Source organism: Rhipicephalus microplus, chromosome 1 (genome assembly GCF_043290135.1).
Source record: "Rhipicephalus microplus isolate Deutch F79 chromosome 1, USDA_Rmic, whole genome shotgun sequence".
NCBI lineage: Eukaryota > Metazoa > Arthropoda > Arachnida > Ixodida > Ixodidae > Rhipicephalus > Rhipicephalus microplus.
The window spans coordinates 259,990,349-260,062,437 of NC_134700.1; the positions used below are offsets into that span (position 1 = coordinate 259,990,349).

General features: G+C 44.9%; 1 protein-coding gene across 1 annotated transcript; it reads left to right on the forward strand.

Moving 5' to 3' along the window:
• The first annotated feature begins 2,017 nt into the window (after nucleotides 1-2,017).
• Nucleotides 2,018-53,790, forward strand: LOC142769591 (lachesin-like). Its single transcript, XM_075872651.1, has 9 exons — nucleotides 2,018-2,375; nucleotides 32,897-33,042; nucleotides 42,211-42,418; nucleotides 44,483-44,641; nucleotides 46,138-46,266; nucleotides 47,879-48,169; nucleotides 49,476-49,586; nucleotides 49,790-49,876; nucleotides 53,160-53,790. The coding sequence occupies exons 1-9, from the start codon at nucleotides 2,285-2,287 to the stop codon at nucleotides 53,258-53,260; spliced, it is 1,323 nt and encodes a 440-aa protein (XP_075728766.1). The 5' UTR covers nucleotides 2,018-2,284; the 3' UTR covers nucleotides 53,261-53,790.
• The last annotated feature ends 18,299 nt before the right edge of the window (nucleotides 53,791-72,089 follow it).

Consider the following 72,089-nt stretch of genomic DNA (forward strand, 5'->3'; position numbering starts at 1 on the left):
GGCTTCATCAAAAATGCTGCCGCAGCCGGGGTTCAATCCCTTGACCTGCGCTCCGCCGTGGTGGTCTAGTGGCTAAGGTACTCGGCTACAGACCCGCAGGTCGCGGGTTCGAATCCCGGCTGCGGCGGCTGCATTTTCGATGGAGGCGGAAATGTTGTAGGCCCGTGTGCTCAGATTTGGGTGCACGTTAAAGAACCCCAGGTGGTCGAAATTTCCGGAGCCCTCTACTACGGCGTCTCTCATAATCATATGGTGGTTTTGGAACGTTGAACCCCAGATATTAATCAACTAACGATTCAAGAAGCGCACAACGGCGGGAAAGAAACAAGGCACGAAAACTTATCTGCGCGTGCCCGTGCCACGTGTAAACCTACCAATCTGGCACGCGAGGGGCCCTACGTGCAAGATAACTGTTAAGACGTTTCGTGTCATCAACGTGCAAGTTAACCGATGATTGATTCACGCGTGCGCTTCCGCAATTATTGATATGTCATGCCTTCGTCATCAGGCGCGTTCCTTCATTCCGGTGACGGTACAAAACTGTGCATAGGAGTGTGCCTATGTACCGGAGACCGTCTATTACACATGCACACTAGGCAGGGCCCCATAGAAAAAACAACGCAGAACAAGGACGGGCGGGAAGAACGACGGCGGAGAGAAGGACCATCGCTAAGAAAATTAGCTAGCCTCGGAGCCGGCTGGACAGTACTTACTTAAAGAGAAGATTGAAGGGTCTAGAAAAGTAAAACCAGCTTTTAATTTCAATGTTAAAAACTATAGACTAAAAGTGGCCGTAGAGTTTCTTTTATAATATTTCACCTACCCAGAGAGATATATATTTGTCAAACATGTATACCTTTAAGCAATTTGAAATGTTGAACAATCTCAGTTTTTGCTCGCCAGATCACTCTTCATGTGCCTTGCGCTAAACAAATTAAATTGTTCTAAATGGACTCAGCAATAAACCTAATCTCGGAACTCAAACGAGAGCCGTTTATTAACACGTTTTTTGATAGCACATTTATTTTATGTCACGTAAACCCGTCAGTCACCTATTTTGATTTATATGTGGGGTGTAACGTCCCAAAACTACCATATGAATATAAGAGACGCCGTAGTGGATGACTCCGGAAATTCCGACCACCTGGGGATCTTTAACGTGCACCCAAATCAGAGCACACGGGCCTACAGCATTTTCGCCTCCATAGAAAATGCAGCCGCTACAGGCAGTCACTTACTTTCATAAGCTCATTGTGTCGACTGCTAAAAACATATATGAATATAATTAAAACAAGACGCTGAACACGGCAAAAGCAAATAAAAACACTTGGTTCTTTTGCTTTCATTGTCTCAGTGTCTTGTATTCTTTGTCTTCATGTCTGTTTCTGACCAGACGGGTCAGCGTCCAACTTTTGACTTCTTTACTGATGATACAAGACACGAGGGGGGGGGGGAGAATGCAGCGTGACGTCTTCCTTGCTTTCTGCTCCATTTCTGGTAATTAATTTTTGTTGCGTTAAATTTAGCGCAAAGCATTGTGAATACACCACACTAACTGCTATTAGAGCTCTCGTTTTCTTCTTTACTAAGATCTCAATTATTTATTTATTTGATTATTTATGTAATATACTAAGAGGTCAATTATTTATTCATTTATTTATTTATCTTCTGTTTCTCTCAGACCTGCCTTGTAAAGCGTGGTTAATACTGCCCAGAGCACTTTACGACGCAAACCTGCTTTGACAAAGGCGGTAACCAAACCCGAGGGCAGCCACCGCAACTCTATCGAAAGAACCGTCGTCCGAGACAGCACAATGCGGCGGCGGAGGCTCCCGCTTTGGGGATCGCCCGCGCGGTGGCGGGAACGGCGCGGCCGGCGCTCGACCCGACGAGCCCTTTTCCGAGCGAAACGGGAAGCGCGCGCCAACTCTAGTTTCGGGGGCTGCGCATCCCCAACCGACGCACCGCCGAGCACGCTGCCGCAGGAAGCTGTGGATGCTGCCAATGCGAGTTTTTTTTTTTTTTCGCGCGCACTGCTCGTAAGCTCTGCTCAAATGGCTCCCATGCGCTGACCGGTAAGAGCCACGTGGACAGCGTTTCGTAACCTGGACCACCGTGTGGTCCCTCTCGTCAGCGTTTGTAAAGTCACGTGCGCACCACAAGGTTTTCTTTTCTTGAACCATTTCCCGAGGAGAGACTTTCCAAGTAGGACACTGCTACGGAGAACTCGCAAAGCCATTACTTTCTTTGGCACACTGAATTTCGTATCACTCATGTCGTAGAGATGGCCGCGTGGTTCATCTGCTTCTGTGGCTCACGGTGGGGAGAACTCCGGGCATTTTTTCAGCTTCTCCTCATCTCATTTTGTATAGCAGGTAAGTAAAACGTTCACGTTCCAACCTTTATTTCACTTGACTTCTCAATGCACCCTCTTGTCTTTTCTGTGGAAGCGTTGTATACTGGTGCAAAACCTTCCCTTTGCTTTACAATAGCTCCTCCAACGTTACTTGACCAGCGTCATAGCGGCTTGTCGATCCTATTACTGCTTCGACAAAATGTAATAAAGACGCATCGCAATGCGCTTTGTCATTTTTTGTTTTATATCTATCTGAGTTCATTTTGGGAAAGAAAAGACAGATTTCTCAATGCGGAAAGCTTTATATTGAAATACATCAAGAGCCTCGGCTCAGTGTGTTGCAGAAACAACTGGCTCGCGGAAACATTGCGATGTATTCAGAGGTGTCTTGTAAGGCACTCGCAAAAAGGACAATGAATGTCGAAGAAACACGCGGCTGCATGCACTGACCTTCAGCAGAACTTCATTCGGACCCAAAGGGAAGAAAGAAACGAATGTAATCAATGACACGTGCGGGCAATCACGATTAATTCACTTCCGGAAGCAGAAACATATGCGCCGCGCATCGTCTAAGATCTTCTTGTGTTACCACACGTGCTGATCAATAATTGATATTCTGTGACTGCTGACTGACACAACCACTTCGTTCGTTTGTGAATGACTTCGATTACCTCGCTCACGTTCTCTCTGTGTTCGTGCTTCTATATTATCATCGCATCGCTAAAAGCTTCAGCGCAGCTTGCGATATTTAGCGTGAAACTTGGTCGTGCAGCAGAGTTGGTGGGTACGTTTTAGCTTCTCTTGTTAATCATTTTTACAGCATACATGGGCTGCGGTTGAGCACGTTTTAGTTGATGACGATGGTAATATTGTATCTGCGACACCCGGAAAACCTCGCCCATAACAGTTTTAAAGTGGTGCACATGCACACTCTCGGCAATCAGCTGCTAAATCCGATGCCTTGGTTTCAAGCAGCGATCGTTTATTCTGGCTGAGTCTCCCATTCAAGCTCCTCCCCTTGAGTCTGCATACCTTCGTACTCACGAACGTGAAGTTTGGCACGCGGATCCAGTTTCAACGTAAACACGAGAACAAAATAGCATAACTCTGCATCAGATAGGAAAAAAAGATCGAGACAATCGTAATCACAACAAAATGTAAGCCCAATTTTCGCCCTTCACTCGTACGTGTCAGACAGTGCGCAAATAACTTTAGTAAGTGCTGGAAAGAAGTGTAAGTTCAAGGGCTTCTTTTCTTTATTAATCGCAAGAATAATGAGAACCTATTACTGAGAAGTATTATGAATTACCAAATAATGAAAACAAGTAAGTGCTGGCATTTTGCTCGGTGACCGGCCTGAAGCAGCAGACAGCATAGCTTGCCAGAAAGTGTGAATAGAGTCGTCACAAACGCGACGGCATAGATGTGTTATTTCTCGTCTTCCGCTTCCCCATTGTCATTTTCATACGAGTGACCATGACTCACCAGTGATATATTATACTTGAGGCTTTCTGAATACGGCCGTGGAAATTACTGGGAAGACGATGTTTCGGGGTGTTGCTTTCCGGAAGAATATGCATCTCAGTGGTGAGTTACGTACCATCCTTTCATTTTTTTTAATTTGCACGGCGCTTAGACGCGTTCGATTCAAGTGAGATGTAGTTGTAGATATGCTTCAAGAAAACACAACTTTAAACATAACCATGACCATAAAAATGAGCATTATGCCTTTTCAGATAGGTGCGCAATTCGCGCATGCAATATTGCCACTCTTGGTCGCTATCCTATCTATAATTCAACCCTTCTTTTCACGGATACGAGGTATTACCATGCACTGCGTCGGCCGAAGAAAAGTCCATGAACCAGGAGGTGAAAACGAGCCCAAATCTAGTTGGCGATCCACCACGTAAGATAAGCAGAAAAAGAACAAAGACGTGCGATAGCAATTCCGGGCTCCATCCATCTCCAATGATTTGAGGATAAAATATGCAACCCGGGCCGACGTGTGGCTGCGGCCCAAAATCGAGTACTGAGTCGGTGCGCACTGGGGTCTTTCGGTTTGCGAGCGAGTCTATGTGTGAGGGCAAAGGGGAGGAAATGTACGTGCAAAAAGAATAGGAACACGAGCCAGTTGGACAGCTCGTTTTTGTTTGACCAGCAACTGCTCGAAAAACACGGTGGCTACGGCTTGGCAAGTGCGCCTACATGCGAGTGGCCGACGTGACAACACGGTCGGGTACTACACCTAAGCATAGGGCGTCACGTGACTCGTCAAGGCCTGCGGGCTGTTCGAGCCCTTCGCGTAAAAATGTAAAAAAAATAGAGCATCTTTTGCTACTGAGAAAGATAAAAAAATGGTGGGAAAGAGGGATACAGAGTGGACAACCTGATCGATCGTTTTACCCAAGGGCGTGTTTTCTTTCTGTATCTGTCTAGCTTTCCTGGTCATTTTTATTTTTTACACATGAGCACTTTGAGAAAAAAGGAAATAATAAGGGATATTTAATCGTACGGTCCTGAACGGTGCTCGAAAGGTCGCACACTATGAGCCGCTTATTCCAACATCTTGGAATAATGGCTTATGAGCAGTCGGCACTAAAGCTCCCGCTCACATCATTGATATGACACTGCCTTAATGTATCACTAAATGACTTCCGTAATGACGCGGACAGTTCCTACTCGTGCCGTTTCTTGTGCACCGAAAGATATGGGGCACGTCGCGCCCCTAGTCCAGCGCAATATTAACGAGATACACACGGAAACCATTGAGCCGCCTTGCACAAGCCACTGTTCTAATCGCAGCACAGGTATTAGCATGCGTAATAGTGTTCGTCTTTTAGGGGCGAAGCTCCTTAAGCCATGGGTGGTTCGGCCGTCACCTGTATGTATGCATGTATGTAGTAACCACATCACAGCATATCCACGGAGTCAATAATTATGAGTGGGGCGAAGGTTTGAAGGGTTTTATTGGCAAACCGTGAATCATCCGCTGGCCGCGTCCGTCCGTGGTCTGTCTGTCTGTTTGATGCACGGACAGACGGATGCACAGATGGACAGACACACGGACGGATGTGCGGACGGATGCACGGGCGGACGGAAGCAATAACGAATGGACGGACAGAAACGCTGATGGACTTACGGATGTTTTGCCCCACTCATAATCATTCACTCCGTGGATATGCTGTGATAATTTTCTTCTGCTTTACAGTATTTCGAGGTATCATAATTGCATTTTCGACAAGCTATGCATCGTGGAAGAAACTGCTATGCCACACAATATCATTAGAAGCAAAGTCACAGCAAGCAGTTTGAAATGTTTGCACACAATTACATTCTTATATGTTGTCATGTAATTACCCCATATCATTTGACTCACTGAAAAAAAATGCGCAAGGTTGGAGCAGAGCAGTACTGGTTGATACTCAGCTGATGCTGGCTTGATGAGGCACACATGCATTCACAACCCGATGCAAGAAGTATTTACGGGATCACATTGCAAATTCCAATTATTCAATGGGTATCTATCGGGTTCTATCAGTGGCTGTCTCCATTTCTTTAAATCTTTTTTTTTTATTTGACTCTCTCTTTATTTATTTCTTTTTGTCTCAAGTCAGTGATACCTTTCTTTGTTTCTCTCTCTTCCTTTAAATCGCCTTCAGCCATGATTTGTTTCTCTGTATTTTTCGTGTTTGTTTCTTTTCCTCTCTGAGATTTGGGTGCACGTTAAAGAACCCCAGGTGGACGAAATTTCCGGAGCCGTCCACTACGGCGTCTCTCATAATCATATGGTGGTTTTGGGACGTTAAACCCCACAAATCAATCAGTCTTTTCCTCTCTGTCTGTTTTTCTTTTCTTTTCTCTCTCTCTCTCTCTGTTTCTACTTTTCTTTATGTCTACTTCTCTTTCTTTCTGTTCGTACATGTTCTCTCGCCCATCCGAGTTATTGCACCCCACACCGGACATATCAGCGCAGCAGGAGGGCGTGCGCCTGGCACACTTATTCAGGGAGCGAAGCGGAAGATGGCGAAGTGGGCACGCGCTGGCATAGTGATAATAGCTTTGTAAAGACGACAATCTATCTTGGGGTACTTAGACGCGGTAGGGGCCAACGTAACGGGACATCAGTTTTTCGCAGAGACCAACACGACGTGATGGTAACCACAGCAAAATGAGTGACCCCGGAGAGTACTGTACGTCGCGGTGCCGGCGATCGTAAGCACTCTTTTGGTTAAACTGCGAGGCACATAAACGATCTCGGGCGACTTGGCGGGCGATGTCAGCTCGGGCCAGGGCATCACGAGCATAAGCAGTCGATGAGGAGGCGTCAGATTGGAGCATGGTGTCCATGGGCAAAGGCGGGTCATAACCAAACAGTAGGTAAAAAGGTGAAAATCCAGCTGTATCTTGACGTGAACTGTTGTATGCGAAGGTAACGAAAGGTAAGTGGATGTCCCAATCTTTGTGATCCTTGGAGACGTACATCGCTAACATATTCTTCAGGGTACGGTTGAGGCGTTCCGTGAGGCCGTTGGTTTGCGGATGGTACGCTGTAGTGAACTTGTGGTGGGTAGAGCAGGATCGCAGGAGCTCGTCGACTACTTTAGATAGAAAACAGCTGCCGCGGTCGGTGATCAACTGACGAGGAGCACCATGACGCAGAATGATGTCATGAAGAAGGAAATCGGCTATATCAGTAGCGCAGCTGGTGGGGATGGCGCGTGTAACGGCATACCGCGTTGCGTACTCGGTAGCAATAGCAATCCACTTATTACCGGTGGCCGACACGGGAAGAGGTCCTAGAAGATTGAGGCCGACTCGGAAAAATGGCTCATCTGGTACTTCAATGGGCTGGAGGGTACCAGCAGGTCTCAGAGCAGGTGTCTTGCGGCGCTGGCAGAGGTCGCATGCCGCAACGTACTGTCGCACAGAACGGTAGAGGCCAGGCCAAAAGAATCGGCGGCGAATGCGGTCATGCGTGCGTGACACCCCTAGGTGCCCAGCGGAGGGGGCATCATGCAGCTGGGCCAAAACGTCTGAGCGAAGATGCACAGGAACAACGAGTAAAAGCTCAGCACCATCAGGGCAGGCGTTGTAGCGGTGCAAGATGTCGTTGTGAAGAACGAACAGTTGTAAGGAGTGGTCAGGGTGGGGAGAGTGCAGACCATTGATAATAGCACGCAAAGAGGGGTCGCGGCGTTGTTCAGCAGCTATGTCGGTGAAGTCGGTAATTGAAAGAACGAGGGCCTCTTGTTTATCTTCCCTCGTGTCAGGGGGATCGACTGGGTAACGGGACAAACAGTCAGCATCCTTATGAAGTTGTCCGGATTTATAGGATACGGAAAAAGTGTACTCTTGTAAGCGCAGCGCCCAGCGACCAAGGCGTCTCGTAGGGTCCTTGAGTGAGGAGAGCCAGCAAAGCGTATGGTGGTCCGTAATAACTGAGAATGGTCGGCCATACAGGTACGGTCGGAATTTCGCAATGGCCCAGACGAGAGCTAAGCACTCGCGTTCTGTGACGGAATAATTTTGTTCCGAGCGCGACAACAGTCGGCTTGCGTACGCGACGACGCGGTGCATGCCTTGTTGCCGCTGCGCCAGCACTGCGCCTATGCCGTGGCCACTGGCGTCAGTACCAAGCTCCGTGGCGGCAGATGGATCGAAGTGTGCTAGGACTGGTGGATTGGTGAGAATGTCAATGAGCGACGAGAAGGCGTTTGCTTGCTGTTGGCCCCAGGTGAATGCGACATCCGTTTTGAGGAGGCAGGTTAGAGGACGGGCTACTTCAGCAAACTTCTCGACAAAACGACGGAAATAGGAGCACAGTCCCAGAAAACTTCGGGCGTCCTTGGCTGAGCGGGGTGTGGGGAAGTCGCGAACTGCTCGGACTTTCGCAGGGTCTGGTTGAACGCCCGCAGCGTTAAAAAGATGGCCGAGTACGCAGATTTGGCGTTGCCCAAAGCGGCATTTGGACGAGTTAAGTTGCAAGTTGGCACGTCGAAAAACATCAAGCACTGTAGACAGACGGGTAAGATGGTCGTCGAAAGTAGTCGAAAAAACAATAACGTCGCCAAGATAGCAGAGGCAGATGGTCCACTTCATGCCCTGAAGGAGAGAGTCCATCATGCGCTCAAATGTCGCGGGGGCATTGCATAATCCAAAAGGCATCATATTGAACTGATAAAGTCCATCAGGAGTCACGAAGGCCGTCTTCTCTCTGTCTTTGTCGTCCACAGCGATCTGCCAGTAGCCTGAGCGAAGGTCTATTGAAGAGAAATATTTGGCACCGTGCAAGCAATCGAGTGCATCATCTATGCGCGGTAGAGGATAGACATCTTTCTTGGTGATATGGTTGAAATGGCGGTAATCAACACAGAATCTCCAGCTATTGTCCTTCTTTTTAAGAAGTACAACGGGTGAGAACCAGGGACTAGATTAGGGTTCGGTTATGCCCTTATCAAGCATTTTATTGACTTCTCGTTGTATAATAGCATGCTCCGGGGCTGACACACGGTAGGGTCGTCGACGAATGGGTCGAGCGTCACCGGTGTCGATGCGATGGGTTACCACGGATGTCTGGCCCAAATTACGGTCGCCGAAGTCAAAGATGTCCTGATAAGAAGCAAGCACACGGCAGAAAGCAGAGACTTGTTAAGAGGTAAGCTTGTCAGATAGCATTGGCTTGAAAAGGTCGAAACAAGAACGTGACGAGAGCGACGTTGACGAAAAATTGGGTGGCGAATCGGTGGTTAGGGCGGAAACTGTGTGGTCGACCAGTGGTATCAGATGCGCAAGTGACATGCCACGAGGAATAACTTGCGCTGAGAAGCCGAAATTGAGGACGGGAAATGAAGTTCGGTTGTCCTTAACGGTAACCACCGTGATGGGGAGTGCAACATAGCGTGTCATGGCCACGTCAGAAATTGGGGTAGCAATATAATCAGCATCGGGTACTGGAGGTTATGGCGAGAGTTGAACTTGGACTGCGGCTTGCGGCGGAAGTCTGAGGAAATCGACAGAGCGTAGACGAGGTGGGCTGGTAGAGACGGTCTCTGAGAAGGATGGTAGTTCAAGCCGAAGAAGACCTTTGGAACAGTCAATGAGCGCAGCGTGTGAAGTCAGAAAGTCGAGTCCAAGGATGAGGTCATGAGGGCAATTTTCCAGTACAGCGAACAGAACTGAAGTTTCATGCTCAGAAATCGTTAATCGCGCAGTGCACATTCCAAGCACAGCAGGAGTACTCCCATCCGCTGTACGAACGGTAGGTGCAATCGCAGGCGTCAGAACTTTTTGGAGGCGGCGGCGGAGGTCTGAGCTCATCACATATATTTGTGCACCGGTATCAATAAGAGCAGTTACAGGTAAACCATCAACGAGAATTGTAAAAAGGTTGCACCGCTGGTCGGGAGTAATCAGAGGATTTGCAGTCCGAGTCGTGTATGCAGCGTCACCTCCGGGGGCTGCACCGGCTAGTTTTCCGAGCGACGGTCATAGGGAGACCGAGAACGGCGGGGTTGGGGCGAGCGGGACTGACGACGCACGGGCGATGGCGAGCGGCTGGTCGGACGTTCTGGATTATGCTCTGCACCTGTCTCAGCACGGTAGGACGGGGCATAAGGTGCACGTTCAGAGCGAGGCCGCCAATCATAGAAGCTCGGTCGAGGTGATGAGGTCCAACGGCTGCGGCAATGGCGAGCGATGTGTCCTATCCGATGGCACGTGAAACATATGGGCCGATCATCATGAGTGCGCCATTCAGCTGGGTTTCGTCGTGGCGCGAACGTGCGGTTCGGAGTGGTAGCCGCAACGACTGGAGCCGAGCTGGAAGTAGCAGGGGCATTTTGATGAGGTGGCGAAATGCCCATATTCGTGATATCTTGGCGAACCACGGTCTGTATCATTGAAACAGCATCGAGGTTGTGTCCTGGCGCGCTGACGCTAGACATAGCGGGAGCCATAGCCTCGAGTTCCCGACGGACTATTCTGGTGACGTTTTCTGGCGCTGGTGGTTGATGTAGTAGGGGCAAATCGTCGCAAGAGGACGTAGCCGTCGTGTTGGGAAGGCGGTCAAATCGGTGAACTATGCGCCTACTTTTTGCCTGTTCAAAGCGACGACATGCTTCGATGACCAACTCCACTGTCGATCAGTCCTTGCACAGATGAAAATTGAAGGCGTCATCGGCAATTCTTTTCAGGATGTGTCCGACTTTGTCCTCGTCGAGCATGTCTTTGTCGACCTTGCGGAACAAAGCCAACACGTCCTGGATGTACGTGATGTACGGCTCTGTGGATGTCTGGGCACGAGTCGCAAGCTCTTTCTTTGCGGCCACTTGACGTCCGATGGGTTTCCCAAATAGATAGCGTAATTTCTGCTTACAGACGTCCCAGCTAGTCAACTCTTCTTGATGTGTCTCGTACCAGAGTTTTGCCGTGCCATGCAAGTAGAAGATGATGTTCGCCAATATAAGCGTCGGATCCCAATGGTTGCTGCTGCTGATGCGCTCATATTGAACCGGCCAGTCATCGACGTCTAGCCACTTGTGCCGTTGAATGGGCCTGGGTCACGAGGTTGCACCACAACGATCGGCTGCGGGGCTGACGGATCTTGTTGACTTTGAGTAGCCTGGTCAGTCATCGTGGAAGCTGCAATGCGCCGTCCGCTGCGAAGATTCAGCTAGTTGGGCTGTATAGCGAGTGGTACCCCGCACCTCCATCAATGATGTTACGGGGAATAAAGTATACACTGGCGAGCAAATGCGTACTGGCGAATATACTGGCGAGCTATTGCGTACAACGCTGCTGCAGTCCGAGCACGGTCACGTTCAGCACTTCGTCGTCGTCATCCTCAGGCATCTACTCAGCCCGTGACAATATCATTAGAAGCAAAGTCACAGCAAGCAGTTTGAAATGTTTGCACACTATTACATTCTTATATGTTGTCATGTAATTAGCACATATCATTTGACTCACTGAAAAAAAAATGCACAAGGTTGGAACAGAGCAGTACTGGTCGATACTCAGCTGATGCTGACTTGATGAGGCACACATGCATTCACAACCCGATGCAAGAAGTATTTACAGGATAAAATTGCGACTCCCGATTATTCAATAGGTATCTATCGGGTTCTGTCAGTGTCTGTCTCCATTTCTTTAAATCTTTTTTTTCTTTCACTCTCTCTTTCTTTATTTCTTTTTGTCTCAAGTCAGTGATACCTTTCTTTGTTTCTCTCTCTCTTCCTTTGTTTCGCCTTCAGTCATGAATTGTGTCTCTGTATTTTTCGTGTTTGTTTCTTTTCCCCTCTGTCTGTTTTTCTTTTCTTTTCACTCTCTCTCTCTCTCTCTGATTCTACTTTTCTTTGTGTCTACTTCTCTTTCTCTCTGTTCGTACATGTTCTCTCACCCATCCGAGTTATTGCACCCCACACCGGACATATCAGTGCAGCGGGAGGGCGTGCGCCTGGCACACTTATTCAGGGAGCGAAGCGGAAGATGGCAAAGTGGGCACGCGCTGGCATAGTGATAATAGCTTTGTAAAGACGACAATCTATCTTGGGGTACTTAGACGCAAAAATTTAGTTCTCTCAGTCTGTCCATTCGATTGTCTCTTTGTCCACCTAAACGGTACCTGAAAGGGCCGAAAATTCCGACACCATCTGCAGCACCCACCAATATTGCTCAAGTTTCAGCGTTCATTCATACTTGTGCGATCGCCAATTAAAAGCAATTATTGAGCATATCTGAGGCACAATAACAACACGTCAATATTGCGTATGTGTTTCTTTATAGAAAAGGCATACATAAGTAATTCTAAGGACCGTAGCGTTTATGACGCTGCGCTGACAATGCAACGCTATGCACAAAAAGGCAAGCGTCTCCAACGCTTTGCTAAAACGACACGGTGGTGGCGCCTACCCGTCACTTTGTGTTCTACACGTTATCGCATTCGAGACAGGCGCGCATACCATCTTTCGTTTTCGAAGATAACTGCCAGATAGCACTCGTGTCTCACGTGCCTCAATGCACTCGTTCGCCTCCGCTGCACGGATCGAGGCACTCTACAGCGCCTCCAGAATGAATTCACCGATGTTCTCGCGCAGAACATCAAATTAACGTTTTGTTCACTCTCTCCAGACGCCAGACTAGAGAGCCAGACTATCGTCTTTCGACGACGTTTGCAGTGAAACATGCAGATACGGGGCCAATTTTTAGGGGCGAAGCTTCCTAAAGCGTGGGTCTGTACATCCTCCGATGTTGTTGTACGTAGCCACCGGTGGCGCATACCCGCTCAGAGCCACTGGGGATGCAAGATGTGAGATGGCGGTACTTGGAGTGTTCACTAGATGGACGCACGGACGGACTCATGGACAGACGGACAGACAGACTAGCAGACGTACGGACGGATGGATGGACGCGCGGAGCGGGTATGTGCCCCAGAGGATGCGAGATGCGATATGGCGGCACTTGGAGTGTTCGCTAGGTGGACGCACGGATGGACAAACAGACAGATGGACGGACTCAAGGACGGACGGATGGACGCAAGAACGGATGGACAGACTAATGGACGGACTAACGGAAGGACGCCTGGATGGACGCACGGATTTTCGCGCGGACGAACGGAAGCAAGAACGAACGGACGGACGGAAGCAAGGACGGGCTTACGGACGTTTCGCCCCACTCATCATAATTCACTCCGTGGATATGCTGACTTTTTTTTTGTCTACACCGCTTAACGGGAAAACGGCGGGCATAAAAGCGCCGCTTTAAAACACTTAAAGTAAGCATTGAATGCCCACCAAGAGCCCCAGGCTCAGCGTACACAAGTTTGGAGTAGCTCATCTACCAGGACACCAATCAAATTTTGCAGGATTTGCAATATCTAAGCTCTGGGTAGGACGTACGCCTCCGATATTACCATGGAAAACGTCTAAGATTTCTTCAAAATCCAAAACTCTTTCCTTTTCTTTACTCAATGTGACGTGTGAACGATCTATAAGGAAGGAAGTTTCTACGCAGGCACAGTGAAACGCAGTATCGTTTGTCCAAAGCTTGACTCGGTATCGGTCTTCCTGTTTTTACGTGAAGTTATGACAAGAGAGCTTACTGAGCTCTTATCTTAAGTATGATGTATTAGCCTCTGCGCTAGACGTTCAGCCGGCAAGCCAAGGAAAATCCATATTGGCAAGTCAGCACACGAGTCAACAGTGAACACCGTTCCCGCAACTCGGAGTAAGATTGTTCGATGTTAGCTATGCCTTCCGCGCTACTCGACTGTTTCGGTCGGGCAAGGCTGCATGTCAAGAGTTATATTTGGACGAAACGTGGACAGCGTATAACGTACGCGTGGTGCGTACGTCTCCCAGCGTCTCGTCTGTGCAAGTCAATGAGCTCGTTCCACAGGGCACAAATAGCGCAATAGCTAACTCGGCGGAGCTCGTCCCCTCAGATATCGCACACTTCGCTTTGCCGATATCCACTCAGGTGTGCTCGGCTACTTATCGGCACGGACGACAGCGCGTTGTATCGACGCTGGCGCGCAAGCGTAACTCATCCGTTCCTGGAACCGGAAGGAAAGCCATTAGCGCACACTCGCACAATTGCTTCTGAATCCCTAATGAAGGCTCCCATCTAATCGTCCGGACGTGGACGACGAAGGGAGCGCAACCACGATAAGGCGTGACAGGCGAGCAGCGCAGCCGAACCTCGGCGACCTGTCAAACTTGCCGGCAGGCTAATTTGGCCGTTGACCCGCCGTTAAATACCATTCTTCCCGTGTGACCTCGTTTACGCACACTATATACCGTTATCCCACGGACAATCATTTTTAACAGTCTTTGTTGAGCGAACAAAACTGCATTTGAGACAACTTAGCTCCCGTTGCAGGTTGCTCTTTAAGTGTCGCAATTCCTTTGCGATTGTACTTCGTTAGTTCAGAACAACGATTTGTGCTTGAGCGTTAAGTAAACACAGGCACAATTATCAGACCGCATCACTCGTTAAAAAAAGAACTCGTTAGATAAGCTCTTCGATCGCTCTTTTTCAATCGCAGTGATAATTGTTCACCGAAGTTCCCCTACCCTCTCACTAATGTAAATTGAAGTATGCTCGAAGGCTCCAAGTTTATCAGAACACTTATATATATATATACATATATATATATATATATATATATATATATATATATATATATATATATATATATATATATATATATATATATATATATATATATATATATATATATATATATGTGTGTGTGTGTGTGTGTGTGTGTGTGTGTGTGTGTGTGTGTGTGTGTGTGTGTGTGTGTGTGTGTGTGTGTGTGTGTGACGCTATGATGAATGGCAGACGTGGCCTGGCTCATACGCCATGTTTATTCTGTTCTTCACTTCTTCCTTCTCTGCCTCTACCAACCATCGCTTCGTACGTCACACGATTCCCCCTCCCCCCGAAAGAAGGCATGGATTACGAACAAGAAAAAGTAAACAAGTAGAGGTTAAAAAGTCACAAATGTCGAAATTCACAATTGGTTCTCTGCTCCAGGGTAGTTCCGTAAACTTTCAAAGACTTCATGGGAGAGTGCAGCAGTCCGGTTAACGCAGGAGTTCTGGTGGGCGAGGCTGGTGGTTGCGTCCAGGATAACACAAAAATGCTTTGGACGTGGAGATAGGGGTAATAACAGCTGGCATTGTTATGAAGAATGAACGAGGTTCGAACATCTTGCAGAATGGACAGTTCGGATATCGTAGGCATGGAATTCTTCGTCGGGGCACAGGTCGTGCAGGCAGCTTGTGTGCGCGTTGATCGAGGTTGATTGGGCGCTGCCTGTGTTTCTGCCGAGTACAAGGGGTGCTTTTGTGGCTTTTGGAGATTTTTCTATGGCGATGTCGTAGATGGTTTGATGGAAGGCACATTCTTGATCTTTGGTGGAGAATGTATCCACGACGATGGGCCTTTTTGCAATATTCTTTGAGCCTTAAAAGCGGTTTCGATGAGGTTTCCTTTCGTCGTTGACAATGTTGAAGTATACGTTGACGTGGTAGTTTCTTGGTTTCGTCGACTTGCTTGTGGTGTGACATTAATCGTGCTGTGTCAGGATTCTTAGCAAGTCCTTCGCAAGTTTCTACGACGTGAACCAATGTAGATGTTTCCGGCACAAAACAATGTGCGGGGTTTCGTACACTTGAATCTTCTGTATTCATAAATCGTTCATTGTTGGTGGTTGCCTGAAGATTACTTGTGTCATCAGAAGTCGCACCTGTGCTTTTGTTTTCATTGTTGGCAATGAGGTTGTATACTGTATTCACGTCACTTCGATCTTGTAATTGATTAACACTAGACGCTTCTGCAGAAGACTTTCCTTCACAAGATGCTGATTGTGAATGCTTCTGTCTTTGTGGCACTGCTGAGCTGAATGCCAAGTCAGTTTGCAAAGTACGCATCCGGCATGAAGTGTTAAATGCATCTCGGTCATTAATAGCGGATTCAATTCTTTTATGCAGTTGTGAGTTGAGCATTGGTGATATATCCGCGGATGAGGAACCAGGTGGAAGGTTGGGAACACGACCATGTGGTTTTTCTGTGAGCATGTGGCTAACTTCACCTGACGGGAATTCTAAATGCATGCTCTGTACTCGAGTGCGTGAAGGCTGCTTATGACTGCGATGACTGAGTTTGAATGCACTGAGAGTGCGTGTGCTAATCGAATCTTCATTATAGTCTTGAAACCAGATGATCATTCCTTCTTTTATCTTTTGCCAAGACTCGTCGTTGTCGAATATGTGGGTGAGGTAAAACTTAAATGCCTCACCGGTGACATAGTCGCTGAAGTTCGTAACCATCTCCCGTTCCGACCAAGATGCAGCGGCGGCATGGAGCTCGAACAGGTTGAACCAGTCCTGTACGGGTCCGTCGTCCGCTGATCCGGTGTACTTAGGGATGTCAAGGTCGTCTGATGGTGCTGTCATGATGCTTGGTGGTCTTGGTTGTCCGCGTTCTTCTGTGGTCCGCGTTCGGTCACTGCGTCTCGCTGAGGTCTTCGATGATGATGGCCGGGCGATGAAGTGGTTGCGAGGTCTTCATCCTGTCGACCTGTGTGACGCTATGATGAATGGCAGACGTGGCCTGGCTCATACGCCATGTTTATTCTGTTCTGCACTTCTTCCTTCTCTGCCTCTACCAACCATCGCTTCGTACGTCATATATATATATATATATATATATATATATATATATATATATATATATATATATATATATATATATATATATATAGATGAAATAGATGATCAGAGTTTCTTCCGGCTACCGTAATAAAAGTTATAAACTTCGAGAATAGTGAATAGTGCAGTATAGGAAACAAAACAATAAATATTGTTGCAGTATAGGAAACAAAAATAAATATTTTATTGTTTTGTTTCCTATACTGCACTATTCTCGAAGTTTACAACTATACATATATATAAATAAATATATATATATATATATATATATTAGGAATTCATTAGGCACATCTACTATCTTTACACACGTTCATCATCATGAGTGGTCGTCATCTTCATCTGCTGGGGGGACTTTGCTTGCTTGAGTTCTGTGCCTTGCGTGTGGTCGCTTCATCGTGTCTTCTAGCCCTAATAAAGGTTGCCTTCACCGTTACATCACATGTGGTGGAGTGTGCTCTACGATCTTTCGCCCTCTCCAAGCCCGATCTGCCTCCTGGAGCTCCACTCAGGTCGTCGTTTGTGCCAGGTGTCCGGTAACATGCCTCAGGACGAGTCAACCGGCGCTTCTGCGTCTACTTCCACGGCCCCGGCTACCTTGGCCTACACATCGTGGATTATCACCGCGCACCAGCATGAGCCGCCCACGTTCGCTGGACTTCAAGGTGAAGATGTGGAGGATTGGTTTGACCAGTTCAATCGAGCGAGTTCCACTAACAACTGGGATAATCCTACCAAGCTTCGCCGTGTTTATTTCTAGTTGAAAGGCGTAGCGAAAACATGGTTTTTCAATCATGAAACGGACATCACGGACTGGACACGTTTCAAGCAACAGCTTCGCCAAATTTTCGGCACCCCGGTGGTTCGTTCAGTTCTCGCGAAGAAGACACTGGATGCTCGCAAGCTACAATCCGGTGAGTCTTACACATCGTACATAGAGGATGTCCTTGCTCTCTGTCACCGTTTCAGCATGTCCATGTCGGAATCAGAGAGAGTTCGTCATCAATTGAAAGGAATCGGCACGGTCGCGTTCAATGCCTTGGTCATACAAAACCCGACCACAGTCGCTGACGTTGTTGCCACGTGCCAACGCCTAGAGGAACTTGAGTCCCAACAGTTACCGCCGGACAGCGCTGAAAACACCACCGCGACTGATGCCTCATTGCGTGCCATGATCCGGGCGATTATACGGGAAGAGCTACAATCTTTCGGCCTCTTAATGACACCAAGTCCACCTCCCCCCTCCAACACTGTTTTTCGCGACGTTATCAAAGAGGAGTTGGCATCCATGACCAGGCCAGCGTATGTAGATTCTCCAGTACCTCGACCCCAGCCGACGTACGCACAAGTCCTCGATGGCTCACCACCCGTCGTACAACCGATGCCCGCACACTCGACGCCTGTCCCACTGGCTTCGTTAACTCCGAGGGCACCTAGACAGCCCTTTCACCCACCATGGCAGCCGCCTCGTCCGATCTGTTATTACTGCGGCTATCGGGGCCACATTGCATGCTTCTGTCGGAAGCGTCACCAGGACGAGCGTCGTGGATTCGACACCTACGGACGGGATGATGAGGCAAGCTGGTACGTTTTCCAACGTCGTCTTTATAATCCGCCGCTACGTCGCTCACCGTCTCCAACTGCGACATCTGAGCCTACCACTTCTTAACGCTCTACTAGACGCCGCTCACCATCACCCCTCCGCCGCTCCACGTCTCCATTGCTACCTGTCTCGTAATTCACCAACCAACGCCCGGAAAAATAACCTCTGCAGCTTTTGGAGGAAAAGCTGCATCGAACTAAAAGACAGAAACTCCTCCAGTGCGTCCATGTAAAGCGATATCTGTTTTAATAGAAGGTGTGTACGTGGATGCTTTATAGACGCTGGTGCTTGTTTGTCTGTGATTGATCGTTCCTTGTACTCACGTCTGCGAAAAGTCACCACCCCTTATGATGGACCTACACTGCTCGCTGCTCAAGGGGACGCCATTGGACCTGCCGCTCTGTGCACCGCTCGTGTTTTCATAGCTGGTCTTCATTTTGTGCAATTTGCCGTGCTGAGTTCGTGTGCCCACCAGCTTATATTAGGCTGGGATTTTCTGTCTACGGCAAACGCTTCCATCTGCTGTCGAGAAAATCTTGATGGTTCAGCGTACTGGTAGCGCGGGGGTGAACACAGACACAAAGCAAAGAGGAGGCACACAGCACGAGCGCTGTGTTGTTCATATGATGGAAACTGACTATGCCCTTTATGCGGATGACAGGTCCGTTCGCTTGCTCGCTGCGGAAGGTACTGAGCTACCACCTGGTCATCAGCGAATAGTTACCATCACTTCTAATGTGATCGACTCTGGTGACGTGTTTGTCCAACCATCTGCACGCTGTCTCGCAAGAGGTATAGCCCTTGCTTCAGGTCTAGCACGGTTCCACGATGGCTCCGGACTTCTCTACGCTACAAACCAGACGTCTGGGAAAATTCTCATTCCTGAAGGCACCACAATGGCTTGCGTTACCGAATCCCAACCTGTCTCTGTTGTCCCGCTTATGCCAGTGTGTTCTGAACTTCCTTCTATTGGACGTTCATCAAGCGTTTCTGTTCTTGCTGCGACTATTAGTCCAGAGCTGACCTCTTCACAGACAGATGAGTTGCTTGCCTTGCTACAAAAGCATAGGAGATTGTTTGATGCCCATTTCTCATCTCTGTGACAAACGTCCATTATTAGGCATCGTATCCAGACCGATGGCACTTCCATCGTACGCCGTCGACCATATTGCGTCTCTTCGTCTGAGCGCCAGGTCATTGAAGAAAATGTAGCCGATATGCTGCAACGGAACATTATATGTCCCTCCGCGAGTCCTTGGTCATCCCGTGTTGTTTTAGTAAGGAAAAAAGATGGCTCCGTGCGATTTTGCGTGGACTACAGAGCACTTAATAAGATTACCCACAAGGATGTTTACCCCATGCCGCGCATAGACGATGCTTTGGATTCACTGCAAGGTGCCGAGTACTTCTCAAGCCTAGACCTGCGTTTAGGTTACTGACAAATACCCATGCACGAGGATGACAAAGAAAAGACAGCGTTTTCAACACCAGATGGGCTGTACGAATTCAACGTCATGCCATTCGGCTTTTTCAATGCCCCAGCAACGTTCGAGCGAATGATCGACACAGTTTTACGATGCTTGAAATGGAAGACTTGCTTGTGCTATTTAGATGATATCGTTATTTTCTCGTCAACTTTCTCTCAGCACTTGCAACGACTGGACGAAGTTCTCACGTGCCTTGGAAACGCAGGCCTTCAGCTGAACACCAAGAAGTGCCGTTTTGCGACCAAGACGATTAAAGTGTTAGGCCACATCGTAAGAAATAACGGTATTCGTCCTGATTTAGACAATATTTCCGCTGTCCAACCCTTCCCGCGTCCTGAAAAAGCCAAAGATTTGCGCAGTTTCCTCGGCCTCGCTTCTTATTTTCGCCGATTCATTCGAGACTTCGCCTTAATAGCTTCACCATTGCACAAGTTGCTTGGATCAGGCGTCGCCTTTGTGTGGTCTCCTGAATGTGAAGCGGCGTTTGCCCAACTGAAGTGTGCACTCACATCCGAACCAGTCCTCTGCCATTTCGACGAAACCACGCCTACGCTCCTGCATACAGACGCTAGTGGTCAAGGCATTGGTGGAATTCTCCTACAGCGTGACAAACCTTCACGTGAGAAAGTCGTCGCATAGGCGAGCCGTGCATTGACCCCTGCCGAAAAGAATTATACCATCACCGAACAGGAGTGCCTAGCGGTCGTATGGTCGGTACAAAAGTTTCTACCTTATCTCCACGGCCGCCACTTTACTGTGGTTATGGACCATCACGCCTTGTGCTGGCTCTCGACAATCAAGAACTTGTCCGGCCGCCTTGGTTGCTGGATTCTTCGCTTACAAGAATACGACTTCACTATTACATACAAGTCGGGAGACAAACATCAAGACGCCGACGCACTTTCGCGTTGCCCACTCTCTTTGGAGCCGCTCAACAAATCCGCCACTGCCGCACTCGAGAAGCTTTCGGCCGTCTCTTCCCTAAATGTTTCGTCCTTAGCTACTGTGGACCCAACTTCTCCTAGCGAGTGTGGTTTGTTCTTATCTCACCAACGTGCTGACCCTTACTGTCGCCGCATCATGGACCGTCTTGACGGGACTTGCTGGCCCCCTAACGCCCGTCTTCGCCGACAGCTGACGCAATTCAATCTCAACAACCACGTCCTGTACCGTCATATCTACCACCCTGATGGTCAACGCTGGGTGCCCGTTTTACCTCGCTCTCTTCGGGCTCAAGTCCTCAAGACATATCATGACGACATGTCTGCTAGACACATGGGCTTCCAGAAAACGTAGGACCGCATAGGATGTCACTACTACTGGTCGGGCTTGTCCACCTGTGTTGCGAAGTACGTTGGCTCATGCGCCCTTTGACAGCGTCGCAAGCTATCTACCTCAACTCGAAGTTAACAATTACAACCGCTCCCGTGTCTGCAACCATTTGAGGTAGTTGGCGTTGACCTGTATGGTCCGCTTTCTATGACTGTCACGGGCAATCGATGGATAGTTACAGCTGTCGACCACCTGACCTGCTACGCCGAAACAGCTCCCGTGTCCTCTGCATCAGCTTCGGAAGTGGCTGACTTCATCCTGCGAGCAATAACCCTTCGTCATGGAGCTCCTCGTGTAATCCTGAGCGACCGTGGAAGAGAATTTCTTTCAGATCTCGTCGAAGAAGTGCTCAAGGCATCCGGCACTACACACAAAACAAGCTCCAGTTACCATTCTCAGAAGAACGGCCTGACTGAGCGCTTTCGTCGTACACTGTCAGATATAATAGCGATGTATATCGAACCGGACCACAGAAACTGGGACACCATTTTGCCATTTGTCACTTTTGCTTATAATACCTCTGTACAGCGCACAACCGGCTACTCGCCATTCTACCTCGTCCACGGTCACTTCCCCTCTTCTTTCCTCGATGTTTCGTTCTTCTCTGCACCTGTTAAACCGTGTTCATCTTCAAGTGAAGAATACGTGTCTCGTCAACTTCATTGCCGCCAGCTGGCTCGCGTCAACACTGAAGAAAAGCAACAGGATCGTGAGCTTGATTATGATGCCTCTCATCGTGGCGTGTCCTTCAGGCTTGGCGACGAAGTCTTCCTTCTTACACCCATTCGCACTCCCGGCCTATGCGAGAAATTTCAATTACGTCTTATTGGCCCCTACACTGGCTTGGAGCAAACGCCTCCTGTGAATTATCGCGTGGCATCCATTCTTCTTTCATCAGACCACCACTGCAGGGCAGCAGAAATAGTCCATGTATCCCGCATGAAGCCTTTAATACGGCGTTCCTCGTCGCTTTAAACTGCGGCCAAGAACTGCGGTCAGGATGACCGCTTTCACGTGGGGGGGAAGTTAGTGTAGACATTCATTAAGCACATCTACTATCTTTACACAAGGTCATCATCATGAGTGGTCGTCATCTTCATCTGCTGGGGTGACTTTGCTTGCTTGAGTCCTGTGCGTTGGGTGTGGTCGCTTCATCGTGTCTTCTGGGCCTAATAAAGGTTGCCTTCACCGTTACTTCACTATATATATATATATATATATATATATATATATATATATATATATATATATATATATATATATATATATATATATATATATATTGGAGAGTGCTACGATCCCCTTTGATGCCCTGGGAACTGCGTTCACGTACCCAGCACCTCCACCAATTTGTTATGGCGTTTATTAGCGGGCAGACAGCGAGTATACACAATGGCGACAGTAACGGCCAAGCACGGACTCTCAGCGCGAGCGGCGTTCTTGTTGGGTAGCCCCACTAGAAGGTACTCAAGAGTTCGACCCATTTCAGAGTTCGGAGGCTTCGCTACAATATATATATATATATATATGTATATATATATATTTGCGGATGACATTGCATTGCTGAGTAACTCAGGGGACGAATTGCAACTCATAATTACGGAGACAGAAGGTTATGTGGGCAGATGAGATTAAGAAGTTTGCGGGTATAAATTGGCAGCAGCAAGCACAGGACCGGGTTAACTGGCGGAACATGGGAGAGGCCTATGTCCTGCAGTGGACGTAGTCAGGCTGATGATAATATTTATTTATTTATTTATTTATTTATTTATTTATTTATTTATTTATTTATTTATATACACTGCTGAAACGCAGGTCGCAGGATTGAATCCCTGTGTCGCGGTGGCTGCATTTTTGAGTTGTACTTAGATTGAGGCGCACTTTAAAAGAACCTCAGGTAGCCCTCCACTGCGACGTCTCTCATACTCATATTGCGGTTGTGGGAACTTCAACCGGAACAATTATTTCCCCGCCACGGTGGTCTAGTGGCTAAGGTACTCGGCTGCTGACCCGCAGGTCGCGGGATCAAATCCCGGCTGTGGAAACTGCATTTCCGATGAAGCCGTAAATGCTGTACGCCCGTGTGCTCAGATTTGGGTGCACGTTAAAGAACCCGAGGTGGTCAAAGTTTCCGGAGCCCTCCACTACGGCGTCTCTCATAATCAAATGTTGGTTTTGGGACGTTAAACCGCACATCAATAAAAAAAGACCGGAACAATTATTAGCATTGTGCAAAGCGAGCTAAATTTCAGTCCTTCCGTTTCTTATCTAAGCTTGTCGAAAGCACGTGGACCATCAAAGGACGGCACACACCGAGCCCCCCGGCTATTGTTACTGATTTACATTGGGTCTCACAGGAAAAACGGGCAGTACGTGTGTCCTAGGCAGTGACATATCATAAAACAAACAAAGGAAACTTTCAGCGCGTGGTTAGACCATTGATATCATATTTTTGATGTCCTTTTTTTGTCGGTAAGTACTGACGCAGTTGACCCGGGTCATCCAATATGGAAGATATTCACATTGTCATGTGCAATATTGTTTCCTAGAAAGGTAAAGGCTTTATCTGTGTCATGAAATTATTATTATTATTATTAATATTATTATTATTATTATTATTATTATTATTATTATTATTATTATTATTATTATTATTATTATTATTATTATTATTATTATTATTATTATTATTATTATTATTATTATTATTATTATTATTATTATTATTATTATTATTATTATTATTATTATTATTATGTTACTATCATTATTATTAAGGCCATTTAGTCAGCATATGAAAGAATGAAGTGTAAATTTAAAGGCTCGCCTTCCTTGTTAGACACTCAGTAACACATAACCAATACACGTTGTTTTCGTAAATTTCATCATAACAGTTACAGCTCCTTACGTACGGAACACACGGAAAGGTGCGTACACCTAACATTTTGCCATTGTTCAAGAATACCATGCTATTTCTTTGTCTCGGTGACTGCAAGAGCTTAGGTTACCATTATTTTCCTTCTCGTTGTCTCTATTTTTCTATAGTTTGGTAATTTACTATACAAACCGACATACAAGGTCACTAATTATTACTGGCATCCCCTACACGTATTCTTTAGCGCTGAACTTTTTACGGGTGTTTTCAATGGTTTACATATTATGAACGAAGAACCTTAGGGTCTCGGCTTGTCGGCGTTGATAATATCTGGGGGTTAACATCCCAAAACCACCATAATATTATGAGAGACGCCATAGTGGAGGGCTCCGGAAAAGCTTGTAGGCGGGTCACGTCGTTGTCACAGTCCATCATACGCGCGTATGAACAAAAAAAATGAATAAATCTCACTACTCCTCATCAATTTATACTCGGCATATCATGAGTTAGAGGCTTGTCGTTACTGCACAAAACATTCTGTTTGGCTCAACAGCGGTGTCATAATTCTCGATGGAATCCACCAAGGTGCTCAAGTTTCCTCTCAAAGACCATGATACGGACCAGCAAATCTACGGTAAGGTCATTCATAACACCACTTTTTGAAACATATTTGCAAAGTAATGGTGCGTTAGTACACCGGTGGCGAGTAAAGCAGTTTTAAAGAGTTAAGATTTTGCTGTGAGGAACTCCAGCGCACGCAGCTTGCATTACCTTTACCCGGGTTTCTCGTTCATGGAGCTGAAACAGCCTTCCGTACGTGAACCTTCGCCACATTTTTTTATTAGGGGCGAAGCTCTTTATAGCGGCACCCATTCGTTCCTCGTGGTCGTAGTAGTAGTGTGTAAGCAGTCTTACATTTTGACCTCCAAGGTGGTGCCGGTAAGAGATTTCTTCTGTGCGTTGTTGAACAATAAAAAATTTGCAGCATGCGCGTTAACTAAAGGCCGAATTCTCCTGTCTCTCATTCCCCCTTAGCAGCCATTGGCATGTACATTGAGCAATATCTGACAAGAAAGGGTTGCTACGTTATACTCGCTGGTTGTAACCTCCTTCGTTTTCGAAAGGTTTAGCGAGCGTTGAGCCGCAGTGCCATGAATACAGTGAACTAGTATACCATGAACTCGAGGTGGTTAAAGGTGGGAAGTAGACACGAAGCGCAAGCCGTAAGAAAGTGTGCGTATGCCTCCTCTCGTTCAGTCCTTGGAATGTCCGCTGGATGGTGGTGCTTCTATATCAGGAATATATGATTAAAAGATGCGAGATGGTGGTACTTGGAGTGTTGAATAGGTGGACGAACGGACTCACAGACAGTTGCAGGGACAGAGGCACGGATGGCTGCACGGACGGATGAACGCATGGACGGACGAAGAAGCGGATGCATGGACAAACGCAGGGATGGACGCACAGATGGACGTGCAGACACACGAACAGACGCACGCATGGACAGACGGAAGCAAGAACGAATGGACGGACGGATGCTTCGCCCCACTCTCCATCATTCACTCCGTGGATATGCTGCCATTTTTCCGCATGACAGATAGCGCAAACACAGCACGGAGTATTTTCCAATTCACTCAACTTTCTACCCTATTTGATATTTTATTTTTGATTAGACTTTGTATTTATTTCTCGCATTTCTTCGCAAGCTCCAATTCTGTATCCCACCAGTTGTGTTTTACTTCGGGTTTTTATCAAAATAGAAAGCACTCGGTCGCACGAAATAAAAACACTTCAATAGCTCTGAGTTTGCTCGACAAATACTCGACGTTGACGCATGGTCTATGCTGCTTCTGAGGGTATAGGCTACTTGGCTTTTCAATTATTTGTAGCAAGATGTTTTGGTTTGTTGATTTTCTGCTTTCTAGTTTTGATTTTGTGCAACCGGTGACAGCGCTGCCCCAAGCAGCACGCCTATAGCACGCACGAAGAGGTACATAAGATCAGACATCTTGGCAAAAATTTGCTCGCAAGATAAACAACGAGGTCTTTGAGTTACCTTCGTTGTGTCTGTAAGCGCAAGTAACTTTCGAGAGAAACGAATATATATACGATGAGCGAGGAACGTCTGCGTTGACAGTCTGCGAGTCTTTTACTGCAGTACCACACGTAACTCGACTTAACGGCACGGTGCTGGCATGTCGGAACATTATCTCGGTAGAGCACTTGTACTCTGCAGAGCGAAGAAGGCTTTATTAGGTCCATTTCTAATCGACTGGTAAGCGATGCCGATAACCGCCCGCAGCGGGTCACGTCCGCCTTTGTTCGAGAGGTAAGCGTGAGCGTAAAACAGGCTTCTCTAATTATTATTGCGACTATTCCGGTGCCCAGTACCCCTTTCGAGAAGCACAGCGGTGATTCAAGTGCGCCACGGAGTCTCGAGTTTTTGCAAGTTCACTGTAAGATCTTTTGCTTTGGTTCAATTTTGATGATGACCGTGCAGTTAATTTGAGCAACAGACGTGATCAAGAATGTTGGCTGTAGTGATCATTTGGGCGGCACTTTTTTTTTTGCGTCTCCTGCCTCTGCCTTTCAATTCCATTATCTCTTTCTTCCTTGGTAAAGAATAACCTAATATAACTGGATCTAGTTAATTTCCCAGTTGTTATCTCGACGCTTTCTTTTTTTCCCCTTTACTTTTGTGTAGCTTGGGCATTCGAGACAGCTCGACGTGGTGCTTCTCAGGGGAAGGAAGTCGGTGCTTTCGTCTATATACCAGGCACCTCTTCAAAATCACTGCATTACCTCGACACTCTTCGCACTACTGCATTACGAAGCTTTGCTTTTTTTGTGAGCGTACATTCGATACCGCGTTATGTATTGCGCAACAGCCATTCTTCGAAAGCGACAGTCGCTCCACTCATGCCACGAAAAATCCTTTCGGAGGCACGCGCAGCGTGAAGCGCGTGACACGACTCGCCGAAGCGCCATCACCGTTGCCAATTATTTTGAGCCCTTTGCGCAAGGGCGATTGCGCGATGAGAGCTCCGAATCGCGTGCTGAAGTGCAGTGATGGTGCGTAGTAATGACAGTGTTAAGAAATACGAGTGTGGTTTGCCGGTACGTGAGACGGCAGCTGCTTTGCCTGAGGCGTCTCTTTTGGGAAAGTAGGTTCACCATGCTTGTGCGTGTCGACACCCACGAGAAGGCATGTTGCAACATCTCTCTGACGAAGTGAGGCTATTTGTCTCATCTCATTAATGCGATATCGTTAAAAAACGCGTGTCGAAGAAGATGTGGTGTCACCGTCGACGTGGTTGGCTATGAACGACAAGTCGGCGTTGAAGTAGGCGGGGAATCCGGATAGATACGCAGAGTAAGAATCAAAGTTTTGAACCGGAATCGTGTCCAGGTATCCACGTGGCAGTCGACTATTCTACCACAAGGAAACGACAGTGCTTGGAACTCCACCGGACAAGGACATGGTATAGTCTTCATGTCGGTAAAGAAGTCAGTTAACATGTGTAACATTTATTTTTTTTATTTATTTACAATACTGCTGACCCCAGTTAAGGGGTCGTGGCAGGGTGGAAAGAAACGTGTGCTACATTTCACAATAAAACAGACAAAACGAGCAAAACAACCATATTGAATTGTTTGCCAATTCACAGTGGCGCGTGAATAAGATCCTGCAAAGGGCACAAAAAAGAAAAGAAGAAACCGATACACGCATTGCAACAACACACACTGCAAAAAGAAGAGTACACATTATTGTCCGGCGAGTGCAATATACACCGAGAACCAGAACACTTATCAAGTGATCAACAAGACAGAAAAGTTTAAAAGTCAAGTAGGCTTTCAAATTTGTTAATATCAGTTTGCTCGACAACATGAATTTTAAGGCTATTCCATTCATTCACTGTTGTTGGAAAAAAAGAATACTTAAAGACATTGATTCTCGGCTGGAAGGGGGTAAAGTTCAGCGAGTGACGGTGGCGGGATGAATGACCTGAAGAAAAATACGTTAAGTATTGATGAGTATCGCTTTTGAGAAGGTTCTTCACAATTTTAAAAAGAAAGCGTAAGCGGCATAATTTATTTGTGTCTGCAATGTTCAATAAACCAGCCTTGACTGTCAGTTCCGTAACTGATGCGCGGCCATAGCAATTAAAGATAAAACGAACTGCTTTATTTTGTACACGATTTAATTTAGATAAGTTAGCCGCCGTGAAAGGGTCCCAAATTACATTTCCATAATCGAGAATTGGTAACACGATGCTTTTATAGGCTAGTAATTTTACGCTTGTTGGAGCATTTCTGAGAGACCTTTTCAAGTAGTGAAGTTTATACATTGATTGATTTGCAACGTTTGTAATGTGTTTATCCCAATGCAAGTTGTTACATATATGTAAACCAAGGTATTTATACTCAGTTACTCGTGTTAGAACGTTATTCTCGACTGTGTAATTGAAAATAACGGGGTTGCTTCTTGTTTGTGATTGACATAACAGCACTTTTTTTATAATTAACAGACATCTGCCATGTGTTGCACCACTGAATAAGATCGTTCAGCTTCAAGTTAAGGTTAATCTGGTCATCCAAAGAGTCTACAGCAGAATAAATCAGACAATCATCAGCGTACAACCTAATTTTCATGTCATGCTCGCCAACAATGTCGTTAACATAAAGAAGAAATAACAACGGACCCAGAACCGAACCCTGGGGTACACCCGAAGTGACAGGTACTATTTTAGAAGGAGTGTCGCTGAAGATGACATATTGGTAACGAGAAGTAAGGTATGATTTAATCCAACTGCAAAATTTATCATTTTTAAGAATGGCACGTAGTTTGATCATTAGTTTTACATGAGATATCTTGTCGAACGCTTTCGCGAAATCTATAAATATCACATCTGTTTGCTTACGGCCATTGATAGTCACGGCGAAGTCATGTACGGTTTCGACAAGTTGGGTCACAGTGGAAAAGCCGTGCCTAAAACCATGTTGCGCTGAAGAGAGGATCGAATGCGTTGTTTAAAAAGTAGATATGTGCTTATGAATGATATGCTCTAAAAATTTACAACAAGTGCTGGTTAAAGCTATAGGACGGTAATTCGTAACTGACTGTTTATCCCCTTGTTTAAATAGGGGTTTAATTTTGGACACTTTCCAATCTTCCGACAGGACGCCAGTTGCAAGAGACAAAGTAAAAATAACAACAAGGAACTTGGCGCACCACTCCGCGTATCTTTTTAGAAATGCATTGGGTATATCATCAGGTCCTGGAGATTTTTTTTTCATTCAAGTTGAGGAGCAGATTAAGTACACCGGGTTCGGTAATTATAACATCCTCAACAGATGGCAGCATTCTATATTTATCGAAAGGTGGGATAGTTCCGTCGTCAACTGTAAATACGGACTGGAAGTTTTCGTTAAATGAATTCGAGATTTCTGTAGAATCTGAGGTACAGATGCTATCTATTACGAAAGTGCTAGTTTCCGAGTGCTTAGGAGTTATACTTCGCCAAAGTTTGGAGGGCGATTCTTTAATCATGCTGCTCAAGCGCACAGTGTAGAATGCACGCCACTCTGTTTGCAATAGGTCTTTTAGTTTACGAGAGAGTTGGGAAATTTCTTCCTTTAGCTTCGTATTACGATTTCTTTTGAACCGTTTGTTCAAGCGATTAATTTTCCTTTTTAAATGAATGATGTCACGGGTGATCCATGGATTTGAGAGATTGTATGTCAGGGGCGTGAAAAAAAAAACGTCAGGCGTCACACCATGTATTTTTCATATCGCGTGTCGGCTGACAGCTGTCGATCTATCATGAAAGCTTGGGCTACAATCACTCATCGTTATCGCCACACCATTGACAAAATGGGTATCTACATAGGTGCGCATACCGCCGCACACTATAGCGTAGAGTGTGTTTGATTGATATGGGGAGTTTAACGTCCCGAAACCGCCATATTATTATGAGAGACACCGTAGTGAAGGGCTCCGAAGATTTCGACCACCTGGAGCTCTTTAACGTGCACCCAAATCTGAGCACATGGGCCTACTGCATTTCCGCCTCCATCGAAAATGCAGCCGCCACAGCCAGGATTTCATCTCGCGACCTGCGAGTCAGCAGCCGAGTACTTTAGCCACTAGACCACCGCGGCGGCACCAGACCACAGCTTCTAGACCACTGCAGCTGTCAATGCAGTAGGCGACCATGTAGAGTTTATACAAGTCAATGTCATGCGCGCAGACGTACCTTCACTCGGAGAATCTTTGAGGTGTCCATCTAGGTGCAAAACAAGGCACGCGAATAAAAAAGCGATGGCAATGAGGACTGCAACGCTACCTCGTTTCGCTATTCAATGTGAACAAGATAATTGTGTCGCGCACAGTAACAGAAATGAAATGACTAAAATCATCCGGGACTTTATTTTGAATGTAATATGCGTGATGAGTTGTTGAAGCGTTACGGCTTGGTGAGATAAGTGATTAGAATTCATCAAAAAGTTACGCAGTGCAATGAGACGGGAACAGAATGTCACTAAATATTGCTGTGTTATCATTAAATCTTCCTTGTGTATATTGTTCCCTTCCGTTGGCGTTGCGTCGGTATTAAGTAGGTTGTTCTTGTGTTGTCGTCGTCGTCGTCGTCGTTGTTGCTGTTGTTGCTGTCATTGCTGTTGTTGTACAAAACATATAGCTAGCCCCGCCGTGGTAGTCCGGTGGCTAAGGTATGACCCGCAGGTTGTGGGATCTAATCCCGGCCGTGGCGGCTGAATTTTCTATGGAGGCGGTCCTTTCTATTATTCTCCCTTTCCCACACCCCAAGTGTAGGGTAGCCAACCGAGCCAACCTTGGTTAACCTACCTGCCTTTCCTCTCTATTTATTTATCTCTCTCTCTTCTACGGAGGCGAAAATGCTGTAGGCCCGTGTGCTCAGATTTGGGTACACGTTAAAGAACACCAGGTAGTCAAAACTTCCGGGGCCTTCTATCACGGCGTCTCTCATTATCATATGGCGGTTTTTGGACACTAAACCGCAGATGTCATCAAAACGTATTGTTAATGCAGGCAGTAAATCCTGTGACTGCAAAGAAGGTCCATTTCGTGTTATTTCGTAAACTGCGGAGAGTTACTAAACAGCTTTTTAGAAGCTTTGTGTAGCTTCAATGCATATTGCGCACACAGGGGACAGCCTTGGATGAAAGGGGCATCTAGCCACGCCGTTGCCCTAATAATTAGGAAAAATTAAGGAAAAACCAAAACTAGCTTCTTTTTTTCCGGACTGCTTTGTTGAAGTGGTACCATTCACAAAAGGTGGATATAAATGTAGACTAAAATGGTGGAGAGATTCAGCATGGTCTACCCGGCTCGCTTTTTTAACACGTAAAGCCAAAATTGAAGTAAATCATGCATACATTACCCAACCCATACATGAAAACGACGACCACAGAAAATATAAACAAATGACAGCATATCCACGGGGTGAGACATGGAGAGTGGGGCGAAGCTGTGTCCGCATGCCGCTACCGCGCCGCTTCGGCCTCTCGTTCTCGTACGCCGGGATATTCTCGGCGGCGCCGTGCAGCTTAATGGCGCGCTTCTGCCTCGCGCGCTCGCACATTGGGGTTCCGTCTTCGAGCGCGAGCCACCGCCGCCTTGCGCGCACGCCGCTCTGCAGCTTTGTCCATCCGCCGACCTTCTGAGCGTGCGCGCGCGCCAGGACGTCCTTTATTTTACTACACCGCACCCCTCAGCATACGGCGCCGCCGACGAACATGCGATTTCCAACGTCTTCATGTGACGCCATTCCTATTTTCTCGCGCGCTCGCATATCAGGGTTCGTCTTCGAGCGCGAGCCACTGCCGCCTTGCGCATGTCACACTTTTCCACTGGCCGCGTCCGTCTGTCGTCTGTCTGTCTGTATGACACACGGATGGACGCAAAGACGGACGCTCGGACGCATGGACAGACGGCCACATGGACGAATGCAAGGACGGACGCATGAATGGATGCACGAGAGGACGGACGGATGGATGCATGGACGGACGCGCGGACGCGCGGATGAACGTCCTGCAGATGCATGAATGAACGGACGGATTGATGGACGCATGAACGAACGCAGGGAGGGACGTACGGATGGACGCACAGATAGACGCCCGGATGGAAGCACAAGAGGACGGACGTACGAACGCACGGATGAACGGATGGACGCATAGACGGACGGATGGCCGGAAGCACGAACGGAATGACAGACGCTTCGCCTCACTCATCATCATTCGCTGCCCCGCCGCGGTGGTCTAGTGGCTAAGGTACTCGGCTGCTGACCTGCAAGTCGCGGGTTCGAATCCCGGCTGCGGCGGCTGCATTTCCGATGGAGGCGGAAATGTTGTAGGCCCGTGTGCTCAGATTTAGTTGCACGTTAAAGAACCCTCCCCCCCCCCCCCGGTGGTCAAAATTTCCGGAGCCCTCCACTACGGCGTCTCTCATAATCAAATGGTGGTTTTGGGACGTTAAACCCCACAAATCAATCAATCATCATTCGCTCCATGGACATGCTGTGATTTTTATTATTTATCATACTATGAGTAACGTCCTACAGTATCATACCATTTGCATTTTTCAGCGTATATCCATTTCGTTATATGTGCAAGTACCGCCTTCTACGGCGGGTTCAAGAACTAAAGAGAGGTGGCTGCATACGATTACCACGGCACGCTCTGCCAAAGCCTTAAGGAGCTCCGCTCCCGGAAAATTCTCCTGAGTGATCGTGGCAAAGTGTTTCTCTTTTCTTTTGTCGACCAAGTTTTGCGCGCCTCCCGCAACATATTCATGGTAACTTCATAACTTCATGTTCGTGTGCCTTTTCACGCGCAAAGGGTACCAGTTCGACCTCGTGACCTTATGAACTACTTCTGCATATTTTTTTTCTCGTGTATGCTTTGCCAACTCAGATAAACTCTTACTACGTACAATTACGCTGCCTCGAAACTCAGTTCCTCGCTAATACCTTTTTTTTTGCAACGCAGGTACCACCACAATGGTAACCCAAGCAGAACCCAGCGTAACGCCCCATGCTGAACCACTGTTCGCCGAGCCGATACAGAACATAACGGTGCCTGTTGGCCGAAAGGTGACCCTGTCTTGCGTCGTCGACAACCTCAATAACTACAGGGTGAGCTATCTCCTTCGTGGCGCGCTCGTCCCAATATTTCGAACGTACAGGTCAATTTACGAATGGAAGGACGATAAGCAGGAACGAAGATGTGCACCATCCACCTCAGCGAAACAGTGGCTAGTGTACTCGGATGCTGACTCGAAAGCCGCTGGTTTGATCCCAGCTGCGTTGCTCACATTTCGATGGACGTGAAGTGGCAGGGTCCCGTATACTGTGCGAGGTCGGGGCACGTTAAAGAACAGCAAATGGTCAAAATCCGGAGCCCTCCACAACGCGTTTCTCATAATCTTATGGTGCCTTTCAGATGTAAAACACGTTATATTATTTTATACTATGAAGTTCTATAGAGGAGCCTATTTAAGACAAGCATCACGCTCAGTTTGTTGCGAGGATAACATTGAAATAACGCGCAACCGTGCAGTTAGAACTTCATAGGTTCGTCTGTGCGGCGTCTGAGAGCCGCGTTTTTATTAAAATAATGTAGCGCTGTGCAATTTCAGCGTTGTGTAATGTTGAACGAAATAAATTTTGTTTAATGCGCTTTGAAAAAGCTAGGATAATGACATAATGTCCTACTTATCCTTTGTTAATTTGTTTATTGGAGAATGCACAAGATGGCAGCTACACGTCTTATTATTCTTCAATATCTCCTCATTTTGCAACGTAATTTGCTTTGAGCCTAATCCAACCATCTATTTCACTAAACTTTACTGTAGTAAGCTGAACCAGCAAAATAACGGTTCGCTCCTTTTGTCAAGCCACATCTTAAGTGTGTCTGAGAAATTGCGGTAATCTCCCTTACGCTGAGCACAATCCAGACATTTTGCGTATACGCCGCATATTTTTCACGCGTTTTTGTTGCTAACTTCTCCAACAAGCCGAGCTGAATAAGCCAGCCAGAATTTTGTTGCTGCAAACCCACGCCAACTAAGATATCTGGATTTACAAACAACGCAAACAACGTACGGTTTTACGGCGTGATCGCTTTGAAGCAGCAGAGGGAAATTCTCAAGGAGAGCCACGGTGGCTGTTATGCGAGCCGAAGGAACCTCACATAAAAGTAAGACATCTTTACCTTATCGAGAGGGCGCACTTGAAGTAAGCACTCGGCGTTCTCCGTGAGATAAGTGTGTTCGTTATATCTCCACAGATTGAACAATGAGGCAGAGGCTTACCATCTCGTACGAGCTTCCAGCGACAATAGATGAACGCCATGCGTGCGCCACAGTACGCGCGACCACTAAACGCTCAACGCGCGATAAAAACAGACCCGCTTCGCGCACCTAATTCAGCTGTCTATGGCAACATCATCGCCTGCTGACACCCTGACAGAGAAACGGGATGCGTCTTGTTTGCGCACACAACATACGCTAAGCGGCTTACCGGCGATCACAAAAGCTATGGCTTGCGAACGGAAGCTCCCATGCACAATGCTCTGATCAGCATAAGCGGTGCGACGCACGCGACTGAAAGCATTGCTTTTAAGCTCTTTATCAGCCTCGTGTGGATGACGTTAGAACCAGACTATAGCTTTGTCTTTCACATTCCACTGTCGTTTTCTTTTTAATCGGGTAAAAAATTTTAGTTAGCGTGACATTCGAGAGATAGTCGCTGCAGTCGTGTGCGCTCATTGCTGTCGGCACCCGTTTATGACGTGCGGGGCACAAATGAATGAAACCGTTGTATTCCAGAAGGAAACTTCTCCGACTGTGTGGGGCATATTACATCACCCCACGAATGCACGAAGTTTCAGTGCAAACGAGAAAACTGCAGAAGTGAAAGAGACGTAGACGTGGGGTCACGATTAGTCGCTGTGCTTGACGTTTTCATTCCACGTTACGGTAAAAAAAAAAAAGCTCTTTCGCCCTTCTTTTTTTATTTTTGCTTATTTTTCTCACTAGTTCACCTGTAAAAACCGAGCGAAAAATTCGGCAGATCCCACGTACCTTGAGAATCAATCTCTCGTGAAGCATGCGCCTGTGACTGTGTTGTATTTTTTTTTGGGGGGGGGGGGGGTGGGGCAAAACGATACGAAGTTGCGCTAAAGATATATACAAACTCACGCACTGAAATATGTTAAATATGCGTTTTATATTACAAGTTGTTCACAGTTGCGTAATTATGCCAACATCAACATGGACATCAACAACACCATAAGCGGTAAGCTGATATAAAGCGCTGCTGCTCGCGAGTATCGTAGCCCTGGACACTGATTCATAAATAAGCTTAAGCGCATGACACCTGACTACAATTGATGTTTACCCGACGTTACGGCTGTATCGCAAAAGTACATATGTAATGTTTATAAAATTTGAAAGCCAGCACTGCAGCCACTGACGTTTCACGAACATTAGGGTCTGTTTCGAAAGTAGTTCTGAGACTTGGCGTAGCTCTGTGGTAGAATATTTGTTTGCCACGCAGAATGTTGGGCTTCGATTCCTGCTAGGACCCTGACATTCAGTCTCTGCATTCATCGAGCCTACGCTACCAATGTTACATTTCTTCTTAACGTTCGGCGGTAAAGTTACCCATGTAAGTTCTCAGTGCTCATGGTTAAATATAAACTGCCAATCACCTGTACTCCACCCACTGTTATGCCTGTGAGTCCGCAGCGAACGTCCATGTCTCGGAAAAAGGAAATCTGTGTCAAGGCCAGCACGCGAGCCCGCCTGACGCGATGAACAACTCAACGGCGTCATCACACGACGGCGCTTTGCACTAACATGTCTGAAATAAGGGCGGAGTTGAGTGGCCTGCCTTGTTTTTCTTGATTTTGTCGTCTCTCTCTCTACAGTTGTTTCTTGTATCTCTTTCTGTTTTATCTGTATCTTTATAGTTATTGATTTCTCACTCATTTTATATTTATTTATTCCTCTCATCCCGTTGTTTTTCCAACCTTGTTTCTCTCTTTATCTCTCTATGACTTTCTATCTCTATTTTTGTGATTATTCTCTTTCCTCCTTTTTATTTTTCTCTTTCTTTTTCTTTCTATCGCGTTCTATTAATTTTTTCGTTTCTTTCTCTCTGTGCGGATGTTTTTGTGTTGTCTTTCTTTTCATACCTCAATGTATTTATTTCCTTTATTTATATCTACTTTCAAGTTCCTCTTTCTTTTTGCCGCATTATTTCTCTCTTTTGTATTTCCCTTTCCGACCTCTTTCTGCTTATGAAGCATCACAATGTGCAGAAACACTCCCTTTCTTGATTTCCTACCTGGTAATAGATCATTAAACAAAGCTGCAGCATCAGGTGGGCTTGTGGCGCTTGTACTATTATTGTATACTTGTATAGAACAAAACACAAAACATGGAAAGAGGAGTATTCAGGGGCCGTCACTTCATCTAGCTGCCCTACGTGATCACTCTGAAGTCAGGTAGTTCATGACACATATAGGATCGGTGTAGAAAAACATGTTCTGTCAAAGGGCATCTACCCGCAACTGGCGGCGACCTCGGTAGCCCACGTGCACTCCACGACCCCTGTCGGGTAGTGATATGCCGGACGCTGCCAGATTTCACCATCTACTAAAAACTCTGTAACGGCTGCATTTAAAGGCAATCAGATCGGCTGTAGCAGCCTTGTGGGCCAAGCGTAATGCCGACCTCTTTCTCAAGTTCTTGTTATCGGCCCATTACACGTCTGGATACTTCGTTGCGCAAACCATACCGAATGATTAGGAACCAGCGAGATAATCTTAGAAACTTCCGACGCAATCAGGAGTTTCCGTTTCGTGGCTACAAGTTCGGCCAAATAAAGAGAAAACGCTGACTGCTGCCTTTTTCAAAGTCATGATCACGTGACAATATTTGACCAATGGAGGAATATGAAAACATTGTGGCATTATACAACGTCCAGTTTAAATCCCGGCTGCGGCGGCTGCATTTCCGATGGCGGCGGAAATGTTGTAGGCCCGTGTGCTCAGATTTGGGTGCACGTTAAAGAACCCCAGGTGGACGAAATTTCCGGAGCCCTCCACTACGGCGTCTCTCATAATCATATGGTGGTTTTGGGACGTTAAACCCCACATATCAATCAATTAGACAACGTCCAGGACAGCACTCAAGCATGACCGGGTCTGAGCTGGACAATACGGTCCCTACTGCCCTGTAACAAACCTAAAAAACCTCGAACCGGAAGTCATGCCAGGGGTGGATAGAAATTCGCAAGATTCACCGAGTTCTGGTAGAAAAGAATTTAAAAAAAAATGAGGAATGAATAAACAAACCAGCCATCATAATCAGTCAAATTACAGAATTGATAACAAACAAACAAAACGTAGAAGATTATCAAGGTATCGTGAAGGGTAAAGCGGGGGCAAGATTACTTCTAGAAAACCGACACCGGCGTTTGGAAGCGCGCACTGATGGATGGGAAAGTGCTGCATCATCTTTTTTTTCTCTTTTTTATTTTTCTATCCATCTTCCAACGCTGTTCGTTTCGCGGCCCGGAAACGACGAGATGCATAAATGCGAGACGCGTATCTACGAATCGCCGAGAGACCAGCGCGTCCGTATTGACGAAGACAAATGCGACGTTGCGAGCGCGCCGACGCGCGCCACGAAATGTTTGCTTCGTTAGTCGCACGTGTGTTTGGGTGTGAGAAAGGAAGTGGGCTGGGTGCTGCTACACATTTCGTGCACGCGCGTACGCGCATGTGCGCTGGATGCGTGCCCACGCACGAAGCACGTGTGTTTGTATAAGTGTGCGAGAAGGGTAAGTTACGCATTTAGCGCGTGTGCGTGAGTGTGAACGCGATGTGCGCCCACGCAGGAGGCACGGATAGCCCGAAACGCAAATCTGAGTGCCGCGCCAAGGAATCGAAATCCATACCTGCCCTTCGCTCCAAAGGTACAGCGAGACGAGGATTCGCGAGGTCTGCCAATAGTGCAGACTAATTAAGCAGTGTAGAAAGCCAGATAGATGACGATCTTACTCTGCGTCCACCTGAAACCTCACCTGCAACGTACAATACAGCCTCACTTAAAAGCCCCTCATAGCTCATCGATTCGACTGAAAAATTTTCTACTCCACGAACTGTTATACAGCGAAGGTGAAAATAGATCTGACGTCGCATGAAAAGCGGCGATTCTTGCGACTTGAGTACATCGGATCCAGAGCTTGCCGTAGTGTCGATTCAGCTTTCCGTCGAGAATGAAGCATAGGGTACATACCGAGGCACGCAACGCTGCAATCTCCCTGACGCGGAGTAAGACCTGGCTCTTGTCGCGTGAAATGGTGTCGCCAGCACGGAGACCGAAGCCCTCGCTTCGATGGGTGCGATTTGTGAACAACCATCGGGCGTGCCACTGAGAAAGAACAGCTGCGTATTTCATCTCCCACAGACTCGCTGCACGAAACCCCTCGCACAAAAAAAGGCGGGGGGGGGGGGGGGGGCTGCGTAGTTCACGAAAGGCACTTTGTTGGTTTTACGCGAGGACAAAGAAGTCGCAATATGATGCAAAAAAACAAAAAAAACTTAGAGGCTTTGGTTTCAAGCAATCTTCGAGTGCTGTAGGCTAATAATGATGGCGTGTGGGGAATCGTCGCGTAGACATTGTAATATAAAAATTTTGCACCAAGACCTATTGTGTTGTTACTGAAAACAAAATGTTTTAAGAGCAGCAAAATTTAAAACCACGCATAAAATAATATAATACACGTAGGAAACTGTTGATTAGTGTGTGTGTGTGTGTGTGTGTGTGTGTGTGTGTGTGTGTGTGTGTGTGTGTGTGTGTGTGTGCGTGTGCGTGTGTGTGTGTGTGTGTGTGTGTGTGTGTGTGTGTGTGTGTGTGTGTGTGTGTGTGTGTTTGTGTGTGTGCGCGCGCGCGTCAACGTTCTTGGTAGCGCTGAGCTTGTATGGATTCCATCGACAGCCTCACAATACCTACTGCTTATGTGCTGCGTGTTAGTCATATGCTGCGAGTTAATGATGGTTCGTTATTATGTGTCAGGGTATATGCATGCGTATTGGTTAGCTGTTTTTAGTTGATATTTAGCAGCTCAATCGAGGAAAAGCATGGTGTACCGACAAATTATTATTGCCCATATGAGACGACAGCCAACTGCTGCTGTCTCGGATATAGCCCCGCTACGGTGGTCTAGTGGCTAAGGTACTCGGCTGCTGACCCGCAGGTCGCGGGATCAAATCCCGGCTGTGGCGGCTGCATTTCCGATGGAGGCGGAAATGTTGTAGGCCCGTGTACTCAGATTTGGGTGCACGTTAAAGAACCCAATGTTTTCAAATTTCCGGAGCCCTCCACTACAGCGTCTCTCATAATCATATGTTGGTTTTGGGACGTTAAACCCCACAAATCAATCATCAATCGCCTCGGATTCGCCACGAACGTGCGAAGTGACTTAATCTGGAGTGCGACCTCGGCAGCTCGCGCCTCTCAGACAAGCGCACAGCGAGATGCGCCGTTACGCCACGGCGATTTTCTCGACTCTCTCGCAATGCCGCGAAATATATAGGACGTATAAATTTAAGAGGCGCGCTCGTCTTTTCAAACTGAAATTTTATGGCACTAGATAACAGATCACGTGTTTCTGCCCCACCCGGCCCGAACATTCTCGGACTGGGACGTGGAAAAACAAGACGGCATAAATCTCACCTCGCCCCTCGGGGCACATCCTCAGAGGCGACCTGCGTGGCTCCAAAGTGTTGTAATAATGGACCGACGCTCGCTCGAAGACGCCCGCCGCCGTATACGACGCGAAGACGCGACTAGAGACGAAAAGATGATGAAGAAAATGGCTCTCAGTCGTTTTTTACAATCAAGGATTGAAGCAATGTCCTCCGTGCTCAACTTGTTTTTAAGCGCGGAATTCTCTTCATTTTATCTGCCACTTCTCTTTCTTCTTTTGTGTCTCGCGCGGCCGGTTGTGTCTCCGCCATTTCTCTCTCTTTCGTCAGAAGGAGAGAGAGGAGGGCTATGAGCGAGAACTCGGCTGACGTGCACACGCGCCGCCCGTAATATATGTGGGCATTTGCCCGAGATCGTTTTTCAAAAACCTGGTATCCTCCGCTCTTTGACGGTTGTTCATCCCCCGAGAAAACTGAGCGGGCGCCTTGTCTTTGAGTGAGGAGCGGGATATGTATAGTGTATATGAGTATCCGGGGCCCGGGCACGTCACTGGTAACAGAGTAAGCACTCCGCCCTTGTTTCGCCTTGTTCTTTCAATATTTATGTCCAATCAATTGTTCCTGTTTTTTTTAACAGTGTTCGTGCCCTCTTCTATTTTGCTTTAGCCCGCCCCGAGCGAAATTTACGGCCAACGTTCAGCCAAGAATGTGTGAATCGAAGCAAATTTTGACAAACTTGGTTCCAGTGTCTGTATAAACAGGACGTTATCGGTATGCAACCTGGGCAAACGCCTCTTCGCACCATACGCTACCAGTTAAGTTAAGATGTACAATTTGTACTACCAACATAACTTCCTTTTTTGGCCTTACACGAAGTTTTGTTGCCTACTACAGCACCCTTAGCATTCGCGAAGCATGTACGGCGTATTGCGATACCATTTACGTCATTCAGAGCGGCGCGTAAAAGTAGTCACTAGTTAGGTAACGTTGACTAACTGGAGTACGCAAACTGCTTTGTGCTAAACTGTTCGTAAAAAAATCCCGCATATCATTCTTGATTGCGCTTTGTAGAATATCTTTAACTCATATAGAACGAATACTCCTTCATTTTGGAAACAACAGAAATGTTGAGAGAGCCATTATCGGGTCCTTGATCGGAGTTTCGATAATAAAATGTTAACAAAACAGCAAGCAATAGCTTCATTGTCAGCGGATTTTCTCTTTGTACTGAAAACTGTTCAATGGCGCTATTCGAAGCATACAGAAAAATAACTGCTGGTTACAGACATATGCCGCTTTTTTTTATGTGATGTCTGCTGGTGCAAAACTCAGTATGAACAATATCTTGGTGGATATATTTTGAATGAATATTCCTAAACCTCATAATCAAGTGCACGCTCTAAGACTTACTAATTTGCTCTTTACAACCCCTATTTCACCACCTCTTTGCAGGATACCAAACCGGTTACTTTTACCAGGTTTACCCCCAGCGTTTTCTTTTGATCTATTTTTCTTCATTTATTTTGTTTTTGTTGTTATAAAAAATACTATGCACCACAAAATTGTACAAAACTTTCACTCACTCTAATTATGTACGGTAATTTAGGTAATTCTGTACCTAAATCTTACTCCGCAGTACGCGAGTAACTACTGCAAAGTAATATTGAGCCATTTAAATGTTCACTGAAGTTTTGAATTTAAAACAATATTTTGTCTTGACAGTTGTAAACCAATGTTGTGTCGCCATTCGCATAGCATGCCTCTAACTTGTACTGTGACCTCAAGCAAACTTTCTGCACACCAATTATCACGTATATGAGATGATGCTCGGCAATCTATAGCATGCAGCCAGAAATGAGCGCAAACGATTGATAATTACCGGATAGTGATTATACCTCACCACGCAGAAATATTTTCTCTCCCTACAGTGGCACACGGTGAGCGTGCAAAAAAACAAACTGGCCAGAACTGAACATATGCAGGTATCTAAAAATGGTAATCATCTTAGCAATCACTCCTAAGAGAGAAGTTTATAAGCATTGCTACATGAACGAGAAGATTCTTGAATTTCTCCCGTTCATCTCTCCACTCCAAACAAAATTGATTGATTGATTGATTGATTGATTGATTGATTGATTGATTGATTGATATGTGGGGTTTAACGTCCCAAAACCACCATATGATTATGAGAGGCGCCGTAGTAGAGGGCTCCGGAAATTTCGACCACCTGGGGTTCTTTAACGTGCGCACAAATCTGAGCACACGGGCCTACAGCATTTACGCCTCCATCGCAAATGCAGCCGCCGCAGCCGGGATTCGACCCCGCGACCTCCTGCAGGTCAGCAGCCGAGTACCTTAGCCACTAGACCACCACGGCGGGGCATCCAGGCAAAATTGAAAAAGCATTCATGTCATTACGATCGTCACCGCGACAACGTTCTTTTTTGCCTTATACTTTGTTCTCTTCGAGGCGGGAAAAACTGTTCACCCACTGGTCAAACAAAAGTACGAACCACTATATCATAATTGTTCGTACGCGCTACTGCTTCACGCCTTACAAGGCGGAATCGTCGACTGCGCAGGTGGCCTGGATGTACGTGGAGAAGTTCACGCTCTTGACACTGGCGAAGAACGTGATCACGCACAACTCCCGCTTCAAGGTGACTCACAACGGCCACCGCACGTGGCACTTGCACATTCACCGCGTCCAGGAGAGGGACCGGGGAGCGTACATGTGCCAGATCAACACATCGCCCATGAAGTCCCAAGTCGGATACCTCAACGTCGTTGGTAAATATGCGCGTATTATATATAAACGCGCTTCTGTTTACTGCTGTCCAAGAAGTGGTGGACGTGTACTTTTCAGCGACGCGACATCCGCACCTCTCATCCTGTCTGTCAAAAGCAGCAGTCATTTTTTTAGCAGTGTTAGCATCCTATTACTTGTTACTGAATGAATGAATACACTATATTTAAAGTCCGGCAGTTTTACCGTGCGAGGTGAAGGAAGAATGCATTAACCCCTGTCCCTTCCCACTCTCGCTTGATCATGATGGCGGTGCCTCAGGTGACCGCTCAAAGTCCTTCCATCCGGGCGCCATCCTCAGCTTGCCGGACGGCCCGAAGCTAGTCGGCCAGCTCGTCGCTTGTGAGTGCCGCCTCCCAGCGGCAGCGCAGCTGACACCACTGATCGGCAACAGTGACCCACAAAGTTTTGAAACACGGTTTATTTTTTTACCATGCAGTTCTGAAACGTCGTAACTCGTTTGGAACCGCTTCTTATTCTGAAAATTTAGTCGCATTTGCAGCCGTCAGCTAGAATAGACCGTAAAGGGTTATACGCACCGTATTCCTAACGTTTTTGTCGTAGTGACCCCCTTTCATAAATTTCCTGTTGCAAAACAGTTAACTGATCTAGTTTTTTTTCCAACCTTTCCCAGGTGTTAACAATGTAGTGACATCTATTCCAAAGTTTTTTCTCGTTGGCTGAAGCCTACTTAGTAAAGAACCCGCAGTTGCCATTCTAGATGAAATATCGGACCACAAGATAATAACACTGATGCTGAATCTTGGCCATGAGCCCAAAGAACGAAACGAAGTGCGAGTTAATTCTGTTTCTGCACGTTCAAATGACGTGAGCATTATGGATGCACTTAACGAACCATTTTCGAACTTCTTTTCTTTCTATCGAGCAGGTGGCTGAATATGTTGAGTAGTTGTGGACATTTTTCAAAAATCTCGTCTTAAGTGCACCAAAAATTTTTCACCTATAAAAAGAAAATGCATAAAGATTTCAAAACCCTGGCTTACTAACGAAGTCGTTCGCTTTAACGTGAAGAGCCCCGCCGCGGTGGTCTAGTGGCTAAGGTACTCGGCTGCTGACCCGCAGGTCACGGGATAGAATCCTGGCTGCAGTAGCTGCATTTTCGACGGAGGGACGGAGGCGAAAATGCAGCTGCAGGCCCGTGTTCTGAGATTTCGGCGTACGTCAAAGAACCCCAGATTGTCGAAATTTCGTGTGCCCTCTACTTCAGCGTCTCTCAAAATCATATGGTGGTTTTGGGACGTTAAACACCACATATCAATCAATCAATCAATCAAGACAAAAAATTATCATAGTGAATGCCGGCCTACCACCCCAAAATTTCTATTATTAATGCTGTAGAGGGTATAAAGCAAGTGTGCTTACAGCAGTGACCCAATGAGTGTTTAGAAAAGGCTTTGAAAGGCCGCTCTTCTAGCTTTCGCTCTGACTGTGCTGTGCCTTCCGCTCAGTCCAAGCGTTTTTTGTTTTTTTTAACTCGCGAGTGGTATGAGAACAGAATGAGCTTCCCGCAGATCTCGTCGAACGCTTGACCACAGCAGACTTCATTCAGGCGCCTAATGCTTTTTTGTCGACCCTTAAAGTATATATATAATTTAAATATTTCTTTTTTTTTTCGCCAATGTTCACTTGTATATGTCTACGCAAGTACAATTTTTTTTTGTTTTTTACAATACACAATTTCAGTATCGATAATCTTAAGTTTGACAAAGTACATAAATTATTTATGGTGTGTGCAATATGTATTACTAGCATATTGAAAATAACAGTTATAGTGTAAATTTTTACTACGGTGATTATCGTTGTAAGTGTTGCTAATATTGCTGTAAAAAAGTAGTGAAAGGTGTGTACCATGTCATTATCGCCTATTTTGTGTAGTATGTACGTATTGCATTTTTTTTTGTATTACTACTCCTGCTTATAACATCTTTAGGTTAGCAGAATATTACAAATAAAATAAACTTTTTTTATGAAAATATGAGTTGCCAAAAATATGAGGCAGGAAATTTTCAACGTGTCGTGAATCGCAGTGCCGCCCAAAATCGATAACGATCTGACAAGTGACAGCACGGAAGTGGCTGAAGGTGGCGAAGTGGCATTGCGCTGCGTGGCAAATGGGACACCGGAGCCGGAAATCACGTGGCGAAGAGAGGACGCCCAGTACATCTCACTCGACCCATCCAAGAAAGGTCAGAGACGACTTTCGTGACGCCAGGATGTCTAGCGATACGCCATGCAAACACTGTGGAGATGTACAGCCTTTTTTTATGTGATCCCTGCGGTTTAGACCGGAACTACGAAACTCGTATATATAGCTTTCCTGAAATCCAAATTGCCCCGCCGCGGTGGTCTAGTGGCTACGGTACTCGGCTGCTGACCCGCAGGTCGCGGGATCATATCCCGGCTGCGGCGGCTGCATTTCCGATGGAGGCGAAAAAGCTGTAGGCCCTTGTGCTCAGATTTTGGTGCATGTTAAAGAACCCTAGGTGGTCAAAATTTCCGGAGTCCTCCACTGCGGCGTCTCTCATAATGATATGGTGGTTTTGGAACGTACGTAAAACCCCACATATCAATCATCAATGAAATCTGAATTGGACCTGAGATGCTGGCTGATATACTTTCATTATCCACTGGTTCGAGATTTAAGGCAGTCAAATAGGTCTTAGTAACTTTGTCAGCCAATAACAACTGTCAGGATGATGAACCCGGGAATAAGCGACAAGTATAAGCCGCTTAATAAACCCCATTGTGCTTCCTATATAGATACAATCTGCTTTGTAGATTCTATTCTTCAGACGCTGTTCGTTTCGGGCCTCGGACACATTGCTGTAGCGGAACGCACTTAAAAAAATATTGAACATATTATATTAATTCGTTGAACTAAGAATGTCGCTGGACCTAATATTTCGACGTGTGCACTTGTCTTCGTCAAGGCAGCAACTGTTGCTTTCGCTTTATTTTACACAATAATGGCATAGAGAAACATACATAAAGAGCGGACACTCCCGTAGGGCCCTGCGGCCCAGCTAGTGTGCTGCTTTCAGCGCCACGAGTCAGACCCAATAACGTCTTCAGCATAAATAAAATAACAACTTTTCTTTCTTTCTGACGCTTGGATTTGAACCCGTGCCCTCATGCTCCGAAAGCGAGTCTTTACCACTACGCTACACTCCCATGCGTCCTCAAAGGGAATACATGTACAGTCCAACTAAACCACATGAATGTGCCTCTTTGTGCAAAACAAATGCAGAAAGACAACACTTTCTAGTCATACTTTACTGTTTTCTGTTGTAGGGCATTAAATGTCCTCAGCGACACATGATGTAGAGCAGATATGGAAAATTTCACAAATTAATAAAAAAATTTCTTCGCAAAAAATTGATGCCAAATTTGGGTATTCATTGTCCTCCTGGGGAGGCTATTACATCTCAACAAAAAAAAGTAAAATTGAGCACGGGTACGTCATCTAGTGGTTAGTCAGACCCTTTCTTTCTGGGCCGTGATCGGCTCCAGTGGCCACTCTTTATATAGTATATTTCTCTATGGTAATGGACTTATTTCTGAGCTTCTTGGCTAAGCCGTGACTCTCAGTGCGCGCACTGCGATAATCGTATCGTGTGCGCATAGAGTGCGTCTGTATGATTGCACTTCTCGTAACGGTCGTGTACTCCTGTCCGGTTCGCAGCATTGTCGGTGAGAGGCACCTGGCTAAACATAACGAAGGTTTCCCGCCTGCATATGAGTGCCTACTTGTGCATTGCAACCAACGGTGTGCTGCCCTCGGTCAGCAAGCGGATAATCCTTGCAGTCAGCTGTGAGTACGTTAGAAGACATTTGAAGTCCGTTGCTGTGCATATGAAGAGCCTGAAATTATATTTGCATTTGTAAAGTATATGAGACTGTTGTGTGGTAAGTGGCGAGGGAATGATATAAGCATATCAAGTCACCACGAGAGAAATTTATAACTATATGCAGAGATCATGTCTACATGTGATGGCCTGACACTTCCTAACTTGTCTCATAAAGAGGAAGAACGACGGCCCTCTGGAAACAAGTTTGTTCAATTCCCGTAAGTTCATTCATGCGATCTGAATCACACGAACATGCTTTACTCTATAAGCTATTTCGTCAACTTAAGAACTATATTAGCGGTATTTTACATCGCTGTACAGAAAGGATATATATTCAGTGATCGCTAGACTCAATAAAATTAAACAGCGCCATTGAAGGCAACTCCGACCGCGGTGGTTAATCAAACACACATGTTCGACTCGCAGTAGGGAACGTTCAGTAATAGAAGAAAGTTTAACAAGGACTTCTAGCATACCTCGTTTTAATAAACTATCAGTTTAAATATATGCCGATAAAGGCAAATCAACATCCGTTTCTTTCCGTCTTCTGGTCTTCAACCGGAATACCAGCATGTTCTCCAGCGCGTACCAGGTAGTATGTTGTCAAGAGAAACTTTAAAGTGAAAGGTTTCAAACAGCTACGAGCTACAACACGCATGGCCGCTCCTTTCGCGAGTGCCCTTTCGAAACGCCACGAAGTTGCCTAATCAGTATCACAAGGGTGCTCTAGAGCTAACGACCTTCGTTAACTGAAAACCTCGAGGATGGGCAAATGGGGGCTCTCAATACAAAGTGGTATTCAAATAAAACAAGACGATGAGAAGATGAAATTACAAGTTGGTGGCACGGTAGCTTATGTTAGAGGAAAAGGATTAAACTTTACGGTAATCCCTGCTTAATTGGCGGGTGAAATTTCGCAGTGTCTGCAGAACCTCAGAATTATCGTGGCGGCAGTGAAAGTCATTACAAGCCAATGTTACTCGTGCAAGGAGTTAAATTTATCTCGCGACTCCAGCCTACAATAATGTTATCTCTCGGAAAAACAGCGCCGTCAATCTGCTGAACGTAACACCACTTTGCGTGCTGTGCATCTTTTTTGTTCTGTATATGCGCGAAAGCTTATCCCCCTCCCCCAACCCTTGCATTGTGATTTGTGAAGGATGAACGAAGAACGCTAAGGGATGGCACCATGACCTATCCTATTTACCTGCATACTAAAAGTACGGCTTATCATTTTTCTAATATTGGCTCAGGTTGGTTAAATGATGAATAACGTATACGCTAATGTCAAATATGGGCTATACGATATAGCTGGTATTCACTGACTTCGCCTAATATAGGCTATCCGCTGTGGTAACAACATTAATAATTCGGCCTGCTAACCGCTGTGGTAACAACGCTAATTATTCAACCTGAATCAAATCATGCTCTCGCATACGAATAGGCAAAACCCTGACTTCACTGTGCCTCAGATTTTGTCTTTATTTTATTCGTCGAAGAAGAGACAACTTCCGCACAACTTAAACTGAGTAACTTTCAAGCCAAGGTGCGGACGTTTGCCCTCTGTCGCTCTAGTCGCACCCATGATCTGGATCCCGAATCAGCTGGTCGGTGCGAGCGTCGACTCGGACGTGACCCTGGATTGCAACCTAGAGTCTCACCCAAGATCGGTCACCTACTGGACTCGGGGGCCGGACCGTTTGATACACCAGAACGTCAAGTACTCGGTGGTCACCATGCAGCACACCATGTACAAGGTGCGCATGCAGCTAGTCGTACACAGGCTCAAGCCGGAAGACTACGGAGAGTACCACTGTGCCGCCAAGAACACTCTCGGCGAGACCAAGGGCACCGTCAATCTCTACGGTGAGCGACGACCAGTACTTAGCTGCTCCTTAACCATTACTGCTCCTTAACACCACCCATTAGCTGCTCCGTAACAGAGCTCTCAACGGCCCATTCGGACCAAGTTCTTGGCAATCCAGTCGCAGATTTCTGCCTTTGTAATCCTAGAGACAACCTTTGCGATCATTAAATCGAATCAGCCCACACTGATGTGTTATCATAATTTTCATTCTTTGTTGTCGCTGTTCCTCTCATTTCACGTTTCTTTTACACTCCTATAACAACGCAGCTTCATTCCTATTGTTTGTCGCAAAATTTCATGGCGTAAGCGCAAAACGCCAGAATGAAGGGCCCTTAACCACCAACTTGCGCGTCCCTCTGCTAGTACATGCGCTCCCTCCTTGCGTTTTCACGTCGCACGATGAAGAGGGGCATTCGTAGAGCGGAGCAGAGGAACCAACGAACGTGTTCCCTGTAGACTCGTGCTCGTGCACAACTGCAATGCCACAACTGAACTTAGACCTCCGTTTTAGGGGCGCGTTAACAATGGAAGAGAAACGGCATATTTTTCTTTGCAATCAGGCATACAGGATATAACCCGACATTAGTTTCAATAAAGAAAACCACAAGACAAACATGAAAATCGCGTGCTGGATGAAGAGGCACTTATGAACGATGGGAACACACTACCCCGCATATCCGGTAAAGATTAGGTGGCAGCTGTTTTGCGCTTCAAACGAGGGCTTCGAATGACGTCAAACGACCCTGCACCATCCCCGTATATATTTCCTGCTCTCGTATATAAAAGTACGGCCCGTATACCAACTCATTGAGTTCAATCCAAGATTCATATGGGTAGACAACGTTAAATTAAAGACACAAGCTAGGACAGCGTGAACACAACGCTCGACAAAATGAAGAAACTCGCCTTACTGAAAATGGCTGCGCAACTAATCACGGTCTACACCAGCGACTACAAAGCGATTATCACTACCATTACTATTTCGTAATAACAAAACATACACCCCTCCTCCACATCAGCATGTGTGATGTCTGATACAGCTTCACTGACAATTCACGCTCGCATGGCGGGATGGCAGCAATTTCCTCAAGTTTAGGTTAGTCCCCGCGTATTGGTTATTATTTCATATAGCCATGTGCTCTACACTGTTATCGTGGGCAAGTTCCTATTCACACAGTTCTCCAATTCTGTAAGCTATAGAAATAAAAAACGTGGCGGCCAAATATCATATTACTCAAAGCATGTAAGAGGCGATTATACCACAGTTATCGTATACAATTAAACCTTGTCTACGTTTCTCAACAGAGATACCTGCAAGCTCCGGGCCTACGTCCCACTCGACGCTTATCTCAAAAGGACTCCACGGAAAGCTACTTGACAAGGAATGGAATCACTCGCCACATTCCCGCAGCCCTGGTGAGCGAGGTACATGGTGCTTCTCAGAGAGTAGCATACGTCACGAATCGCAATGCACGTGACCCTTGTATTTCCTTTCGATTCATGCTCCGCATTTTATTTGCTCTACAGGACACTTGTTTTAAGTGCGTGGTACGGGTTTCGAACTAAGTTTTTTTGCGTTTATATCGATTGAAGATGAGTATATTAATGTGGTCTTGCAGGCTCGTCGCGTGACTGGTGGCTCAACTTGTACGGTAACGAGACAGATCCCTGGTCTCCGCTTGCGCCTGCTGTGGTGAACCTTGAAGGTGCGCGATCACTTCCGTATACGTCACAAAACGCAATGCACGTGACCCTCGTTTTCCCTCCAGGTTCATGCTCTGCATTTCATTTATGCTACAGGACACTTATTTTATGTGTGTGGTAGGGGTTTCGCTTCCCCTATTCTAACACTTACGCTATTCCAAGCGCTTCTAATGTTCTTCCGGGCTACTTCTGTACAACGCAAGCCTAGATTGCACGTCGTTGCTGTCCGCCTTTGCTCCGTATCAAAAGAAATGAATTCTTTTATCCTAATGCCGAGCTGGAGTCACGCGAATATTCATCGATTGCGTGAAATTGTTAATTTTATATTCTTAAAAATGTGAAGCATGTAACGTAAGCACGCAAGTTTCCCAGTCGCATCTTGCCTAATAAAAAAAATTATGCCAATTGGACATTTCACACCTGTAGATGCTCGCAGAGATCACCTGATGTAAACACGCGGACGAAAACATTTTGCGAAGCACATCTTCGGTGATACGTGAATAAGGTCACACAAAACAAGTGTTTGTCAGTGTTTCAATTAACAAGCGCCATAATAAGAAAATAATTAGTATGTAAAAGTAAGGTGATTAAGACGGAAAGTGTGGCTAGTTTGCACCGAACGTAATTGGACATTGTTACTATAGCGTAGCAGAAGATGGGCTCGAAAATAAAATAAAAAAAACATGTGGTCTGGAGTGGCTCCTTGTCTCTTCGTCCTAATCTCATTTTACGATATAGTAATCATCTCTTATTATAGCTTGGAAGGTATTTCAAACCAATTTTGAAGTTTGCTGCTTAAGTGGTCGACTTCATCATGCTATTGACACCCTCAAAGGGGACTGTTGGGGACCCACTACTTCCCTCACGTAACCACGCTGCAGCAAGTAATTATACGCGTAAAGTGTACACCCTTGCAACTTATTTTACAACATCAGGCTACTGTGATTAGCAGCGCCCAGTATAGGCGAGAAGTAACGTGATTTCTTGCATGATGCACTAATTCTGAAAGCACAATGGTTCGCGAGCACCATCCGCTACACAGCTAAACGCGAAGCCTTTATTTGCGGGATATCTATCTATCTATCTATCTATCTATCTATCTATCTATCTATCTATCTATCTATCTATCTATCTATCTCTCTATCTATTTATTTATCTATCTATCTATCTATCTATCTATCTATCTATCTATCTATCTATCTATCTATCTATCTGTCTGTCTAGCTATCTATCTATACGCCTGCACCTAGGTGTCCACGTGATCACTTTCTTAACTTAGGGTAGACCAAAATTCGTTTGGGGAAGCAAGAGAGTTTGGCGATTATGACCGCCTGGTCATGACGTCAATCATCCGAAAATTCCGTCGCGTACGACATCGATACTTTTTTGCAGACACATGTGGCACATACCCACACACCACGGGCCGCAGTGGGCGTGTATGCACCACAAATGTTTCAAATTTTATAGGTACATAAAAACGATAAGGAAACCGCCTATGGCCCACGCTGCACCCGTCGCCTGGCTGCCCGTGGTGCGTGCACGAACGGGCCGATATGGCACATATACTTTGGCAATGCGAAAGAGATGAAGAGGGACCACGAGAAAGGACGACGTCAACTGATGGATACACCGAAATGGGGCGCCTTACTGAGCGATGGCAAGCCGCCCTTCTCAGCGAGGCCCTTGAAGACCAGGTGTGGGCCGTCCGGCGGGCCTGGGCCGTCGCTGAGGACCTCAGAAGATGTTCCTGGAACGATGTGTCCCTGGCAGCCTAGCCCCGGACACAGCAACAACCGTTGGGCAAATAAAGTTTATTCAACTCAACTCAACATTGGTAATTTTAATTTCAGAACTTTCAGCGAAATTGACATAGCCAGCAGTGACTCGACGAATGCAAATGGTATATTTTAAGGTCCCAGCAGGAATCAAACCCAATAATACTGCGTGACAATCAAGTATTCTACCACAGAGCCACGCCAGGTCTCAAAACTCCTTTGTAAGAGGACCATATGCAGGCGTAACGTTGGTAAAACGTCGATTGTGGTTGTTGTGCTGCCAATCTAATGTTATGATTATGTATGCTCCGCAATGATACAGGCGTCATCTCGGATTGGCGTAGATTGTATTTAAACGTCACCCACTAAAGTTGGTTTATGTAAACTATCCAGGGCCAGGGGCGAATCTAGCGACTCATTTTAGGGGGTGACGGTTGCCTGAAGTTACAGAAGTAACACCAGATTGGGGGGGGGGGGGGTCCTGATTTTGTTTTGTTTTTAGTAGCATGAAAACCCTGTCATAGCCTAAATACTGTTAATATGTGATCACAGTAGTTCCACTCAATTGTGCTAATTGGTGAAATTAGTGATAGGACATGGATGAAAAGCACTGAAGAGAGGGGGGTGCCGACGCAGGGGGTGGATGGAAAGGCGATCACCCCTACCACCCTCCCTCTGGATTTGCCTGTACCCAGGGCTGCCATTCTCGCAAGCACAAGCGCAACATTTCATATTACTGTCTCTGGTATTGGTAATACCCATGTTGCTCTTGACGTCGTTACGCAACAGCAAACAACTGGTTATGTAAGCATATGCGACTTTTCAACATATATGTCTGTATGTACAGCATTTCTACATATGTTTAACATCATTTTATTAACAGTTCGCTCTACGAAAAAAAAATTGTTCATCTTGGAATGTTCGCGCAGGCACACGGGGACACAGAAAAGACTACAAACGGGCGCAAAATATTTCCTCCGTGTCCCCATGCATCCGCGCAAACTTTTCAAGATGGGTTTATTCCAACTAGGCCAACTCGCAGTTTTCCTTCAAAAAAATTAAGCCACAGTCACCTTCCCTCCGCATGTATTGCATGACAACGATTCACATAGTACGGGGGATCTGCCGAATTTTTTCGCTTAGAAATGCACACGTACTATCATCCTCGTCTGTGTGATCAAGTGTTAAAAAAGTTGATGTTACGCTGGTGTCATATTGCTGATGTTGTTGCACCTCGTTGATATTAAATACGTCCACGTACAATGGTCGACATGCGCAAAATAATATTAAAAGTTTGCAAGCGTGTACATTGTAGATTTAGAGCAACATAAATAAATGTCGTTGTTATCATTTAGTTCTAAGGCGTTTATTATAAGCCTTAACTCGTGAGTGAGTTCAACGAACGTGATTGTTTTGATTCGTGACGCTTTATCTTAAAAATAAACGAGAAATCTTTCTGACTCATGACACCTCATGATGTATTTATATATCTTTGGATTCGCTTTTGCAGCCACTGCAAACTGCGGTGCATGTCCCAGCACCACAAGCGCAACGCTTCCCGCCAGGCTGCTCGTGAGTTTATTGTCACTGCTAGCAACTGCAGTTTTGTGATCACCGACAGAGAAGCCTTCATCACGCACATCTCACTACCGCGCAAGGTACTCCAGGACAGATATCCTCCTGCTGCAAAGACACCTGCAATCTCCGAGTGTTTGTGTGCGGGTGCGTGCGCATGTGATAGACTCCGTGCAAAATTCTTGGACCCGGTCTCTTCGTAAAACCTTGACACAAAATCACCACCTATAGTTAACTATATGCACTTCAATGTTTTCTATGATCTCGCGGTCACAAGCTCACCAACGTTCATCAGATCTGTGAACACCAAGACTTTCCTAGGTATTCAATGAATCCGTCGTTACAGGTACATGACACATATCATTGAGTGTTCTCAATCACTTTTCGTTCAACTAAGAACAATCTGTTGAATCGATGGAGCGCATCAAGCTATCCAAAGCATTTCTATTGTGTACTGTTATTACATGTGTTACATTACATATGTTGCATGTGTTCTGTCATTACCTGCACGCCATTCATGCTAGACATTCACGCAGAGCACTATGAAAAAAGACACAAAGCTACCACCCACTGGCCCTTCGCTTTTCCTTTTTTTCATTGACCTTGTGCTGTTTTCTGGCCCTTTGTTATCAACACACGGGGTAAATATAAAAGGTACAAGGATGAAACTGCGAAATGATACGATCACAGCCAATGCTAGTAGGCAGCTTCGAAAGCCCAATTTTGTATTGTTTTCACTCATTGTGCGCTGTCGAAACGGAGGAATTCGAGAACCGTCTGGTTCATGTGAGAGCAAATCAGCCATTCTCATAAACACTGTCCTATATTTACTCGCAGTTTTGGTGAGTATATTCGAAACACGCATGACGCAAACCACGATCTCGAATTTTTGCCTGTAAAAGCGTGCTTTGTTGCAAACTTATAAGGACCGCAGAAAAGCCAACAAGGCTGTTGACTGGGGGAAATAGAGTGACTTCGTCCTTCCCAAGCAAAATGTTATTATTATTATTATTATTATTATTATTATTATTATTATTATTATTATTATTATTATTATTATTATTATTATTATTATTATTATTATTATTATTATTCAGGAAAGTGATACGACTGCTTCTTTTTCCCTTCGAGTTACGAATATTTGAAGCAAATAGCCCTCTCGGCAAGCGAAACTGAGAGCTCAGAAATAAGTACACCTATATCAGACAATATGCAAAAAAAAATTTTGGAAACTTCCGACTTGCGATTCTACATAATGCCTCAAGCCGCTTAACGATATTCTTTTTATATACAGCGCCAGAGACACAAACACTGGAACACCCTACATGAAGCTGTTTAATAATAACACTATTAAAGACGATAGTATTTCTTGGGGACCTTCAACGCAAAATGCTTTTTCTGTCTGTCTGTACAATTGTCTGTTTGTCCACTCTTGACGGCATTGGGTAATCGAAACGGCCGACCCCATCCGCAGCGCCCATCAATGTTGCTCAAGGTTGCGCGTTCATGCTTGTGCAATTGTCAATTTAAAAGCAATTATTGCGCATATCAGGGGCACCATAACAACACGTATATGTAATGCATGTGCGTCTTTCACTAGAAAAGGCATACATAAGTAATTTTAAGGACCGTAGCGCTTATCACGCTGCGCTGACCGTGCAACGCTTGCACGAAACGGGGAGTGTTTCCAACACTTTCCTAAGACGAGACGTTGGTGGCACCTATTCGTCGCCTTGCGTTCTACACCTTATCACCTCCGAGACGGGCGCGCAGGGCGTGCGCGTTTCGCTTTTCAAGATAACTGCCAGAAAGCTCTTATGTCTCACGTGTGACGTGGCCTCATGTGCTCGTTCGCCTCCGCTGCACGCTCGAGGCACTCTAAAGCAGCGCCTCCAGAATACCACTCACCAATTTTCTTGCGCAGAACATCAAATAAATGTCTTGTTCACTCTCTCCACACGCAAGACTTGCAGAAACATGCAGATACGGGGCCAATTTTTTTATTATAACTCGTACACCTCTCTCTACTTCTGTAACAATAATTCGTCGCCAATACGTGTTCTTTGATTAGTAAACATATTAGACTGCTAAATTACTTCATTTAGTCAGTCATTATATCCTTGTGGTAACATTTTATGCTCATTAGTTACGCACATTGTGCAATTACAGAATTGGAATTATGTTTACTTCACAGTGTCTGTCGAAGCTGGAGCCTCATCTTGCTGTCATCGCAGCTGCATTTTAATGGGTGTGCATAGCTCACCTTACAAGTTTATTCATTTTCAACTACGTGTCTGTAGTGTTTACCTTATTCGCCGTTAGAAGCATACATTCACTTTCGCTAAAATTTAAAATCTGGTATACGAGTTTTGTGTCCAAAATAGTTGCCTGATGCCACAAAAGAGCGGAGACGTGTCCCAGCCGCCTCCTTGGTGCTTTTTCCCACGCCGCTGCCATGAAATTTGGAAAAATTAAATTGCTTGATTGGGATATTCATCTCCATTACAGAAGCGGAGTCCAGTTGACTAATCTACAAACACATCAACATTCGCATTCACTCATAGAAGATACCACTGCCTGTGAGACATGCGAGATGCATATATGCCAGAAATTATTTGCGCGTCATTGTCAAGGAATACTTTGGTATGTGTGCGTGTTTTTTTTTCTCCTCCATACTTTTTCCAGTGCGCGGCAAGACACAGACTTGCAAATATGGCTTCGGCCCTATGCGTCCGATGTTGTTAATCTGGCTCTGCCTCAGCTGGCGCCGATGATACTCCAGCATTATACAGAGCGACGACCGCAGTGCGCGTGCTTCCAAAATCTAGGCCATGTCATTACCAACTAGTTCGGAAGCCACGTGGCACGCAGAGCGAGGTGGAAAGCGCTGACGCCGGGCGACGCCATACTGAAAACTCATTTCAAATGCGTTTCGCGGGGTAACACATGGTATGCTTTAAACTTCGGACAGTCTAATGAGAGTATGAATATCAGCTCCCGGCTAGACGAAGGATATCACAAATAACACGCTAAATTTTAAAACATCATGCACGTTTTGAAAGCAATATGTCTGTAGGTGACGTCAGTGAGTGACAGGATTTAAGTTCGGAACATAGTCGATGAAACCTCACCTGCGCACAATTCACAGCGTCTATAGCTACGACACGAACAGCATCTCCGGCACGTGACTTCACTGCAGACTTTCTGATGCTTCACTCAAGTTTGCATTTCTTCCTGTTCCAGAACCGCATGACGTCCTCTTTTGAATATCATAAATCTTCTTTCCGCAGAACTCGCCCATTATGGGTGGTTTAAGCTTCTTAACTGGTAATAACACTGGAAAAAACAATAACGGAAAGCGGCATTACAGGCACTAAAATGAGTTATTTCTTTTAAACGAATTACGCGCACATCTTAACTTGAATCGACTTCGGTCACTTGAAAACGGCGCAGTTTCCGCCGTTTTCATTTCTGTCAGAAATGAAAAGTCAAAAGCTCGCAAAGTTTAACGCGCCTATATTTATATGTGTACGTATTTTTAAGTTCACAATTTCAGTTACCAGCGAGGTAAAGTTTGTGTGGCGGATTCGGGGAACCATCGTATTTTTTCTAGTTACTTAATACCTGACTTACCGACCTTGATTTGCAGCGTTGAAATTTTAGCGCAATCTTTGTTGTTCGCTGATGTGATTTGCAGAAATTTCGAGCTGAAAACAGGCTCACTTTCTTTCTAAATCAGCGCGTTTTCTGTAATGTATTTCGCCTGGCTATAATAAACTTCTGCTCTCCTTACACTATTCACAGCGTTAAACAGTTTTAAATACTAGATGATTGCGCCAGGAAACCAAATTCGCAAGTTAAAAATAATGCGTTTTTTTTTCTTGCGAAGGACGAAAACGCTCCATTTTTTTTTCTCTTCAATAGCACTGTTGGCGTTTTTGCAATACATTAAAGTTTGCCGCAAAGCACGCTTTACAGGCACACAGCCGGACAACGCATTGCACGCAAGCGACTGTCGTTAGGTTACGTTTACCGAACCTTCAATCAAGTGTAGTTCGCTAAATTTAGTCGTATGAAAATTATGTTAGCCCACTTAAACACAATTCGACAAAAAATTGAGGATTATCAAAACGTGCAAACAGTTTTGAGATAATGTAGCAAAACGACCTGCATGCTTCCGATAGCCAAATCCAGGTACACCGCGAAAAAAAAAACAGTGGGGTGGGGGGTGGCAGTCTTGTGAAACACTTCCAAATACTAACGAGGAAACATGAGTGATCTGCTTTTCAAAAAAAAAGCTTACAATATTGAAACCCACAACTCATCGCAAGATCGTCTCGTTCCCGAAGTGTAGGCGCCGACATGAAGTGCATTTTCGAACATTGTCGCTATCTCACGTAGAATGCCACCCTTTGCGATGATATGGCACGATTAACTAGAAAAGTGTCGTCACTAGTCGTCACGTTGTAAGTACTGGACGTCACGCATTCAGTGCGCGAGAACAGCGTAACACGCTTTTACGTCTTCTAGGGGAAAAACGCTTTCGCCAGAAAGCTGCAAGAAACGTAATTACAAGTTGACGACAGGAAAGCTCCTACTTACTTGTGATATTTCTTCACTCCCCACGTACGCATACCTCTGCGTGCAAGAAATGCGAAGCGCTTGTAATTTAGCATTCCATCGTACTTCGGGAAGTTCACTGCGCGCCTGAATGCTCAAGAGAGTCATTTTTTAGGGACTGCGGATAGTCGCAAGAAAAGCTTAACTTTGGTTTGTTTGTTTTCAAGACGCCCTCATTATTATTTTTTCCCCATACCTCGACAATGCCTTATGAAGCTAAAAGAATGCTCTCCTTCATGAAAGTAGCAAGGAGTCACAAGAGTGCACGGGATTTCAAATTTTATTTTTAATTATAATTAGTGCGTACAACTGCATTCAGTCTACGACTACCAAAAATGCCCGCAAACACACATCGAGTAGGATATAGGCAAACTGGAATACTTTTGACGAAGGCGATCGTCAGATGACCAAAATCGCTTTTTTGGGAGTCAAATTGCACAAATCCAATTCCCTCACGTTTCCGCGTTTTCAGTGATCATTTTAGCTATAATTCTCTGGCCGATGAAATAAGCATCGATTTGTAGATATCAGCCATAAATCAAGTAAAACATACCTTTTGAGCCGACAGCCCAAAAGGTATGCATTTTAAAGATTGCCCGTATTCTCTGAATGTACATCTATTATGCTTTGAAAGTGCTCATTTCTTCTAGAGAGATAGAAACTTTATGTCGAACTTAAATGATAAACATTTTCTCCTTCGTAGTTCACTAACCAACATTGATTTTTGCTTCTTTTTTCTATTTTTCTTGCTTCTAGTCTTTGCCTCTTTTTTTTTCATCTGCTGTTTATAAGTTTTCTAGACTGAACAAACTGTAATTCTCTCAAAATTCCTATTGTAAATATCCCATTTCATTAGAGCATTTTTCATCAAGACAGAATTGTGCATTATTCTGTGCTATGAGCAATTTTTCTTGTAAACTTAAAAAAAAAGTCTTTGCTGGCAGAAAAGCATTCATCTATATCGCAGTCTTACTGAGAGCGGGACACAAATCTCGTAAGTTGTACCGAACTGCTGCTTTTTGTGACCACGACATATCTGTCCACAGCTTATCAAACCTGTGTTGGTTGCCGTCAAAATGTGCAGGTTGTGCCTCTGCAGTGCTAGCACACCTTTACGTAGGAACCATGCGCTAAGACTGCTAGCACACGTGTCATGCTGGCTCTCATTAAGAACTACACGTGCTAGAGTTAGTTGCCTGCGACCAGCCTCCAACGACAATGTGCACTCAGGGTCCAAACAGTTTGCACCAGAGTCAATTTATCCAACGCTTTCTGTAGACAAGCTTTGACGAAAGGCATGCAGCCCTTCTTGAAATTAAAATTCAAACTGCGATCACTTGTTATAGCAAAACTCTTTTTTTTTGCCGAGAATATGTATAACACTAAATTCATATATATCCGGGTATGCACACGTCTGTAGTCATCAGCTTAAATGATAGGTCGGTGCCATTGAAAGGTTCTCTTTCAATGCGATAACTATATGGACACTACAGGAGCATTTTTGTCATCACCGTCATGTCCATTATAAAGTTAAAATTTATAGCATCACCTAACGCTTGGTACAACCTACCTCGGTGTAAAAACACGCGAGTACTGCCGCGACATGCACGGTTCGAGCAAAAATAAAATAGGCCGACCAGCTGCATCGCACAAAAATTGCAAGATAAAAGCCGACACAAACGTTGCAAGGAATGCTACTGTGGTAAAAAAAAACGCGCGCTAGGCAGGACGCTCGCGCGGGTTATTTCCTGCAGTGCTGTATTAGAACGAGCTCCAAAACCAGCCTCCAAAATACGAGAACCTTAAATGCACCGTTTGTCGGGAGTTGGAAGTTGCACATCCGGCGCAAGCTTCATTCCAGACAACTCATCCTTCTCCGGCCACAATCTTCTAGTGACAAGCAGTTATCCACCAAAAGTTTGTGACTTTCGGTTTTCATTTTATTTGTTTTTAGATATGAAGCGTCTTATCGTCGAGCTTAATCTGGTGTGCGGCATGACCACCCCTACAGCGAATGCGCGCCCCTCCTCCTCTTTTCTCTCGTGTCTTCCACTTTCTCCTCGCAGAGACGATGCAGGCAATGTCTGCTAGCGAGTTTCTTGATTTAAAAAACCAACTGCTCGCGCAGTTCAACCCTTCACTGGCCACTATGGCACTGGCACTAAATCTTGACCTCCAAAGCAGTGCCGGTGGGAGATCTGTCTTGTGCTTTGTCGAACGACCGAAATTCGAAGCGTGTGCGTTAACTAAACACGGATTGCAGGCCTCTGTGTCCAGTCGTAGTCTTTTGTCTGTCATCGCCCATTAGCAGCGATTAGCATGTTCCAGCAAGAAACACCTGTCCATCACTGCGTGCTTTGCATCTCACCACATTTCTTTCCTGCGCAACGCGGCGATGAGCGCCAGTGTCAACACATCTGCACATGGTTCTATTTAGCAGGAGATGGTGTATTTTTTTTACTCTCTGGTGAACCTCCGTATCCTCCCGTGTTCATGCCTCACTCTTGGTACAACTCTTCTAGAAAATGCAACCCGGGCTAATGGCACACCCTCGACAACAAACCCGCAAGTTTATGAGTGCCGACGCATTGGCTACGATGCTAGCTATAATAAACGCAGAACCTACACCTACTACACATGCCTGAGCGAGAGAATCACAAATTGTGACATCTTCTAGGAAGTGCTGCACGCTAGCAGGTGCCTAAAATAACAATGACGTTTGTACTCTTGCAAAAAAAAAACACTGAGACCCTTCTTTTACCTGGGCCTATCATTCAGGCAGCACAATGTCACACAGATTCTACATAGTGTTAGTTTCTGCAAGCAAATGACTCGAAAAGAAGGCGGAGTTCAGAGGCAGAAACGTAGAATATGGCACTTAAAAGCATTCGCTTGTCGCAACAAAGAAAATAAAGAAGCTGGCTCGTGACACTTCTACAAAGCATCTCGAGGATGCAGTCCAGTCCAGTCCATACAAAAACCCCAAAATAGCTTGTTTTTGTGAAATAAAGTAAGGCTAAGAAAATCCTGACGAGAGGTACAAAGGCCCTGAATTAGTGTCCGCAGCATCAGGTTGCCAAAAACAAACATAGGAAACAGAAACAGCAGATTTGCCCTATTTGTGCCTAATTAGATTTTGGCGACCAGTCTACACAGCAGAGTTAATGACAATCTTTAAACACAGATATGCTGCTGCCTTGGCATTATCAGAGGCTGTTGGAACAATACTATCACAAACAATACATTCTGGAATGTTGCGAATTCACAATCGAAAGTGGTGTGTGCAACAAGAAACGAGAACAGTGAAAACTTAATACAAGACAACAGGTACATGCAGTTTGCCTGCATGGTGAAAATACTGTGCAGCTCTGACGAGGAGATTCCGAAAGGCATTTCATGAACAGAACGTTACTGCAGGAATGTGAATTCCTTCCATTGTGGTAAAGGCAACAGCCCAAATGTAGATAAATTGAGGCAGGGGCACCCACTTGAAAAAGAGCAGAATGTGTTGCCTGCCATGTCCGGAATGTTTGCCATACGTCCACAGCAATGTTGCTATGGCACACAAACACACACACACACACACTAACCCTGACTAGCTGTGTGCTCAATAATCAATACGTAAAAACATATCTGTCAGTGGTCTTTCAGCACGTAATTACCTGACCCCTATGTTAGTTCCCAGTTTGTATACATAGAGAGTGTGTATATGGTGTACATATATGTGTATATATATATATATATATATCTATGTATAAATTTCTTTACAGCCTAAATACATACAAAATACTATAAAGACCTTCCTGAGGCAAGTAGGCACACTAGACACCTGTCACACTATACTGTGAAACAGAGAGAAATCAATAAATTGATCACTAAAAGTGGCCCATAGCTACCATGTTCTATAGCGGCTGCAAGAACAGTGAACAAAGTGATTAGCTAGTTAATGTCCACCACTTACGCACCAAATAATGTAGCCCTTTACCAGTAAGTAAAGAGTTAGCATAATTGAAGATATAACCTGCCTTTTCCATTTTTTCATCTACTGCTGAACGAAATATAGTGAAAGCCCAGCATTTTCGAAATGTCAGCCTTAATCTTTTGGCACTTGGAAAGAAAAAGAAAATAAAACACAACTTCTAATCAATTTAGTTTCGAACTTCTGCAAACTGTCTTGAGACAAATGAGTGCTATGCACTCACCTCAGTAATATGACTGAATCATGACAAATACACATTTTTCTGCAGCAAGGGTAACAGGCTCATTTTTAAACCACTAAGGAGTAACTCTAGCAGTTAAGGCATACCAATTCATGATCGCTGTACTGAAGCAATTGTTACATAACGATGACATAGTCTCACTCTTCTGCAAATCATCTACTGCTCTACAGTTGATGACATACCACACTCACAGGGCTCAACAAAAGTGATGCAAAGTTCGTTGGCAAACGGAACATGAAACATAGATTGCCAGCTGTCTTTTTCCCGCTTGCCTTCACAAGAAATTTTCACTTTTCATAGACACTATGTTACACATACGGCAGGTGCAAACGAAATGTAACAATAATGAAACCAAGTTCGTGAAAAATACAGCAGCGGCAAGCAAATCAAAAGCAGGCATGAAAAAGTTTAAAAGCACACAGCAGCCAAGCGATTGTTAACAACTCATGTGAAGTTCACTAGAATACTTGTGCGATGAGAGCAAAATTGTGCAAAGCTGTGGTCTCAGTTATTGTAAAAATATTGACGCCACACAATGAAAAGCACAAGTAATATTTATGAGACACAGCAACATCCGTGCAGTCCAAAAGTTTCAAATCGCTTGCACACTGGCGAGACAACATGAGGCAATTAGCAACATTGCTTTACGACATTCAGCCATACATTGGTAGTATTCTTTTTAATTGGCTTTCATGAGAATGACCAGGTGCAGTGAAAGCATAGGAAGCAGGAAATGACCGTAAGGTTATGATCAAATGATGACCTGCGCTGGCATAAAACAATACATAGGCTTAACGTTCCTCAACGAATGCAGCTTAGCCAGTTTCACCAAGTAAAAAGCAAAGTGCCTCATCAAATACTGCAGACCACCATAGACACATTCAACAATCAAAGGAAGTATGTTAACAACACACAGCAGACATGTTCGGCAATGATCATTTGTTCTGCACATTTTACACCAGACTGGCACAAAGCAGTCTGGTGTATAAAACAAAACACAGAAATAATTCGTATTTAGTTGTACCAAATAAAAAATATATATGTAACCCATTGGCAAAGCTTCAGTTTTGCGGAGGCAATGATGCTTTTATACAATAAAACACTCAAAACAGGGAGATGTAAAAAAAATGGCACTCCGTGCCATGCAAGTGTGCTAAATCAAAAAGAATGAAGAACGGGAGTGTGGCGTGTGCCTCGAAACTTGTCAGTATCCATTTTCGGGGATAATAATTACGATATGTCACATTTGAATTCAAAAGGAAGAAAAGGGTTCAAGCGGAATCAACAGCTTCTTCCTATACTAAATAATCAAAATTCACTGAAAAAGAGAAAAAAAATGGGTATAATGAAAAACAACTATGTGAAAGTGGCATACCTGAAGTATACGTGGGGGTTCGCATGTGCAAATGGCATAATGGCAAGGCAAGGCACGATCGCTATCCCAAGACCCTTAGGACTTAGTAGTTTTGTCCACATGTCCCTCATGGAGTGGAGGGAATTTCTCAGTAACTGAGCTATCTGACAGAAGCCCCTGTTCAACCCGGCGGTCCCAGTAGGAGCTGCGCTGCAGAATTCCGCGAGAGGCAGCAACTCGAGGTCGGCGCTTGCTGCTTGAGGGATGCCTGGGAACCCCGCTGCCTCCGTCGGAGGCATAGCCGGGTGTTACATCCCCAGCTGCTGTGGCTGGAAAACATCACAGATACAGAACAGCCCTATTAGGATGTTGTATATACAGTAGACAAACCTCCTATACGTGACGATGAAGTACCTTCATCTCCATGAACATGAATGAGCTGGACTCACTCAAGCATCTGGGAAAAAAATATCACGGGGTGACACCAGCTCAGCAGGTATACAATACACTTAATTTCAAGTTCTCCCACAAAGCACTTAGGTTTTAACTCAGTGATAAGTAGGAGACGTGCTGCCTCAAGAGTGATAAAACAGTTTACACTGTCTTTCATAAAACAGTCTACCAAAAATAAACTCGGTGATAAGTAGGAGACGTGTTGCCTCAAGAGTGATGAAACAGTTTACACTGTCGTTCATAAAACAGTCTACCAAAAATAATCAATATAGCCAGTTCTACCGAGAATTGAGAATGACTGCATGGAGCATTTACAAAATCTGCAGTGACTTCACAAGGCTAAACGTAAAAATTAATGTAAGGCATTACTTTTGTGCGACTGAAGAGGCTGAGCTAACTCATCAAAAATTTGACAAATTACTAATATGCGACTTCTTGTTACAACCGATCGCAAGGCGCAACCAAAACTGAAATTAGAACAATTTTTCTTCTTTCCTTTAAAGAAAACTCAAGGCAACTTTTCTTGTGTTAGAAGAGGGGCCACTTAGCATTTTATATGATTGAGAAGCACTAGTCCTAGGATATCACAGGCTAGTCAGCCTAATGTAGTGATGACCCATTATCTTCAAGTATTTATATCTAACGATAGAAGTTGTAAGAGCAAACTGCAGGACAAAGCCCTCTTTAACTGTCATGAGCTACCACCACCAAATTCATGTAAAAAGCCCCACAGCAATAAAGAAGTTGCAACAAACCGGAAACATTATTGTTGTTGTTGTTGTTTCTGTTGCTGTTGTTGGCTGCTGGCACTTGCAGTGGCTGTGGCTGGAACATTTGTTCGGATAGAGTTCCCGAAGCTGGTGGGGACGCGGGCGATGTGACAACAGTGCGGTTCATTTGACGTGGAACGAGATTTCGTTGAGCGTGCTCCCTAAACTCCCGAGGCAAGCTGCGTGCTGTAAGGCTGTGGACCTAATAACAAAAAAAAACAAGCTCAAAGCATGCATAAAACAGGAGAACAAACTTTTTCTCTAAATATATTTCAATAGTTACTTCATCTATTTACTATCATACAGTTTTATATATGCTTTTATAAACCTGTAAACTTGCCGACTAATTTTTTTTGTATGTTTGGCTTGCCAGTATGCTTTATGTTTTAAAAAAGTTATTAGGCAAATGCTATCAGGTATGTTTTTGTGCCAATTTCACCCCTTTCACACAATTGAATTTCTTTGCTGCATAGGTAGGCATGTGCATATAGTTACGTAACTGTAAGAGGAAATGAGAATTATAACATTCCTTTTACTACAGCTGCTTAGGGCAAAGTAGCTCTGCAAGCGATGACAACAACTAGTTTCTTTTATTTCCTGTGTATAGTATCACCAAATTGAGCTGTTTGCCAGAAGATGCATAAGAAATAATAAACGTGTATGCATAGTATATTCATTCAATTACGTTGAAAATCTTGAATCATACTGAGAGTGTTATGCACAATATCAAAACTTTTGTTCAAACTTTAAAAAAAAGACATACAAGTGCACAATCAGCATGAAAGAAAACACATAACACATACCTTGTGCATTGACTAAATTACTTGTATTGCAAGTGCAAAAAGCAGTGTTGCAAGAGGACAGCAGCCTGATATTGAGAACAAGCTAGCAGTGAACTCCGTGCAGTGTGTGCACAACAACGTGAAAACAAAAAGAAACATGGACAAAACTGGTAAGCATACTGGCTTTGGATGCATCGCACTGCCATCAAATTCTGCTCTAAAGTAGGCAATTCTTGTAATGCTTGGCACACACAAAAAAAAAACTTTGTAAGGTTCCCCCCCACCCCCTTACGCAGTCAGTTTCTACGAAAACAACTCATGAACTTTCGTTGCGGTTTTTTCATTCAGTTATTTCTTGTCGTTTCTTTCTATTACTCATGAATGTATGTCACTATGTACTCCTCTCCTGCATGAACCTACAGTCTGCAGTATTGTATAAATAAAAACTTTTTAAAAATGAAGCGGAACACTGCAACCTAAAAATCTTCACGCATGATGTGTGCTAGAACCTTAAATCACACCTTTAGATTTGTTGTTCTATTAGTTAAAAGCGAGATCCCATTCACTCCTAGCATAAGAATCAAAATTCTGCATATTGTCACTGCGAAATATGGAAGAGGATGACGACGACAAAGTGCTGAGCGGAGTGCACTGAAACTCGCAGCCTTGTATGTTTTGTTGTTAAATATACATTGTGTATAAAGTTTCTTTCTCGTACTAACAACTTTGGTGAAGCTGCATTAAAAGCAAAAACTTGGGAGCCTAGACCCCAATGGATGTATTAATCATAGTGGAGAAAGCATAACAACTCAGCAAGCAGCCCATGTTGCCTTGTAGGAACATCCTACGTGTACCTAACTATAAAGAAGGTAACAAAGGAACGTGCATCCATGAAATATCTTCTGCTGCATATGAAGTCCACCTTAAGATACATAACTCATTTGCACTAAGTGAGCAAGCTAACTAGACAATGGAATTCTTACTCCTAAGTGAGGGACTTGTTACTCCTAAGTTTTCATTGAACCTGACTTTTTAGATGTGTTTCATTAAAAAAAAAAGATACCATAAACCTGCTTTCGCTTCTTTCAGTACCCAAGCTGCCGCAGTGTTTACTTGGAGTTTCGTCACTGTCATAATTTATATGTCTGCCCCTATGAAAGCACATAGAAAGCTGAAGTAGCTTAATCAACACGGCTTTGCTTACTTTTGAAATTCAAGTGAACACTAATGTAGCATGCTCCCTTTTAATTTAAGGAGTCTGTTAAATGCCAAACAAACTTTTCAAAAGGATGTCAAACCAATTTTCTAGGTAATCATAGAACGATCTTAGTACTAAGCCTCGCAAATAGATTGCTGCAAGAACCTCGCTTGCTAACTGGATACAAGGAGTAACAGGGATTTCTTGCACGCTTCATATGCTTACTCGCTTCTCTGATCCCAGTGAATGCGCGGAATTCTACAAACGGACAGATGGCTTGAGAAGAAAAAGTGAAGTCAGCGGGACTCAAGATTTTTAGCACACATGATGAAATACAATCACCCTTCCCAGTTGCGATTTTTGTGTGCGCTAGTGTGCCTACTGTGTAACGCTAGCAGCCTACGCCACGGCACCAGCACGTGGTGGCGCCTCCTGTTGAGAAGGAGCACACCTGATCCAAATGCCACTCTTGATTTACAAAGGCTATGGGCCAATAGCATGCTATCTATTGATGGCAACGAAAGTGCTTTAAGAGTGAGAACAGGCCTCTGCGTGAAAAGAGTGCACCTGAGGAAATGAAAGCTTCGCACACCACTCTCTCCCTTCCATGAATTATCACGACATTTGGCTAAGCAGTTCATAGTGTCTGCTTTCCAGATATTTCACCAAGCTTAAGGGACGCTTGTTCGATCACCTGTACACCTGCAGTCTGAAAACTTATAAAAACACGAGCCTCTGATATGATGACTAGACGACCAAGATATCGCACTTGGTAAAAAGGTTGTAAAAAGACAAAAGCCATAACACTCTCAATGTGTTCAATGCATAAGGGCACAGGAACAAGCACACCAATGCCGTGCATACAGGGGTGTGCACACAGACTCATGCATACAACAAAGTGGTCTTCACATAAAGCAGCAGAGAAGTGACAAGGAACACAAGGACATCATTTAAGAGTCAAATCACGAACATGCAACTGCACACGCATTGAGTGAAGTGGTTTTTTTTACGAACCAGACTTTTTCTCGATAGTGGCTGAAAAGGGCATCATGTTCATGTTAACAGCAGTGCGAGAGCATTTAGCATTAGCAAAGCTTGATAAGTGAGCTCAAATATTTTGAACAGGTACACTGACTGACCTGGGGCCTTATTAATGGCTCATCAGAATCCTGCAAGTCATAAACCACATGCAGACATCTATTAAAAGCAAGCGCTACAGTAACATAGACAAAACACGACCTTACCGGGATAACTTTTAGTTCTTTACAACCATCTCATGCCACCTGTCAATTCTTTCCAGGGTTGTTTTGTTTCGTGCAATTCAAGGGCCTATCGGAATAGAGTCAGTGTGGTGCAAATTTTACTTTGAGCACATCACTATCATAATAGGCGTTTTTTACCGACCTCCGAGATTGTCAGCGGATTCTTTGATCACCTTGACAAATTTTATTAGTGAGCATAACTACAGTAGCGGAAATATAGTCCTTATGGGAGACTTTAACGCGCCTGGAATTCAATGGTCCACCCTGTCTATAAGCGATTCGCCCTCTCTAACAGACACAGAGCTGCTGAAATTTTCTCTGTTTTTCGGCCTAACCCAAGTTGTTCGAGAATTTACAAGAGAGTCTGCAGTTCTCGATTTAGTCTTTGTTAGCCCTACTCTCTTAGAAAGCACGTTTACCTGCCTTGTCACTGAAGGAATTTCGGATCATAAAGCCGTTTTCGTCTCACTCTCATGTCGTGTACCCACACCGAATATTGTGTATTCAACTCATCATGACTTTAACCGTGCGGATGACGTCAGTATCCTAACAGTTCTAGAGGATTCATTTGAAAATTTTGAACGGCTTAGTGAATCTAGCGACGTCAACGATTTGGTTTCTTTCTTAAAAGTCTTGGGCATTCTTGTATCACCCGCTTTATTCCAATAAAAACTAAGAAAAAAAATGTCTGGTTGCCATGGATGACGAGGGAGTTGTTACAACTGACACGTCGCGTAAAAAGGTTACATTGTTCGATTAGACGTCAGACCTCCCCGTCACTAAATGAGTTCAATAAACTTAAAGAATAATTAAGAGCCAAAACTAAAGCCTCCAAAGATTTCTATTACCAAGTGACAATAAAAAACCTGATGGTAACAAATCTAAGAAAATTTTGGAGCTCCATCTTGCCGAGTTCAACGGAACCAACCACAATGGACATTCATGGAGCTTCCACAAGCGATCCTGTCACTAAAGCCAATGCATTTAATTCTTATTTTAAATCTATTTCGCCATTGATAATTTTCAAACACCTACCTTTTCACTGGCCAACCCTGCACCTTCAATTGGTGACGTATGTTTATCTGAAGAAGGCATTCTAAATTTGATACTTAACTTAGACACTAAAAAAAGCCCTGGCCCAGATAATATTCCCAACAACTTTTTAGTACGATATGCTTCATGTACAAGCCGCTACCTTATGATAATATTCAAAAAATCCCTAGCAACAGCAACAGTTCCATTATCATGGAAGCTTGCTAAAGTGCTCCCCTTTTTTTTAAAGCTGGATGCAAATCCTCGCCGGCTAATTACAGGCCTATTTCCTTGACATCTCACTCATGCAAAATATTGGAGCACGTCATATACAAACACATAGTAGAATTTCTGGAAGCTAATAATATTCTAAACCAGGTTCAACACGGCTTTAGACGCGGTTTCAGTACAATCACTAAACTTACCGAATTTAGTCATGATGTTATTGAAGCCATTGACTCGGGTTATCAGGTAGATGCTATTTTTATCGACTTATCGAAAGCTTTCGATACAGTTCTCCATACCAAACTTTTACTTAAACTTAATTTCATATTAAAAAACTCGCTGCTCGTAGGTTGGATATCTAGTTTTCTCTCGCACCGCTCGCAGTATGTATTTTTTAACTCAACGGCATCCAGTACCGCTGATGTAACTTCAGGTGTTCCGCAGGGCTCAGTACTTGGACCCTTTCTTTTCTTATTATTTATTAATGACATATCCGGTAACATAACGTCTCAGATTAGGCTATACGCCGATGACTGCGTGATTTATCAAAAAATTACTTCTGCTGAGGATCACGGGAAACTGAACAACTCATTTTCCAATTTTTGCACTTGGTGCCAAACCTGGCAAATGAATGTAAATTTCCAAAAAACTGTGTGCATGACATTTTCTACTCGGTCATCCGCTCATCTATTTCCCTACTCATTCGATGGTTGTCATTTAACAAGAAAAATGGAATATAAGTACCTCGGCCTTCATTTCACTCACAACATGTCCTGGTACAAACACATTGATATTACGTATAATAAAGCCCTGAAGAGATTAGGTTACTTACAGCGCGTTCTCCGTGTAGCACCAAAAGAAACCAAGCTCTTAACATTTAAAATGTTAGTACGGCCATTACTCGAATACGGTTGTGTCGTGTGGAATCCACACAAAGCGTCCGACATTGCAAAACTAGAATCCATACAAAAAAAGCCATCCGTTTTATCTGCCGAAGATATGACCGGGATTTTTCGCCTACGTCTAACTTAGCACCTTTGGGTTTAACTCCTTCATCTGCCAGGTGCCATTCAGAATGCTTAAAGCTCTTGTACACCTTGATTAATTCACCGCGCTTGCCCTCGCTCCACAGGTATCTGCAGTTTGCCACACCACCCTTTGTTCACACCAGGAGTCAACATGCGCTAAATATTACGCCACTTCACCCCAAAACTGATTTGTTTAAGTATAGTTTTTTTCCCTTCACTATTGAGCTCTGGAACTTGCTACTTGGCGATACCTGCGGGCTCCCTTTGGAGCAGTTTCTGAGTGCAATATCACATGCATGTTAAGCAGATATTTCCATGTTCTTTTGCTTTCTGTGCTCTTGCTCTGTTCACTCCGTATCTTGTGTAGTACTATGAACCACAAATTTGTGCCATATGCTCATGTTTTTGTTTCTGCTTGTTACCACCTGATCATTTGTATGTCCACTCCTGCAATAGCCCTAATAGGGGCTGCAGTATGTATAAATAAAATGAATAAATAAATAAATAAATAAAATAATATAGGACAAAGCGAAACTTATTTTTCAGATCTTGCATGGCCAGATCATAAATTTTGCAAAACCAAAAAACAAAATGCATTTCCCACTTTCATTACCATGTTTTCCAATGCATAAGTCCCACCTTTGTATAGGACACACGTACTTTTCCCGAGTGTCGGGGAATAACATTATATATAAGATGCACATTTTTAAGCCGGTCAACATAATAAAACTATATGATGCACACATAGATTTAATCATCGCAAAATGCGTAGCCTCACACAACACTGAATATCTATAAGCAGCTATATAAAATTCATACACAACGCTTTGCTAATAAATATAAAACCAACATTTATTGCCCTTCACTCGAAGCCACATCCTCCGGCGCACTGTCAAAAGTTGTGCTGCCTCAGTTAGCAGCATCGCCAGGTTGGGTGCTGTTGTCGGCCTCTAAGTAACTCATTCACGCGGCATTATAAGCCCCGTAGAGCGCATCATTGGCGTTGGCTCTAGGAAATATGAGAATCGTTGGGGACACGCAAAATCACACAGCTCACCCAATAACGCAACTACTGAAATGCCGAAACCACTGAACAAAAGTGCATGAAAGGTAAATGGCAGCAGGAAGTCGCAAGCTTTGACTACTACTGAATTTCCAAGAAGTGTTATAAGGAAACTGATGATGACAACAAAGTGGTGCTTTAATTGTTGTAACTGGTGGATCGCAGGCGCTACAGCATCCCCTTAAAACATTGAGGTCGGTTAGTCAAACTTCATTACAAGTCCTCAGAGATGCGACTAGCGCACAGTAGGGTGCCCTTTATTTAATGCATCAATCCTGTGGGTTTAATGCTTTGTGAAGAAAGAACTAGGGCAGCAAGATAGCACGTGTGATGGCAGTGGCCTTTATTGTGGCTAATATCTTCGTGGTCGCTGTGCTGCTTTAACGGCAATTGGCCGACATCCGAGATCACAGTTTTTACAAATGCTGTCACATGCAGCTTAGCAGCATTACAGGCAAAATATGGACACTCTGGTCGCTCAAGATCGCATGAAACTTCATGTATATAAGACGTACCTGCGAAATGTTTACAACAAAGGTGCATTTTATACTCTGGGAAATAGATTATCTGTGTAGATAGGAAACTCCTCATATAATTATGAAGATTCCCCAGCGATTTACCCCATAAATTCTCAGTTGGTCAGACTTGTTTTGTTCTCCTATAGACAAGCACATCCTTACATTTGACATTTTACCAAGCCGAACCTTGTGGTTGATAAGAATCCCATGTGACATTTGGCAAACTTGCAGTCTTTTCTAAAAGATCGCACATTGTCATTCCACTGCGAATACATGACGCCACACAATTCAGAGCATCAGGCAACAATGAAAATGCAACACCTCATTACGCAAAAGTTAA

Coding starts and splice junctions, on each gene's coding strand:
- LOC142769591 (XM_075872651.1), top strand. CDS start 2,285: ATGGCCGCGTGGTTCATCTGCTTCTGTGGCTCACGGTGGGGAGAACTC. Junction 44,642..46,137: donor ACTCGACCCATCCAAGAAAG/GTCAGAGACGAC, acceptor TCCGGTTCGCAG/CATTGTCGGTGAGAGGCACC. Junction 46,267..47,878: donor GATAATCCTTGCAGTCAGCT/GTGAGTACGTTA, acceptor CTGTCGCTCTAG/TCGCACCCATGATCTGGATC.